Raw genomic sequence first — 72,089 nt, 5'->3', positions numbered from 1 at the left:
AGGATGGGTCTTTTCGCATGTGCATAGACTATCGAGAACTAAACAAGCTCACTATCAAGAACCGTTATCCCCTACCCCGAATCGACGACCTCTTCGACCAGCTCCAAGGAGCCAGCTACTTTTCAAAAATCGACCTGAGGTCGGGCTATCATCAACTGCGAGTTCAGGAAGAGGATATCCCCAAGACGGCATTCAGAACTCGTTATGGGCACTATGAGTTTGTAGTGATGCCATTCGGGTTAACAAATGCGCCTACTGTATTCATGGATTTGATGAATCGAGTGTGTCGACCCTTCTTGGATAAATTCGTCATCGTATTCATCGACGATATCCTGGTCTATTCGAGGAGCGAAGAAGAGCACAGACATCACCTACGACTAGTTCTGGAGGTTTTAAGGACCGAGAAGCTTTACGCTAAATTCTCAAAGTGTGAATTTTGGCTCCGAGAAGTAGGATTCCTTGGCCACGTAGTAAGCAAGGAAGGAATACATGTGGACCCCTCGAAGATCAAAGCAATCGAAGATTGGTCAACACCTACAACGCCAACAGAAATCCGACAGTTTTTGGGACTCGCAGGCTACTATCGAAGATTCATACAAAACTTCTCCAAAATCGCTAAGCCTCTCACCACCTTGACTCAGAAAGGGGTGGTGTTCGAATGGGAAGATAAACAAGAAGCCGCCTTCCAGACACTAAAGCAAGCCCTATGCAGCGCACCAATCTTGTCTCTTCCAGAAGGAACTGATGATTTTGTGGTGTATTGCGATGCTTCAAATCAAGGCCTCGGCTGTGTGCTCATGCAAAGGGGAAAGGTCATCGCTTATGCATCAAGGCAACTGAAGACACATGAAGTTAATTACACAACCCACGACCTTGAATTGGGAGCTGTGGTGTTCGCCCTGAAGATCTGGAGGCACTACCTCTACGGCACCAAGTGCACCATCTTCACTGATCACAAAAGTCTTCAGCATATTCTCAATCAAAAAGAACTTAACATGCGCCAAAGGAGATGGGTGGAATTGCTGAATGACTACGAATGTGAAATTCGCTACCACCCAGGCAAGGCTAATGTAGTAGCCGATGCCTTAAGCAGGAAGGAATACTCGGGTCGCCGAGTAAAATCCCTAACCGTGACCATCCACTCCCAACTGGCCACCCAGATCAAGGACGCCCAATTAGAAGCCCTGAAACCAGAAAACATGGCAAGCGAAGCACTAAGGGGGATGGATAAGAACTTGGAAGTCAAAGGGGATGGAGCTCGTTATCTCATGAATCGAATTTGGATACCGAAGTTCGGTGGGTACCGAGACGTTGTAATGAACGAGGCCCACAAGACTCGATACTCCATTCATCCGGGGTCAGATAAGATGTATCTAGACCTCAAAAGGTTATACTGGTGGCCAAACATGAAGGCTGAAATTGCTACTTATGTGAGCAAGTGCCTCACTTGCGCCAAGGTCAAGGTGGAATATCAGAAACCATCAGGACTACTTCAACAACCGGATATACCCGAGTGGAAGTGGGAGCGAATAACCATGGACTTCGTAACCAAACTGCCTAAGACATCAGGTGGGATGGATACCATATGGGTGGTTGTGGACAGATTGACCAAGTCCGCGCACTTCCTGCCAATAAAGGAAACAGACAAGATGGAGAAGTTAACCAGGACGTACATTAAAGAGATCGTGCGACTACATGGTGTACCAACATCCATTATCTCTGATCGAGATAGTAGATTCACCTCACGTTTCTGGCAGTCCCTACAGAAGTCTCTGGGAACCAGGCTAGACATGAGTACGGCCTACCATCCACAAACGGACGGACAAAGCGAAAGAACCATCCATACGTTGGAAGACATGCTGAGAGCCTGCGTGATAGATTTCGGTAAGGCATGGGATACCCATCTACCGCTTATCGAATTCTCTTATAATAACAGTTATCACACTAGCATTGGAGTCGCTCCATTCGAAGCTCTCTACGGTCGCAAGTGTAGATCACCACTGTGTTGGGCCGAAGTTGGAGATACTCAGCTAGCTAGAGGGCAAATCCCTGATAGCACCCTTACTGGGCCTGAAATCATAAGGGAAACCACAGAAAAGATCATTCAAATTCGAGAAAGACTAAAAGCGTCTCGTGATCGACAAAAGAGTTACGCGGATAAGCGACGCAAACCGTTAGAATTCCAGGTCGGAGACAGGGTACTACTAAAAGTTTCCCCCTGGAAAGGGATGATACGTTTCGGTAAACGAGGGAAACTAAACCCAAGATACATCGGTCCGTTCGAAATCCTTGCTAGGATTGGTCCTGTGGCGTACAAACTCCGACTACCACAAGAACTTAGTAATGTACACCCTACCTTCCACGTGTCCAACTTAAAGAAGTGACTGTCTGACGAGACACTCGTAATACCACTCGAAGAAATCGAAGTTAATGAAAATCTCCACTTTGTGGAGGAACCCGTCGAGATCATGGATCGAGAGATCAAGAGAACAAAACAAAGTCGCATTCCCATAGTGAAGGTTCGTTGGAACGCGAAACGAGGGCCTGAGTTTACCTGGGAACGTGAAGATCAAATGAAGAGAAAGTATCCACATCTTTTCCCAAACCCTTGAAGTCCCTGCCGAATTTAAATTTCGGGACGAAATTCCCTCTAACGGGGGGATGATGTGACAATCGTCAATCTTGAGTCAAGCCAAGTCATCAAGTCAAGCCGGTCAACTCTATTAAACCTTGTGTATTAGGGTTTGTGCTATGTTCATACTGTATAACTTGCTATATTAATGGGAAAACATCACTTGAGAAAAGGCTTGTGTTAAAAATTTCCTAAGCCCTAATGCTAATCAATGAACTAAACTGATAAAAACAATGATGCATACTCATCGGGAGTGTGTAAGATCCTTAAACAAGGCCTAATAGGGTTCACAAACCTTGCATTGCGAAGCCGGACACTCACACATGCCACACTCGAAACCTCTCTCAATCGTTTTCACTCTACCTCTCTCTATTTGAAATCTCTCCCAAATCTCTCCAAGTATGTGAAATCTCTCTCAAATATCTCTTTGTATGAGAAATCTCTCCAAGAATGTCAAATCTCTCCCAAATCTCTCCAAGTATGTGAAATCTCTCTCAAATATCTCTTTGTATGAGAAATCTCTCCAAGAATGTCAAATCTCTCCCAAATCTCTCCAAGTATGTGAAATTTCTCTCAAATATCTCTTTGTATGAGAAATCTCTCCAAGAATGTCAAATCTCTCCCAAATCTCTCCAAGTGTGAGAAATCTCTCCCAAATCTCTCTCAAAAGTTTCCCGTAACTTTTTAGAATCATTCGGATCATTCCGGCCCTTAACCGGGTCAAAAACGGCTTAAAACGGGGCGAAAACGAGAAAAATAGGCTTTAGGAACCGAAACCGGAATGAGAGGCTTCTTAGGACCAGAGACCGAGCCTCTGGTGGCTAAGAGACCAGAGACCGAGCCTCTGATGGCTAAGAGACCCGAGACCAACCGAGCGATCGGTCCCTCTCGGTGCCTCTCGGTCCGCCTCCCTCTCGGTGCCTCTCGGTCCGCCTCCGCGCTCGGTTCCCTTTCTCTCCTCTCGGTTCCCTTCGCGCGCTCGGTTCCTTCTCTCCCTCTTCTCCCCTCTCGGTTCCTTCCCTTCTCTCTTCTTCTCCTCTCGGTTTCTGCCTCCCTCTCTCTCGGTTCAGCACCAGAAGGCCGAGCCTCGGCCAGATTTCGCATTTTTGTCACTTTTAGCCCATTTTTGATATTTTTAACATTTTAAGCCCGTTTTTCGTGATTTTAAAGCGGGATTTTCTCTAGAAATTATATTTTAACATAATAAACTCTAAATATTCATAATTTAAACATATTTTTATGAAAATCATTATCTAAATAATAAAGATCTAATGGGGGATTTATTTAAGGTGGAGTGTTGACTTTGCCTTAACTTATGACACAAGCAACCACCCCACACCCACTCTATGACCAGCCATACCTCCCCACCTTACCTATGTCACTTCAATGTTCCCTTACACTCAAATTTCACTCACTCCCACGTTTTTGAGCTGGAACAAACAACCACACTCCTCATTTTCTCTCATTTCTCTCATTCCACTAAGTAACAAACATCACTTTTTCTCTCAAACTCTTCTACACAAATTTTCGAGATCCAAGGCTGGTTTCAAGTGTTCTTCCACACTTAGTAAGTAAAAATTCATCCTCCCTATTATTATTTCACTTCATTCTACTCAAATCTTTGATTGCTTACACAAACTCCCTAACTATGATGTTAGATTCTCGAAAACCTTCAAGGCATCTCCAAGTGTTCTTGAATTAAACACTTCCATTCTTCAACAATCATCTACTGAAATCACTTAAGGTGAGTTCATACCCCTACATTTTCATGTTTTCTCAAGTTTTCAGGGGGGGAATACAAGTTAAAACACTAAGAACATAACTAAATTTTGCTAACAGCTTTCATCTGAAAAGTTCAACTCCATTCACGGACTGTTTTGGGCATCTTAAACATTTTGTTTTCAAAACTGTACAAGGTGCAAATAGTTCAAGTTTTTAGCTTTAAAATGGCTACTTGCACATCTCCATACGATTTTTCTACAATTTATGGTGATTTTTACAAAACTGCCTATCATTTCAAACAACAATCCGGACCAGTCTGTGATTTTGGACTTTTTCACCCAAGTTGGAGGTCATTAAAAATTGTGATAAAAATTATGAGTAAACTAGACACATTTTGTGAACTCTCAGAATTTACGGATCTAGTTTTTGACTTCGTATGATTTTTCTATGATTTTTCCAAAAACAGGGCAGAATGGCTAAAGTTAGCCAGCAGCATGTAAATATCATAACACTTTGTATTATGTTGAGCAAAGTGTATAATCATAAGTTCTAATATTTGAATGTGTTTCCATGTTAGTTTATCATTATGAACTGAAACTAAGACATTCATATTAAATATTATTCATTCATTTTAGAACACGGATTATTTAACTATAAAAAGTATAGTTTGATAAATTCATAACACTAATACATTTCCATAAAAGAGTTCATACATACTACATACATTTTAGATAAACTATAATAGGTATAGTTTGTGATACATCACTCAACGCACTCGTACAAAAAGGGTACATTCATACAAGAAAGATTTATATTCACACACATTTCAAGTAAACTTGTTAACCTATGTTGTGAGACTCTCTCTCTCTCCCCGTACGTCCGAGTGCGGGATATAATTCCTGGTAGTTATAATCAGAATCTCCTTGAGGGAGAACGTGATACTTGTATATAGATCTATATTGGGTTTGACACCCCACACCTTGCTGCTAGCTACAGTGGGACCTGCAGGTCTACGGGTGACAAATGTCATTTCATTTTCGCGACGCCTGAGAAACGTTGTGGCAGGTTCACATAGTCACAGTATGATTATAGCGACTCACTTAGGGAGACAACAATTCATAAAGTTTACGGGGTTTCATAAAACCGAAGTAGGTTTTAGGTTGATAAAATAAATTTACTTTCCATTTCATTTTAAACTCACAACATTTCTACTAAGAAACGATGATTTCTCATACATTCTAGTCTTTGGTTGTAAGGCTACATTTTTCGGATTTCAAGGAAAATATCGGATTTTTCTGAAACAAACGCGACAATTACATGTGAAAGACTTCTACTAAGTTTATTAATAAAAGCTTATGAACTCACCAACCTTTGTGTTGACACTTTTCAAACAACTTGTATTCACAGGAAAACACTAATCAGGTTATCAAGTGCTTTTGAGGATGGGACGTTAAGGCGTCAAACTTTTCATATTTTGACAACATATTGTAATTGATTTTGAAACATGAAATTCATACAAGTGATGTAACTTTTTCAATTATATATATGTTGGTTGTGTTTGCTTGAATTACTATTGAAATTGTGGTTATGATGCTATACATGAAGTCCTCCACCCCCGGACGTTTCCGCCATCCTTGGTTTGGGGGTGTGACAATGTGTGCATGGATTTAGGGTTTATGGAACCCTTTTGTGACTAGATTGATTGTTATCCTTGTTTCCCAAACGATTATAACCCTGTATTAGGACCTTTGGAGGTCCAGAATGTCCCATGCCTATGTATTTCGGGAATTAAGAGAGGTTTTGGATTGGAATCCTTACGCCTTAGGTCAAAATGTAAATTATAGGCCTTGGGGTGTAGCATGAGCACCTAAATGAAGGCCTTACGTGTTGTACCAGCTTAGGAGGACCAAACCTATGAATGGTCGGGACAATACTGATCTCAGGAAGCAGTTTGATCGACTGCATGGCATGGACTCGCCGAGTCCAATGAACAGACTCAGCGAGTAGCTTGGAGATTAAATGGGACTCGTCAAGCTGTTCTTCAGACTCGACGAGTGGAGTCGGGGTGGCCCCGCGATTCTTCCACGAGGAACTCGTCGAGTCAAGAGGGATACTCGACGAGTAGAAAGGGAACATCAGGATTTGGTGAGGACGTCTAGACTCGCCGAGTCGCCTTAGCACTCGCCGAGTCCGGTCAAGTTGACCGTTGACCGTTAACCGTTGACCAGAGTTGACCTACATGTGATTTCTTAGGGTCAGTTGTCTTGAAAGATAAAATTATTAATAAGGGATATATGATATTATAGGGAGTCTGTAGCTCGGCGGATCGAGTGCGAGTGATTTCAGGAATCGCTAGCTTTCATTACCCACGAGGTGAGTCTTCTCACTATACTGTACCCGGAAGGGTTTAACTGTGTGACCGGAAGGTCGGATATGATATGTGTTATAAGTGCTATAAATGGAAAGGTAATTGCTATGCGTGCTATGTATGTTTATGTGGGCCGGAAGGCAATATGTTATGTGACCGAAAGGTCGGATATGATATATGATATATGTGCTATACGTGTTAGGATAAGTGTATTATGTGCTGTGTATGTTTATGGCCGGAAGGCAATATGTTATGGGCCGGAAGGCGTATATGTTATGGGCCGGAAGGCGATTATGTTACGGGCCGGAAGGCGTTGTGTTGTATACCGGAAGGTCAGGGCCTGGAAAGGCGTATATGTGTAAGTAGTATACTGTGGAACTCACTAAGCATTTATGCTTACAGTTGTTATGTATGTGTTTCAGGTACTAGCGAAGACCGTGGGAAGGCGCCGGCGTGATGAGTACACACTGTTGTTATTTTGAGATCTTGGGGATTTTATGATTGTATTTTGATATGAAACTTGGAATAATTATATTCAGTTGAATAAAATCACTTTATTTTAAATGAAAATTTTGTTTGAGAATTTGCGTTGTTACAAAGATGGAGCATATACAAGACTCATCTTTTATTTTGTTATACTTTTGGTGTCTATTAAGCTCTACAGAACACAATTGTAATTATTATCACTATATATATGAACTGGTTGTTGTTTCTTGTTTTTACTATTATGCAATTGTAATGATACTGTACATAACGTCCTCCACCCCAGAACGTATTCCGCCGTTCTCGGTTTTGGGGTGTGACAGATTGGTATCAGAGCATTGTTTATAGTGAATCAAGTATATCAACCCATAAAAGATATAGGAACTATAAACACTTCGGGACTAAAACAATCTGACCAAGAATATATACTTTTAAATACTAAATTATTTAATTAAGTATATACATATACATTCACCAATACAAAGGGTTAATATAATTTTAGAACAGAACAGAAGTATTAAAGATTGTTGGACAGCATAAGTAAGCTCAGAGACATATAGTCACATCTGGGTGGATGTAGCCTGATCAACTACATCTCTCTAGGAGTGACTAGCATGTGCCTGAGAGTGATTGTGGTGCTGCAACAAGTCTAAAAACTTACCAACATTACCACAAGAACGTTAGAACAAGAACACTATAGGAGTATTCTGCACTCTACTAACAACATATGTGATAACTAAAAGGGTCGTTGTTGGTAGGACAATAGTTGCTAAGTGGATACATCATGGTTACATGTGACTAGGGCGCTATAGACTTAGAATCCGTAGCCTTTGCTTCATTTCCTATTCTTGTTTGATTGGGGATCTAAAGTTAGGGTTGCTTATTCGAAGGACTATCTTGCTTCGGTTACAAGTAATTGGTATGCACTACGCAAGTATTGGCTCGACTAATAATGATCCATCTTATAAGTATCCTAGATTAGTACGTCTATTAACCTTTTCCCCCCTTTCTCACGTAGATAGCATGGCTGGCTTCCACCATCCCGACGATCCGTATTATCCAAACAAGGGCAATGGAGGTTGGCTCGACGAGGAGCCAGAAGATGATCACCCGATCCCTTTGGATGATCACCATGCTGAAGGCTTCTCGAATAGCTCCAACTCCGAGCCAGAAGTTAACAACCTACCCCCAGTAGCTCCAAATCCTAACCCACATCCAGTGTTTCGAGGTCCCACTCCCATGTGGGCAATAACCCTGAACCGATGGAACGATGAGCAGGGTCAACCAGTACCTTTCAATGGAGATCGAAGATTCTACAACATAAGCGAAGGAGGATCAGCGGACTGAGTCTTGCCCATTATGGTTCGAAGAATTGCCAGGAATGTCGAGCAAGATCAAGTAGTAATTGGCCGAGTTGTGGAGGTTGATGCCAACTCAAACCTCAACACGGTTCGCATCCACCAACTGGAAGAAGCTATGGATAGGACAAGGAGGACCAACGAGGCTATGCAGAAACAGCTAGCTGCATACCGAGCCGAAGTTAGAGAGCTCCGAGCACGTCAGAGGGTCCAGGAGAGACACCTTCAGCAAGTGGTTCGCCTATTAGATGATCTTAGGGTTCACCCAATGAATACTTGTCGTCAGTAGAAGATGTATAACTGTCTTTCCCTTTTGTTTAAGGAATAGTCTTTCTCTTTCTATGCTCAGTAGAGCACTTGTTTGCAAACGTTCATGACCTTGAAAATACTCTAATTGGACCTCTAGACTGCCAACATTTTCCTTATGATTTGATGTAAGACCTACTGTTAGGTCACTTTTCCCGAACCCATATTACATCATTAATATCATTAATATTGGCAGTTAACCACTCTATTGCTATGACTCTCTCTCTCTCTGATTTTGAACTATGTTGATTTAATCCATGAATCACTCTTATCATACTTGCAATAGACTCTTACTATTGCTATCAATTCTATGAACTTTTAGTAAAAGATGCCTCCTCGCAAGCACCCAACCAGAGGCAGACCAGCAACTCAAACCCCTCCTCCACCACCTCCTCCTCCGCAGTTCGATCCAATGTTGTTTCAAACAGCTGTGACCGCAGCTGTGATAGTAGCCATAACTCAAATAAACTCTGGTGATGCGAGCGGTGGCAACTCTAGATTTGGTGGAGTCCATCAACGAGTGCAGGGATGTACTTATAAGGACTTCATGAACTGCAAACCTACCTTCTTTGATGGTACCAGAGGAATTCAAGCATTGTCTCAGTGGTTCGAAAGAACTAAGGCTGTCTTTGAAATGTGCTCATGTCTCGAGGAGAGCAAAATAAAATTCGCTACTGCCACCCTCACTAACAGGGCTCTGACATGGTGGAACGGCCACGTCAGTGCACTCTCTTTGATAACAACCAACGCTATGGGCTGGGACACACTGAAGGACCTCATGAGTAGGGAGTACTGCCCTAGGGGTGAAATTTAGAAACTTGAGGAGGAACTCTGGAACCTCAAGATGAAAGGGACCAACATAACAACTTACACAACTAGGTTCTGCGACTTGGTGGCTATGTGTCCCAACATGATCCCCTCGGAGAGTAAGAAAATCGAACGATCCGTCTGGGGTTCAGTGCCCCGTATCAAGGAAAAGTTCTATCCTCTCATCCTGCAACCTTTGACAGCGCCAAGGAGTTGGCCCACAGGTTGATCGATCATGAAGCTCCTCCCACTCCAGCAACAGCAACTACAATTGCCACTGTACCACCCAAGTCATCCGACCACAAGAAGAAACGTGGGGATCAGAAGAAGGACAAAAGAACTCAGTCTTCTTCCAAAAACCAACAGATCGTGTGTAACAGCCCGGATCCCCAGGTATCTTTACTTTCATATTTTTGATATTCTGTGAGGGGACTCGGCGAGTTGGATGTCGAACTCGCCGAGTCGGGTCGCGGTTTTGGGCGGAGGTTCGCGTCCGGACTCGGCGAGTCCAAGGGATGGACTCGGCGAGTCCGCGCTGTTTAATGAAACCCTAATTTCCCGGTCCTAAGCCCTATTTAAAGGACCTTATGGCCTTCATTTGCGGCCACCTTGAACCCCAAGAGCACCCATACGACTGTGAGCCCTTGTGAGTGTGTTAGGAGGCCATTTGTTCATCATTTTGTGTATTATTGCAAGAAAGGAGGGAGAAGATCAAGCTTGAAGAGTTGGGGAGCTTGGATCTGCTTCTATTTCATCAAGGGAACCTTCTTGAGGTAACTTTCAGAGCCAAACTTCGTATTTTGGGTTGCTGTGTCAAATCTAGGGTTTCTTCTTGCATTTCTTGGCTTAAATTGGAAGTATGAAATGTCCCATGGAGATATGGAACCTAGATCTGGACCTTAGCAGGTCCAGGAGGCCCCATATGACAAGCTTTATATCCATTCTCTTGAGTTAGAAGCTAGGGTTGCCATATTAGAGGTTATTTCTCCAAAATGAGCCTTGTATGCGTTGCATGGCGACCAAGACTGAGACTTTACGTGACAAATAAGCTTGGGAAGGCCAGATCTATGTATGTATGGAACGGATCTGACCGCAAAAGCCAGTTTTAGCTGGTGCATGGCATGGACTCGCCGAGTCGCTTGAAGATTGTCCTTGAGACCACCCAGTGTGTAGTCCTGACCGAGTTGTGGGTGACTCAGTGAGTCGCAGAGAGTTGGAAAGGTTTTGACAGGTGGACCGAGTCAAGCTGGGACTCGCCGAGTTGTCCTTGCGACTCGGCGAGTTGAGTCGCGGTGGCCCCGTGATTCAGGCCCAGGTGGAACCCGTCGAGTCGGGGGAGTACTCGACGAGTCAAAGGGAAAATCCTTGAGAGTTGGTTAAAACGCGTAGACTCACCGAGTCACTATAGTGCACTCGCTAAGTCCGGTCCAAATTGACCAAAGACTGTTGACCAAGTCAACCTATGTTGACTTGATATGGATGGTCAACCTTAGTGGTAAAGTAATAATTATAGATTCATGATATCATAGGAGGATTACAGCTCGAGGGTTCGAGCACGAGTGATTCCAGGATTCACAATTAGCGACTTAACGAGGCATACGAGGTGAGTCTTCTCACTATACTGTACCCGGAAGGGTTTTGACTGTGTGACCGGAAGGTCGAATATGATATGAGATATATGCCTTATGTGTGTTAAGTTATTCGTTATATGTGCCATGTATGATATGCTTGATTTGCTCCGGAAGGCAACATGTTATGGGTCGGAAGGCGTGGTCATATGGACTGTAAGGTTGACGTGGGTAGGATCGGAAGGTTTACCCAGTCGGGACGGAAGTCCCCTGAGACACATGGACCGGAAGGTCAAGGCCTGGAAAGGCGTACGTGCGTAGGTTGTATTTTGGGGAACCCACTAAGCATTTATGCTTGCAGTTGTTGTGTTATGTGTTTCAGGTACTAGCGAGGACCGTGGGAAGGCGCCGGCATGATCGTACACACACTCGGGGAAACCATTTTGTGATCTTTTGTTATGTAATCGGTTGTGAAAAAATTGTTACATTGGAACCTAAACTTATTACTCATGTTTTGATGATTGTAAAAATGAAAAATTTTTGGTTTGGAATTTTATGATGTTACAAGTTGGTATCAGAGCCTTGGTTTGAGGGATTCGGGTACACCTTCGGGCGTAACTGAACTCAAACCAGGGATTTGAGAAAATTTTAATTAATAAATCAATAAAAAATTTGATAAGTGATTTTGAGACAACCAAAGAAGAAAAAGTGTGTACGGTCAGCCAGCGCCCGAACGGTAAAATCCCCAAAATACTCTTACAATATGTGTTATGAGATATGATATGATATGATACGCATGCTAGTAGACTAGGTATACATATTAGGACTAGAGTGGCCTGATTTTGTGATGCCTTAGTCTAGGGAAACCTGCTTCTATGAGGTGCTTGAGAGCGAGTGGGTAACTAGTGTATGGCAAGAATAGAGTACTCAGGATTCGGGGTTTAGGGAGGAGGACTTGGGGTGAATACCGACACGGTGTAATTGGTAGTATTGGGCCCGTACTACCAAGGACATCGGGTCAGTGGGCAGCCCAAGTAAGAATCCCTGGGTATCGTAGACTGAGTAGGATTGCGTTATCGAGTGCGATTATGCCCGATAGAGTCTCTGATATTTTTATGTTGTATTTCAGAGACATCATGGTTGGACCATGACACAGACCTAGTGTGAGTGGTGTGACTGACGAGGAGCTTCGTCAGATGATTCATGAGGAGGTAGCTGCAGCGATCCGGGCCGAGATTCCGGAGATGTTTGGGTCTATTAAGACCACGCTGATGGAGACATTTGATGAGTGGTACGCCGCGTTGACTGAGGCTGCCGCCGCTGCAGCTACCGCAGCTTTGGCTGCTGTCAGACCACAGGGGGGTGACTCGTTGCTGTTCCGGGAGTTCAGCAACACGAAGCCACCAGAGTTTGACGGGACGCAGGATCCGATTGCTGCGATGAGATGGATTGCTGATATCGAGGGATGCTTCTATACTTGTTCATGTCCGGAGCATCTGAGGGTTCGGTTCGCCCTGAACCAGCTCCGCCTGGGAGCAAAGGATTGGTGGAAGTTCGTGACGGTGAACTTCACTCTGGCAGAGGTCTCAGCTATGACTTGGGAGAGGTTTACTGATATGTTCAGAGACGAGTATGTTCCCCCAGTGGAGAGGGAACGGTTGGTTCAGGAGTTCTTGACCCTCAAGCAGGGTAATGATTCTGTTACAGTGATCACGCAGAAGTTTCATGAGAGGGCGATGTTCTGCCCCGAGCATGTGTCCACGGAGTAGGCTCGGATGAGTCGGTATTTGGGAGTGGTGAGGAGGGATATCCAGGAAGCGTGGGATCGAGTTGGAGACCCAGGCCAGGGAGGAGGCCGAGTCTCAATGGGTGGATCGGCGGCCGGCTCAGTCTCAGCCGGCAGCCAAGCGGATCAAGTCCGCTGATTTGAGATCCGGAGGTCAGAAGAGCCGCACTTGCGGGAAGTGCGGCAAGGGTCACGAGGGGGCATGTCGATCGGGTGCTTGCTACAAGTATGGCAAGGAGGGGCACATTGCTAGAGATTGCCCCAAGGGATTCATGGTTTGCTTCCATTTCAACCAGACTGGCCATCGGAAGGCCTAGTGCCCCCAGCTTCGCCAGGGATCTACGCCTGCTACCAGGGTTCCCGAGGTTCGGCCAGTAAAGGCCGAGGATCCGAAGGCTCGTGGGAGAGCTTTCCAGTTGACTGCGGAGGAGGTCCGCACGGCGCCTGATGTCATGGCCGGTATGTATTCTTTCATGTATTTACATTTATACTGAGATATTGTGCTTATATTATTATATGTGTAGGTACTTTTCTTGTGAATCATGTGCCTGCTTTGGTATTGTTCGACTCGGGTGCGAGTCAGTCTTTTGTTTTGTGGGCTTTTATCCAGCACATCGGTATCGATCGGGAGGTGATGAGTCGTCCCCTGCGAGTTGCTATAGCAAATAAGAAAGCGGTATACGCCACCGAGGTGATTTGAGGATGCGTGCTCGAGATTTTTGGGGTCGAGTTTCCTATAGACTTGGTCCCTATAGCTATGGGGGATGTTTGCGTTATAATGGGCATGGATTGGTTGAGCAAGTTTGGAGTAGTCATTGACTACGAGAGACAGCTGGTGATGATTCGAGACCCTAGTGGGGGAGTGCTCACGGTTTATGGCGAGGGGACCCGGTGTGGGTCGGCATTTTGTTCGGCTGCCAGGGCAAGGCAGAGTTTGCAGGAGGGCTGTGATGGATTCATAGCCTATGTGATGAATACTCGTGTGACCGTGGAGTGGCCCAATTCGATTGATGATGTTCCGGTTGTATGCGAGTTTTCGGATGTGTTCCCCGAAGAGTTACCGGGTGTGCCTCCGGAGAGGCAAGTGGAGTTTCGTATCGATTTGGTTCCGGGAGCGGCGCCCATCGCCAAGGCGCCTTATCATCTCGCTCCGCCGGAAATGCAGGAATTATCCTCGCAGCTTCAGGAGCTGTTGGGAAAGGGATTCATTCGACCGAGTAGCTCGCCTTGGGGAGCGCCGATTTTGTTCGTCAAGAAAAAGGATCGTTCACATCGGATGTGTATCGATTATCGGGAGTTGAACAAGTTGACAGTTAAGAACCGATATTCGTTACCTAGGATCGACGATCTGTTCGATCAGTTGCAGGGGGCATCTTGGTTTTCCAAGATTGACTTGAGGTCGGGATATCATCAGATGAGGGTTCGCGAGGAGGATATCCAAAAGACTGCTTTCAGGACTCGTTACGGACATTATGAGTTTGTGGTGATGCCTTTTGGGCTCACCAATGCCCTGGACGCATTCATGGATCTCATGAACCGGGTGTGCCGACCGATGCTGGATCGGTCGGTGATCGTATTCATCAATGATATTTTGGTGTATTCGAGGACTAGGGATCAGCATGAGGAACATTTGAGGGAGATTCATGGGGTTTTGCGATCGGAGAGACTGTATGCCAAGTTCTCCAAGTGTGATTTCTGGTTAAGAGAGGTCCAGTTCCTCGGGCATCTTGTGAACCAGAAAGGGATATTGGTCGACCCGGCCAAGATTGAGGCGGTGTTGGGGTGGGAGGTGCCGAGATCGCCCATCGAGATCAGGAGTTTTCTGGGTTTGGCTGGATATTATCGCAAGTTTATCAAGGATTTCTCCAAGATCGTTGTGCCACTTACTAGGATGACCCGGAAGGGTGTTACGTTTTCATGGGGACCGGAGCAGCAGTCCTCATTCGAGACGCTTCGTCAGAAATTGTGCGAGGCTCCAGTGCTTGCACTCCCGGAAGGGATGGAGGATTTTGTGGTATACTGTGATGCCCCTATATCAGGTTTGGGGGCGGTGCTTATGCAGAGGGGTCATGTGATAGCGTACGCTTTGAGACAGTTAAAGCCTCATGAGTCGAGATATCCCACGCACGACCTGGAATTGGGGGCAGTGGTGTTTGCCCTCATGATCTGGCGACACTATTTGTACGGGGTTCGGTGTACGATTTACACGGACCATAAGAGCTTGAAGTACTTGATGGATCAGCCAAACCTGAATATGCGACAGAGAAGATGGTTGGATGTGGTAAAGGATTACGATTGTGAGATCCTATACCACCCGGGCAAGGCTATTGTGGTAGCCGACGCGTTGAGCCGTAGGGCGGATAGCGCCCCGATCCAAGATATTTGTATGAGATTGACGGTATTCACCTCGATTCTGGATATTATTCGAGGAGCTCAGGTGGAGGCTGCAAAGCCAGAACATCAGAAGAAGGAGCGGGTTGTAGGTCAGGTATCAGGATTTGTCATGGATGGTCGAGGGCTTATGACTTTTCAGGGTCGGATTTGGGTGTCGTTTGTGGGCGGTGCGCGCACTATTTTGATGGAGGAAGCACATCGATCGAAATTCTCGATTCATCCTGGTGCTATGAAAATGTATTTGGATCTCAAGAAGGAGTACTGGTGGCCTTGTATGAAAAGGGATGTCGCTTGGTTTGTCGAGAGGTGCTTGACTTGTCGGCAGGTCAAGGCCGAGCACCAGCGACCGCACGGTAAGCTGCAACCGCTAGAGATTCCCGAATGGAAGTGGGAACAAATCTCTATGGATTTCATCACCAAGTTACCGCGAACGGCGAGGGGAGTCGATGCGATTTGGATGATCGTGGATCGGCTGATGAAGAGCGCTCATTTTCTAGCCATTGGCGAGAGCTCTTCTGCGGAGAAGTTGGCCGAGTTATATGTGAGGGAAGTAGTATCTCGGCATGGGGTGCTGATCTCGATTATTTCGAACCGTGATGTGCGTTTCACTTCCAGGTTCTGGAAGAAGTTCCATGAGGAGTTCGGTACTATGTTACATTTCAGTACTGTATATCATCCCCAGACGGACGGTCAGAGTGAGCGGACGATTCAGACACTCGAGGACATGCTTCGGGCATGTGTGTTGGACTTCGGAGGGAGCTGGGACACCTATCTACCTTTAGCAGAGTTCTTGTATAACAACAGCCATCATTCGAGCATTGGGATACCGCCCTTTGAGCTGTTGTATGGGCGAAGGTTTCGCACTCCCATCTGTTGGGGTGAGGTGGGACAGCAGGTTATGGGTAGCACGGAGATCGTGCTTCAGACGACCGAGCAAATTCAGCTGGTTAGGCAGAGGTTGTTGACCGCTTAGAGCCGACAGAAGAGTTATGCAGACAGACGACGGTCCGAGCTTGAGTTTCAAGTTGGTGATCTTGTACTCCTGAAGGTCTCTCCTTGGAAGGGAGTGATTCAGTTCAGGAAGAGGGGCAAGTTGGGGCCCCGATATATTGGTCCTTTCCGTGTGATCGCGAGGGTGGTCCGGGTAGCCTACCGTTTAGACTTGCCAGCAGAGTTGGGACAGATTCACGACACTTTCCATGTTTCGCAGTTGAGGAAGTGTATAGCCGACGAATCGGCGGTGGTTCCATTAGGGGATATTCAGGTGGATGCAAGCCTGAATTATGCTGAAAGACCAGTAGCCATCAGAGATCGGAAGATCAAGGTTTTGAGGAACAAGGAGGTACCTCTGGTATTGGTTCAGTGGCAGCATCGGAAGGGATCAGAGATGACCTGGGAGCCAGAACGTGAGATGCGGGAGCAGCATCCGGAGCTATTTGCCTAGCGGGACTTCGAGGGCGAAGTCTTATTCTAGTGGGGGAGAATTGTAACAGCCCGGATCCCCAGGTATCTTTACTTTCATATTTTTTATATTTTGTGAGGGGACTCGGCGAGTTGGAGGTCGAACTTGCCGAGTCGGGTCGCGGTTTTGGGTGGAGGTTCGCATCCGGACTCGGCGATTCCGCGCTATTTAATGAAACCCTAATTTCCCGGTCCTAAGCCCTATTTAAAGGACCTTATGGCCTTCATTTGTGGCCACCTTGAACCCCAAGAGCACCCATACGACTGTGAGCCCTTGTGAGTGTGTTAGGAGGCCATTTGTTCATCATTTTGTGTATTATTGCAAGAAAGGAGGGAGAAGATCAAGCTTGAAGAGTTGGGGAGCTTGGATCTACTTCTATTTCATCAAGGGAACCTTCTTGAGGTAACTTTCAGAGCCAAACTTCATATTTTGGGTTGATGTGTCAAATCTAGGGTTTCTTCTTGCATTTCATGGCTTAAATTGGAAGTATGGAAGGTCCCATGGAGATATGGAACCTAGATCTGGACCTTAGCAGGTCCAGGAGGCCCCATATGACAAGCTTTATGCCCATTCTATTGAGTTAGAAGCTAGGGTTGCCATATTAGAGGTTATTTCTCCAAAATGAGCCTTGTATGCGTTGCATGGCGACCAAGACTGAGACTTTACGTGACAAATAAGCTTGGGAAGGCCAGATCTATGTATGTATGGAACGGATCTGACCGCAAAAGCCAGTTTTAGCTGGTGCATGGCATGGAATCGCCGAGTCTGAAGAACAGACTCGACGAGTCGCTTGAAGATTGTCCTTGAGACCACCCAGTGTGTAGTCCTGACCGAGTTGTGGGTGACTCAGTGAGTCGCAGAGAGTTGGAAAGGTTTTGACAGGTGGACCGAGTCAAGCTGGGACTCGTCGAGTTGTCCTTGCGACTCGGCGAGTTGACTCGCGGTGGCCCCGTGATTCAGGCCCAGGTGGAACCCGTCGAGTCGGGGGAGTACTCGACGAGTCAAAGGTAAAATCCTTGAGAGTTGGTTAAAACGCGTAGACTCGCCGAGTCACTATAGTGCACTCGCCGAGTCCGGTCCAAATTGACCAAAGACTGTTGACCAAGTCAACCTGTGTTGACTTGATATGGATGGTAAACCTTAGTGGTACAAGTAATAATTATAGATTCATGATATCATAGGAGGATTACAGCTCGAGGGTTCGAGCACGAGTGATTCCAGGATTCACAATTAGCGACTTAGCGAGGCATACGAGGTGAGTCTTCTCACTATACTGTACCCGGAAGGGTTTTGACTGTGTGACCGGAAGGTCGAATATGATATGAGATATATGCCTTATGTGTGTTAAGTTATTCGTTATATGTGCCATGTATGATATGCTTGATTTGGGCCGGAAGGCAACATGTTATGGGCCAGAAGGTGTGGTCATATGGACTGTAAGGTTGACGTGGGTAGGATCGGAAGGTTTACCCAGTCGGGACGGAAGTCCCCTGAGACACATGGACCGGAAGGTCAAGGCCTGGAAAGGCGTACGTGCGTAGGATGTATTTGGGGAACTCACTAAGCATTTATGCTTACAGTTGTTGTGTTATGTGTTTCAGGTACTAAGCAAGGACCGTGGGAAGGCGCCGACGTGATCGTACACACACTCGGGGAAACCATTTTGTGATCTTTTGTTATGTAATCGGTTGTGACAAAATTGTTACATTGGAACCTAAACTTATTACTCATGTTTTGATGATTGTAAAAATGAAAAATTTTTGGTTTGGAATTTTATGATGTTACATCATGGCTGTCCATGCTGCCACCACTCCTGCTACTCCTGCGTCGGCGAAAGCTTATGTTGGGAACCTGCCCAAGTGTCCTAAGTGTCCCTTCCATTATAACGGCCCCTGCCATGAATTACAATGCACCAGCTGCGACCGGAAGGGCGATACTGTTCGATTTTGTAGAGCCCCACCCAAACCTATCTCACAAGTCCCTAGTTCGGGAGTGACCCAGACCTGTTATAGCTGCGGTGAAGTGGGCCATTTCAAGAAGAACTGTCCGAAGGCTGGGAATTCGGGAGGAACCGGAAGACTACTCGCTATTGGCCACAATGAAGCACTAGCGGACCCCACATTAGTCACGGGTACGTTCCTTCTTAACAACTCTTATACCTGTGTCTTATTCGATAGTGGTGCAAAAAGAAGCTTCATAAACCAAAACTTTAAACACTTATTTAAACAATCCCCGCAACTACTAAAAGAAACATTCGTCGTAGAAATCGCTAACAGAAAGACCGAAAGCTCTAATGAAATTTACATAGGTTGTACCCTTACATTAGATGATCATTCATTCCCAATCAATCTCATACCGGTCTCGATGAAGAGTTTCGACGTCATTGTTGGCATGGACTGGTTGAGTCTTCATCGCGCTGATATTCTATGTTTCGACAAAGCCATCCGCCTAAATCCACCAAATCGCGAAACTCTGTTAATCTACGGAGATAAACCCAATACGAGTCTTCGTATCATCTCAAGTATTCAAGCCCAAAAGTACTTGCGCAAGGAATATCACGCCTTCCTTGCACGCATCGTCAACTCAAGCCAGAAAGTGAAAGATCCAAAAGATATCCCTGTTGTATGCGATTTCCCTAACATCTTTCCAGAAGACCTTCCAGGTTTACCTCCTAAACGTCAGGTTGAGTTCAGAATCGACCTAGTCCCAGGAGCTACCCCCGTAGCTAGGTCGCCCTATCTTTTAGCACCTGCCGAGATGCAAGAAGTATCCGGTCAACTTAACGAGCTGCTCAGCAAGGGCTTTGTAAGACCGAGCTTCTCACCCTGGGGAGCTCCGGTCTTGTTCGTGAAGAAGAAAGATGGATCGTTCCGTATGTGTATCGATTATACGGAGCTCAACAAACTCACGGTCAAAAACCGCTACCCTCTTCCTCGTACAGACGACCTGTTCGACCAACTGCAATGGGCGAGTTACTTTTCCAAGATTGATCTTAGGTCTGGGTATCACCAGTTGCGAGTGCTTGAGGAGGATGTTCCGAAGACAACCTTCCGAACTCGTTACGGGCACTACGAGTTCGTAGTGATGCCCTTCGGACTGACTAACGCACCCGCAGTGTTCATTGACTTGATGAATAGGGTGTGTCATCCATACTTAGACCAGTTCGTCATCGTCTTTATTGATGATATACTCATATACTCTCGGAGTGAGGAAGAGCACATAAATCATCTACGACGAGTCTTAAAAATTCTGCGATTGGAGAAGTTATACGCAAAGTTCTCTAAGTGTGAATTTTGGATTGAAGAGTTGAATTCCTAGGACACGTGGTTAGTGAGGAAGGAATCCATGTAGACCCATCCAAAATTAAAGCCATCGAGAAATGGTCAGCACCAAAGACGCCTACGAAAATTCGGTAGTTTCTAGGCCTCGCTGGCTACTACCGCATATTCATTCAGAACTTCTCTCAGATTGTGAAACGTCTCACTACTTAACACAAAAAGGCGTACCATTTGACTGGGAAGAGAAACAGGAGAAGGCATTCCTGACCCTGAAGCGAGCCCTATGCACCGCACCGGTGTTATCCCTTCCCGAAGGAACAGAAGATTTTGTGGTATATTGTGACGCATCAAACCAAGGGCTCGGTTGTGTCTTGATGCAACGAGGTAAGGTCATCCCCTATGCCTCAAGACAGCTGTAGACACACGAGACCAACTACACCATGTATGACCTCGAGTTAGGGGCGGTTGTTTTTGCTCTGAAGATCTTGAGCCATTACCTGTATGGGACAAAGAGCATAATATACACTGACCAAAAAAGCCTACAACATATACTAAACCAAAAGGAGCTCAATATGAGGCAATGACGGTGGGTCGAACTACTCAATGGTTACGACTGCGAGATTCGCTATCACCTGGGAAAAGCCAATGTAGTAGCAGACGCACTGAGTAGAAAAGAGTATTATGGCCAAAGAGTCAAGTCACTAACAATGACTATCTGTTCACATCTATCCGCACAGATTAAGGAGGCTCAGCTCGAAGCTTTAAAGCCTGAGAATGTGGCGGGAGAATCCCTACATGGAATGGATAAGAACTTGGAGGTCAAGGCTGATGGAGCCTATTATCTCATTGACCGAATCTGGACCCCGCACCATGGTGGTTTCATAGACTTGGTCATGAAGGAAGCACACAACACTCGATACTCCGTTCACCCAGGTTCAGATAAGATGTATCTGGATCTCAAAAAGTTATACTGGTGGCCTAATATAAAAGCAGAGATTGCTACCTTCGTGAGTAAATGCCTACGTGCGCGAAGGTCATGGTCGAATATCAGAAGCCATCAGGTCTTCTGCAGCAACCAGAGATACCGGAGTGGACGTGGAAGCGGATCACTATGGACTTCATAACTAAGCTACCCAAGACAACGGGTGGGTTGGATACCATATGGGTCATCGTTGACAGGTTGACCAAGTCCGCGCACTTCCTACCCATCAAAGAAACAGACAAGATGGAGAAACTCACAAGAACATACAATAAGGAGATAGTTCAATTGCATGGTGTCCTTGTATCTATTATCTCGGATAGAGACACTAGGTTTACTTCGAGATTTTGGCAATCACTGTAAAGTGCCTTAGGGACGAGGTTGGACATGAGTACAACCTACCATCCGCAGACTGACGGACAAAGTGAGAGGACGACCCAAACCTTAGAGGATATGTTGTAACACCAGCAAAATTCAGGTCAAATTTAAACTCTTATAAAAACCGTAATTAAGGATACTGAGTGGTAGATATTGTAACAAGGTTTTCATACATATAAAGAACACTAAAATCCGAGTTACAACAAAGAAGTTATGACCATTCTAAGTTTCCCGACAAAAACCAGCAATACGAAGTTACGTAAAAACGCAAAGTTTCAATAAAACACTTTTTGACCTTAGGTGTCTAAATGAAAGTCATAGATATCGTCAAACTGTAACCGTACATAAATAGAACGTCCAAATCTGACTTCGTATGAGGAAGTTGTGATTTTTCTAAGTTACAGATATACAGTAGACAGCTAAAAACTCGAAATAGAGATCGAGAGACTTTTGGCAAAAACAACCTAAATGAGAATCAAAGGGATCAACAATTCTAGCGCAACGGTAAAAATTCTGACGAAAACGGACGTCAGATGAAGGAGTTATGGAACTTTAACGGACTTTTCCTGTCCCGACCTATTAAAAATATAATATTAAAAATAAATTCAAAACTAGCCGACGGAGTCTAAACGAAAGTTGTAGATTGTAGTCTCACCTTCGCGTGGATATAAAGAACGTCAAAAATGGAGTTCGTATGAGAAAGATATGAATTTTTGAAGTTTGTTAATTAATTTAAATATAAATTAAATTAAAGCCCGGTATTATCCGAAGAAGGAGTCACCGGTCCGATCCCTCGTACGCCCAGCGTACTCGGAGGCTAGGCTCCGGTTCGTCCACGTCGCTCCAGTGTTTCGACCGAGGATGCGCTCATGCATGACGCATGAGTACGCAGCGCGTACTCTAGTACGCCCCGCGTAACGCAACCTCTCAGACCCCTATAAAAAGGATGCGAGGGTGCCAGCCAAAATTGCTATTTTCCTTCCTTTCTCGTGCTGAAGCTCTGCGTTTCAACCCTCGGAATCATCCCAAAGGCCCGGTTTTCATATCCAAGGTGGGAAGAAAGTTTTACACTCCCGAGACTCCCGAGATTTCCCGAGAATCTCGAGAGATCCGCTTTCTCGAGTATAAGTTCTGCTCGGTTTTCGTCACGCTTTCTTCAATCAATCAAGTGAGTTCATACCCCTTCCAAACACGCTTTAAATACATTCTAAATGCTTTTATACTCTTTTAGGGGGAATACAAGTAAACATACGGTTATTATCGTGTATTTTATAAAGTTTCACTTCAATTGTTTTATCGAATAAATCTCTTGGAGCTCATTACTATTACGGAAAACTCTTGTCATACTTTGCGTGCATTAGACATCATACAAAGTATATAATGATTTCAAAGTACCTTTCATTGTTAAATCATTTTATACATTCTAAAAACTTATGATTTTGCTTTGTCAAACATTGTGAACAAGGATAAACTTTGCATACAAAACTATCACCTTATTACAAACTTAGTTGAGAATCCATGAGACGTGTATATCTTCAAACGTTACTTTTCTTTATTAGAAAGTAATGCTACAAGTCCTGTCTATAACCAGAGTCTCCCATTTGGAGAACGTGTCAAATGTGTATAGATCTATACGGGAAGTCATGATCCCGCGCCCTGACTGTTAGCTACAGTCCGTCTTTTGGGGTGACAGTTATCATAACGCTGCGACGCCTGAAGAACGTCGTTACAGGCATATTATGTTTAGTATGGTTATAAAACTCATCGGATACACAATTATTATAGTATTATGCTTTTATGAACGAGTAGCTATTAAAACTATTCTTCATCTAACAAATGCGATCTTCATATAGCTTTATTATATAAAACTATGACACAACTTTTAAGAACGTCGGTTTCTTGCGATTTTTGGTCTTAGAGACTGCCAGTTATGTTAGGAAAATAAGGGTTTTTCCTATATACAAACCAAACAACTAATAGGAAAATAAGGGATTTTCCTGGTGCAATTATTTACAACTTATAACACGAACATTCATATGCATTTCATACTTTTATAAGAAAATAAGGGTTTTTCTTGGAAAACACAACAATTCGTATCTCAACCATTAGGGAAAATATGGGATTTTCTGGATCTAATACATTCACTTTCAACACAACAAATCACAAATCTTTACATTTGAAATACTGCGTTTTCTGGAAAACATACACGAACTTTCGAATGGCGTACATTTTCTCAAAACACTACTCATGAACTCACCAACTTAATTGTTGACACTTTTTCTTTGAAATAACTTGTATTCTCAGGGAACCGCTAAGCAGATTTGGAAATCAACTTATGGGGATTAACGTACTGATGTTAATTGCTTCTTTTGAAAGATGTTTATGTAGTTAACTTTTGAACATGTAACGAATACAATTATGTAAACATTTTGGAAACATTAATGTATATGGTGGTGTGTACTTTCCTTTCTATGAACTGTTATGATACTGAATATGACGTCCTCCGCCCCCGAACGTTTCCGCCGTTCTGGTTTGGGGGTGTGACAGATTGGTATCAGAGCATTGTTTATAGTGAATTAAGTATGTCAAAACAATTTTTGGTATACAACTATAAACGCAACTGGGCAAAAACACTTTGAGTAAGAGTCATACTTTTAGAATTAAATTTATTTAGTTTTTATAAAGTAGGCATGCATTCATTTCATATTAATAACATGGTCAGTATCATAATTAAAACAATATAGAAGTATTATAAATAAGTTGTGCAGTGCATGTATGCCTTCGGACATGTAATCGGAACTGGGATGAATGTAGCCTGATCAACTATATTTGTCCAAGGACCGACTAACGTATGCCAAGGAGTGTCTGCAATGGACAACAAATTTAAAACGTACCAAAAGCATATCGTTAAAGAATACTAAGGGAGTATTCGAGTGCCTTCAACCCTTAAACCTAAGAGTAAATTCCATGTGCTTTAACTTATAGTCAATTCTTAACCCTATTCTCGTATAGACTCAAATGGCTGCATTCCATCACCCCGGTGACCCCTACTACCCCAACCAAAGTAATGGAGAAGGGATAGAGAATGATCCTGAAGAAGGAATGCAAGAAGAATCAGACTCAGATCCAGAGAACAATAACCTACCCTTAACGACTCCAATTCAAAATCCTAATCCTCGACCGGAATTTCATGGCTCGACGCCCCTTTGGGCAACTAACCTGAATAGGTGGAGCCGTGAACAGGATCAACCCCTTCCATTCAACGGAGACCGAAGCTTCTACAACCTAAGCGAGGGGAGCTCAGCAGACAGAGCCCTTTCTATATTGGTTCGTCGAATTTCTCGCATTGATGAACAAGGACGGACGACCATCCATCGAACTGAGGAAAATGATGTGAACACGGGAGTCAACACAGTTCGCATCCGACAGTTAGGATTAGCTCACGAGAGAATCGTAAATCGAAATGAAGCGTTGCAGAGAGAGCTAGCGGCAACTCAAACCGAAGCGATAGAACTTCGGGCACGCCAGGCAAGACATGAACAACGTATGCTCGAGATGGAGCGTCAGTTGGCAGAATCTAAGACCCATGTAGCCAGCTCACGTAACAAATAATACTTGCCTGACTTTCAAAATTTTGTCATAGCATAAGACCTCGGATAAAGTCCTTACTTTTCTTAACCTTGTAATCGGAGACCTTTAGATAGGTCAAATTTTCCTAACTACAAAATGTAATGCACCATGTTTTATAATATATGATGTATTTCCTTTATTAAACCCTTTGCATACCTCTCCAATTCATGAGTTTATCTACTCTCCTTATGAGTCGAACTCAAAACCCTATTCAGGGGTAAACCAAACTTCTGATATAACAAAACACTAATGCGCGACTTTCAAATCATTAAAACTTATAGTTCTTCTTGTTATTTCCTTATCATAATCATGTCGCCAAAGAAAAACGATCAACCCATCAACCAAACACCAACTCTTCCGATTGATGCAGCTACCTTTCAAGCTGCAGTCTCGGCTGCCGTATCAGCTGTTTTGACCCACCTAAACGCTAACAGCGCGAATGTTAGCGGCATTGTTAACAATAACTCCAATCCAAGTAACAATAAAATACCTCAACGGGCAACAAACTACCACGAAACCCTGAATCCCAAGCCCAAGAATAACAAACGAAAGCTCTGGGCTAAAGCTAAAGGAAAATCACCCCAAGGGACGAGCAAAAGACAACAACATGTGGCAACCTTCGCAGCCACGACATCTGTATATCCTACTACCATCCCTTCTGGTATCCCAATTGGCCCTACACTAGCTAGGCAGTATGCCGGAAACCTACCAGAATGCAATAAGTGCGGCTTCCATCATCTAGGTAGTTGTCGTCCGTTACACTGCTTTAAATGCAACAAGAACGGGCATACTACCAATTGCTGCTGGACTCAGACCCAACACTACCTCAAACACCAATGTCGAAATCTCTCGAATATGCCATCTATGTGGCATAATGGGACACTTCAAGAGGGACTGTCCAACAGAGAAGGACGACGGCGAATCCGGAGGAGTTTGACCTCAGAATGGAAACAAGCAACGAAAGAACCTACTATAGTATACGTTCACTTCCAATCGTCAGTATTATGTATGTCTTTTTAAAACATGTTTAAAACTAGTGCAACTAGAGTCTTACCTCTTGCGGGATCCCGTCGGTATAGGGATGCTCGTACTGCGTATACTTACCTTTTGTAGTATACCCTATTCGCAACAATAGTCTTATAGTAGTCTAAAGTGCTATAAATGGTTGCACGGTTGTGTTTTGTCTGTAAACATCTTACGTTCAAATCGAATGTCTTTAAGTTTCCTTATGATTCCGACATTATCATATGACTTGATTCAATTTGATCCTCACAAAAACAGCTTCATACGTACATCTCTTCCTCCGAAATTCTCTTTCTAGCAAAGCCGTCATTCCAGAATACCAAAGTACTCGTGCATAGAGCACATATTGTATCTCATCCTTTCCGAAGAAAAATTCAACAAACCGCCCCGAAGTACCACACATGTAGTACGTCAAGTTCAATCCAAAGACCTACATTTTCAAGCCTATTTATATACGGCTCATATACCTGAGACTATGATTGATGAACCTGGTATGGTTTCTACTATGAACTCCAGGACGGAGACTTCCCAAGACTACGAGTGATCGTGCTGCCATGCAAATAAACTTAAAAGCCCAACGCATGCCCTTTCTGTTGATTGGGACAAGGAAGACAGATAGAACAAAAGTACCTATCCTTTTCCCTTAATTCATGAGTAACCATACTCCTACACCCAAGAGGTCGTACAACGGCAACCAGCCTAAGTGCAACCGTAGCAACTTTCATCATCACGGACCCTGCCGTGAAATGCATTGTGTTAGGTGTAATAGAAAGGGACACACCATCTGCTACTGCAGAGAACTAACCCAACCAACTACTCCAACCACAAATATAGGAGTAGACCGTGCTTGTTATGAGTGCGGAGTAGCGGGACACTTCCGAAGGGACTACCTGGAGTCAAACATCATGAATGCTGGTGGAGGAGGCCGAGTATTCGCAATGGGCCAAGAGGAGGCTATTACAGACCCCACGGTTATTCTGGGTACATTTCTACTTGATAACTTAGTTACGTACGTTCCATTTGATAGTAGGGACGCAGAGGAGTTCCGTGAGTCACAAGTTTAAAAATCTACTCGAACAAACACCCTAACCATTAAACAAAACTTTCATAGTAGTAATAATGGAGACAGACTAAAAAGCACTGAAAACACACACGTAGAATGCACTATTTCACTAACGAACGTCTTACAATGAGAAGTACCGACATCAACATTCAACGTGGATTGGTGTGGCCCTACCCATACCAGTTCCATGTGTTATAAAAGACCATTTTACTTTAACCATCGACTAACGAAACCCGATCGATTTATAATGACAAACCCGACACAAACACCAATTGGTTTCTACTTCCAAAACCCCAAAGTACTCATGTGAGGAATCTTTACAACCTTCCCGTAGTATCCCCCAACAAATCATTTAGAAATACCACGCTTACAACAAGTCAAATCCAAGCTCAGTAACTAGCAGTGAATCCAACCATGAACTTCAAAATATAGCTGCCCTAATTCATCGAGTGAATATGCTAACATTTAGAAGAACATAAGTAAGTAAACCCAAAACCGCACAATCCCGATTGGTCGAAGTGATAGGCGGAGTAATGAAGGTTCGTTGAAACACGCACATTAGGATCTAGATTCATAAAGGAACAAGAGGAACAAATAGACCATAAGCACTCACGCCTGCCTGCAAGTATTAAAGTCCCAGTCAAAATGCGAATTTCGGGACGAAATTCTCTCTAACGAGGGGATAATGTAACACCAGCAAAATTCAGGTCAAAATTTAAACTTTTATAAAAACCGTAATTAAGGATACTAAGTGGTAGATATTGTAACAAGGTTTTCATACATATAAAGAACACAAAAATCCGAGTTATAACGAAGAAGTTATGACCATTCTAAGTTTCCCGACAAAAACCAGCAATATGAAGTTACGTAAAAACGCAAAGTTTCAATAAAACACTTTTTGACCTTAGGTGTCTAAATGAAAGTCATAGATATCGTCAAACCGTAACCGTACATAAATAGAACGTCCAAATCTGACTTCGTATGAGGAAGTTGTGATTTTTCTAAGTTACAGATATAGCAGTAGACAGCTAAAAACTCGAAATAGAGAACGAGAGACTTTTAGACAAAACAACCTAAATGAGAATCAAAGGGATCAACAATTCTAGCGCAATGGTAAAAAGTCTGACGAAAACGGACGTCAGATGAAGGAGTTATGGAACTTTAACGGACTTTTCCTGTCCCGACCTATTAAAAATATAATATTAAAAATAAATTCAAAACTAGCCAACGGAGTCTAAACGAAAGTTGTAGATCGTAGTCTCACCTTCGCGTGGATATAAAGAACGTCAAAAACGGAGTTCGTATGAGAAAGATATGAATTTTTGAAGTTTGTTAATTAATTTAAATATAAATTAAATTAAAGCCCGGTATTATCCGAAGAAGGAGTCACCGGTCCGATCCCTCGTACGCCCAGTGTACTTGGATGCTAGGCTCCGGTTCGTCCACGTCGCTCCAGTGTTTCGACCGAGGATGTGCTCATGCATGACGCATGAGTACGCAGCGCGTACTCTAGTACGCCCCGCGTAACGCAACCTCTCAGACCCCTATAAAAAGGATGCGAGGGTGCCGGCCAAAATTGCTAATTTCCTTCCTTTCTCGCGCCGAAGCTCTGCGTTTCAACCCTCGGAATCATCCCAAAGGCCCGGTTTTCATATCCAAGGTGGGAAGAAAGTTTTACACTCCCGAGACTCCCGAGATTTCCCTAGAATCTCGAGAGATCCGCTTTCTCAAGTATAAGTTCTGCTCGGTTTTCGTCACGCTTTCTTCAATCAATCAAGTGAGTTCATACCCCTTCCAAACACGCTTTAAATACATTCTAAATGCTTTTATACTCTTTTAGGGGGGGAATACAAGTAAACATACGGTTATTATCGTGTATTTTATAAAGTTTCACTTCAATTGTTTTATCGAATAAATCTCTTGGAGCTCATTACTATTACGGAAAACTCTTGTCATACTTTGCGTGCATTAGATATTATACAAAGTATATAATGATTTCAAAGTACCTTTCATTGTTAAATCGTTTTATACATTCTAAAAACTTATGATTTTGCTTTGTCAAACACTGTGAACAAGGATAAACTTTGCATACAAAACTATCACCTTAATACAAACTTAGTTGAGAATCCATGAGACGTGTATATCTTCAAACGTTACTTTTCTTTATTAGAAACTAATGCTGCAAGTCCTGTCTATAACCAGAGTCTCCCTTATGGAGAACGTGTCAAATGTGTATAGATCTATACGGGAAGTCATGATCCCGCGTCCTGACTGTTAGCTACAGTCCGTCTTTTGGGGTGATAGTTGTCATAACGCTGTGACGCCTGAAGAACGTCGTTACAGGCATATTATGTTTAGTATGGTTATAAAACTCATCGGATATACAATTATTATGGTATTATGCTTTTATGAACGAGTAGCTATTAAAACTATTCTTCATCTAACAAATGCGATCTTCATATAGCTTTATTATATAAAACTATGACACAACTTTTAAGAATGTCGGTTTCTTGCGATTTTCGGTCTTAGAGACTGCCAGTTATGTTAGGAAAATAAGGGTTTTTCCTATATACAAACCAAACAACTAATAGGAAAATAAGGGATTTTCCTGGTGCAATTATTTACAACTTATAACACGAACATTCATACGCATTTCATACTTTTATAAGAAAATAAGGGTTTTTCTTGGAAAACACAACAATTCGTATCTCAACCATTAGGGAAAATATGGGATTTTCTGGATCTAATACATTCACTTTCAACACAACAAATCACAACTCTTTATATTTGAAATACTGCGTTTTCTGGAAAACATACACGAACTTTCGAATGGTGTACATTTTCTCAAAACACTACTCATGAACTCACCAACTTAATTGTTGACACTTTTTCTTTGAAATAACTTGTATTCTCAGGGAACCGCTAAGCAGATTTGGAAATCAACTTATGGGGATTAACGTACTGACGTTAATTACTTCTTTTGAAAGATGTTTATATAGTTAACTTTTGAACATGTAACGAATACAATTATGTAAACAATTTGGAATTTTTAATGTATATGGTGGTGTGTACTTTCCTTTCTATGAACTGTTATGATACTGAATATGACGTCCTCCGCCCCCGAACGTTTCCGCCGTTCTGGTTTGGGGGTGTGACATATCTTGCGAGCCTGTGTGATTAACTTTGGTAAGGCTTGGGATACACACTTACCCCTTGTGGAGTTTTCCTACAACAACAGTTATCATACGAGCATCAAGGCAGCTCCATTTGAAGCCTTCTACGGCCGGAAGTGCAGATCCCCTCTGTGTTGGGGTGAGGTGGGTGACACTTAGTTAGCTAAAGGAAAATTTCCTGATAGCGCTCTCATGGGTCCGGAAATCATCCGAGAAATGACCAAGAAGATTGTACAGATTCACGAACGATTAAAAGTTGCTAGGGACCGACAGAAAAGCTACGCAGACAAACGATGAAAACCTTTGGAATTCCAGGTGGGAGATCGAGTCCTGTTGAAAGTCTCACCCAGGAAGGGCACGATACGCTTTGGAAAGTGTGGAAAGTTGAACCCAAGGTATATAGGCCCTTTTGAGATTCTCGCTAGAATCGGCCCCGTAGCTTACAAACTCAACCTACCCCACGAGCTAAGCAACATACACTCTACCTTCCAAGTCTCAAACCTGAAAAGTGCTTATCTGACGAAACCCTGGTCATCCCACTATATGAGATCGAGATCAATGAAAACCTCAAGTTTGTGGAAGAACCTATGGAAATTATGGATCGAGAGGTCAAACGAACAAAACTAAGCCGCATTCCGATTGTGAAAGTTCGATTGAACGCCAAGCGAGGGCCAGAATTCTCTTGGGAACGCGAGGATCAAATGAAGCATAAGTATCCCCATCTTTTCGATTAATTATCTTGTAATAACATTATAGCTTGAACTCAAATTTCGGGACGAGATTCCCTCTAACGGGGGGATAATGTGACAACCTGAAATTGTTCCATCACTACAACCCATTCCGTTCGTAAAACTCGTCTTAAGCGAATTATTTAGTATTCGTTTTTGGATTAGGTCAATTAAATTAAGACATTTATTTTGACTGTAAGTATCCAAACATGTTAGAAACACAAGAAAATGTCTCAAACTAGTAATTAGAAAAACTTTAGTTTTGACCACATCGGGTGACGACAACTTAATCGGGTGCGACCAAAAGCCTCGGTTAACATCAGTATCGGGTAGAATTCCACCGTGTCTCAAATCCAAACCATATATAGAGGGGTTTAAGCCTCATTTGAAAACTTTTTCACACTCTCTCTAACCTCTCTCCTCAATCCAAGATTTAGGTCCAAAAATCACACTTTTTAAGCTTCAAATCACTAAGGTAACTTCCCTAACTCATAGATTAGCATCTTAGACCTTCAAATTCGTGGTTAAACAATCTATTAGGACCATTTTCATGTGTTTACATCCTTGGAACATGCTTAGGCCGTAAACACACATATAAGGGGTTTTTGAGCCTTTAAACGCTTCCAATCGACCTTTGGAGCTTAGATATGGCTATATGACTTAATATACTAGACTTATAACACCTTGAAACGAATTTTTGGAGAGTAAACATGATTTTACTGCCCAAGAACATGCTTGGGCTATAAACTCACCTTCATGGAGAGGAAACTCATATTTGGGTGTTAAAATGCCACTTACACACCTCATAAGCCTTGGAATAAATTCTAGCAGCAACCACCAACAAGTTAAGGACCTTAAACTCGATTAAAACAACTCCATAAGGAGTTCATGGCCATAAACCCCTCATACATGGGTTCCTGGGCCGTAAACTCCTATAAAGGGGTTAAATGGTACCCTAAACTCACCCCTTGACTTGTAAAAATGAGTAGAACCACTTATGATTAACCTATGGCCTTCAAAACACATAATGAATGTGTGGGTGAGAGTTTACGGCTGTAGAATCATAGTTTACTGCTGTAAACTCATCAAATGGTCCATATGTTTGAATTAGTCCCTTTCTAATGCCTTCGAACAAAACCTAGCATCATCCCTCAATTGGTAAAAGGCCATTTAGCACTCAAGAACCTCATCCGTGAGTTTACGGCCATAAACTCATGGGTATGAGGTGTTTAGGGCTGAAATCTCTCCAAAGAGTTTACTCTTGAAGAGTAAACTCCCAAACCATACATGTCCATACATGTCACCCTGGTCATTCCAAACACTTGAATTGAAGTGTTTTCACGACTAGAAATGTATATCCTCTATTAATTAGTGATTTAAATCTAATTAGATACTATTGTGTATCATTTAATATTACATAGGAACCTCGCACGTTTTCAAGCCTCGATTCGACGTTTAAACATCCTAGTCGACACATTTCTAGTCCGGTGAGTTCATACCCCTTAATGAACCTTCTAAATGTTTTTATATGTTTTAGGGGGGGGGATACAAGTACATCAGTACATGTTTTATTATCAAATCATATGTGATTTACAATCTATCATCAAAAAGGGATTACTTTACAATTTTAGATACTTGTTAATAAAACTGTTTTAACAAATTATCAAATGCGCCTTTAAGGTTAAATTATTGTTAAACTATTTTCAAAACTATGTTCCAACTACTTTTCTTTTTAAAAATATATCTACATTAATATGTTTATATAAATAAGACTTGAAGGACTTAGGATCGATAGCTGACCTTATTTCCTGCTCTTGTTTGATGTGGTTTTAGGGTATTCGTCATCCGTTCGACTGTCGTTGAATTCTTAATTATATATTATATATATTTGTGTAGATATGAATGTTTTTATCTTATTCATTACTACTGTTGATCAGAAGCAGAAATTCACATACTCTATTTAACTATAATAGGTGTAGTTAAGGCTACTACTAGTTACCTCTATTACTATTGTACACACCATAAACTGTTAATATTACAAGTTAATACAAGTATAAGGGAACACTCTACTTACTATACTACAAGACTATCAGACTAAAGCATAAGAGAATTCACTAATACCAAGTATACCACACTATCTCTCTCTATAAGGCACTCTCCTATACTTACACCATGTGACTAGGACTTCCCGAAAGGAAGGCAACACTATATGTATAGATCTATACGGAACTGACACAATTATATCCCAACTGTTATCTACAGTCCGAGCCAACTAGGCCCAGGGATGGCACTACACTACTTCACTACGCATGATCGAGAAGGGCATTTCTGGAAAGCAACGTGCTTTCACCATTTTTCAAATTCAAATAAATCATTTTGCAAAGCGTTTGTTTTGGGATTCAAATAAATTTTTGAAAGGTTTCACCCATCGTTCCCAGTTTTACTCCAAATTTTGTCAAAATTTTGAAACCGGGTCTTACGGGTATCGTTTTGGCTTAAAATCAAGTTTTTTTTTTTTTGGAAAAAATCTCGTTTTTGATGTGCAAGCATACCCGCGGCCCGCGTGGCTTATAGGCTTAAGGCCTGTGCGGCCCGTGTAGAGCAAAGGTCAGATTGTGGAACAGCACCCACGGCCTGAGCCTTACCCGCGTAGAAGATTCAAGCACTTAGAATTTTTGCCCATTTAATACCCGCGGCCTGAGCTCAACCTGCGTGTAAGATCAGAAAATCAGTGCAATTTTTGGGACTAGACGCGGCCAACACGCAGCCCGCGCCCTGCCCGTGTGTTAGTCGTTGACTGATTCCTTGGAGCTGTTGATTGCCTTGACTTTTGTTGACCATGGGGTTTAATGAGTTGACCAAACATTGTGTAACAACCCGAAATTCTGTACCAATTCTTGTAACTCTTTTCGTAGTTCAATTCAAGCAACCAATCATTGTTTTCAAATCCGATTCCGATTTCGCCGTTTAATTAACTCATTAATTTGTATCGATCTAAAATGACTTAATGGGTGTCTTAATACAATTATAAATCATTTTAACACCCCATATTAGTGATCAGAATATTTCTAAAATCGACCATATCAGATTACGGCAACTTAATCGGGTACGACCAAAAGCCTCGCCTAACGCCGGTATCGGGTAGAATTCCACCGTGTCCAAAACGTAGACACTATATAAAGTGTTCTAAGCCTTCATTTGAAGCTTTTGGCTTCATCTCACTACTCTCTCTCTAACCTCTCTCCTCACTCTAGATTAAGGTCCAAAATCAAAGATTTAAGACTCCAAATCTTAGAGGTGACCTTCTTAGCTTGTTATTCAACCTCTTAGGCCTTCAAATCCGTGTTTAAATTGAGATTTTGGACCTGGAACATGTGTTTACGGCCAAGGAGTAAGCTTGGGCCATAAACACACAATAATGGGGTTTTTGAGCCATTAAACCCTTCCAAATCATTGTTGGGACTTAGATACGACTTTGAGGCTTACAAACCTGGACTTGGAACACTTTAAACTTGAATTTTGAGGGACAAAAGAGAGTTTACAGCCAAGGCAAGTGCTTGGGCCGTAAACACCTCAAACATGGGGAGTAAACACCTTTTAACATGTTAGAAAGCCTTGAAACTTAACCAATAGCCTTGTGGTAAATCCTGGAACCATCTAAAAATAGTTTGGGGACCTTAAACACATCAAACATCCTCTTAATAAGAGTTTACGGCCATAGAACATGCTCCTGGGCTGTAAACTCCTAAATGTGTGTAAAATGGTGCCCTAAATTCATACCAAGGCTTGGAAAATTAACTAGAATCACATGTGATTGTTCCTTGTACCTCAAATTAATTATTTTTGACCATAGGTGAGTTTACGGCTGTAAACTCCAAGTTTATAGTCGTGAACTCCCTTAAATATGGTATAAGTCCATTTAATCAATTCCAAGGCATTTGAGAAATTCATTCCAACAATCCCCATGTCCAAACAAGCCATTAAACACTCAAAATCACACCAACATGAGTTTACAGCCATAAACTCATGTATGTATGTTTTTTGTGGCTGTAAACTCCCTTAAATTTTTACTCTTTGGGAGTACACTCAAATCCCAAGTCCCTAGTGCCATTTCACGTCCGAAGATGTCACCCGGGTCACTCCAAATTCTCGTTTTGAGGTGTTTAACCTTGTTGGAGTGTAATGTTCCATATAATTAGTGATTGTAAATCTAATTAGATATATATATGGACGTTATTACATTTTACACAGGGACATCCTGAGTAATCAAGCCCCGAACCAATGTCTAGTGTCCGAAACCGTCGCATTTCCGAGTCTGGTGAGTTCATACCCCTACCCTTTTTCATTGTTTTCACTATTTTCAGGGGGGAACACAAGCAAAGTACAAGGGATTACTTGTACTCAAAACATGTTTTCATGTGTGTGTTTCACATTTTATATGCTTTTAACACTGATTGCTACAACTGATAACCGTTTGAATATGCAGATCACGTAAATATATATTTGTGAAATGGATTTTTAACTGTTATGTTTTACATATATTTCACAAATGGTTTTCCATATTTTATCAGCTAAAAGCATGACATTAGAACATTTGAACATAAAACCTGTACGCTGTTTTGTCCTCGGTAACACTCCACATAAATACACAAGTGGAGGACTATCATATTATTACTAGTAAATTTGTTAATCCTGTATGATTGGAGACACGTCCTCGGCGAACACTCCACAGAGATACGCGAGTGGAGGACTACACCCGTAACCAGAATCTCTGGGATTTAGAGAGTGTGACTTGAGTGTATAGATCTATACGGGGCTGACTACCCCACACCTGGCTGCTAGCTACAGCCGAACCGAAATGGTTCAAGGGTGATGAAAGTTATAACGATGTGGACTACTTATTGCCATAGGTTTAAGTCCATCGTATGGTTATGCAACTCGCAATTAGGATAACAGAGATTTACTTATAGTAATACTGAACAACTTTATAAAATTCACAAGATAACCTGGTTTCGGTATACATCTTTCACATTGGAAACTAACATTCAGGAAAGTATGGGACTTTCCTGGGGAAACATTGAACATAACCACGTATTTGGAAAACATCTTTTACATACGGTAATCAACATTCAGGAAAGTATGGGACTTTCCTAGGAAACCTTATACATAACCAGGTCTAACAGAAATACATCTTTTACATTGATAACTAACATTCAGGAAAGTATGGGACTTTCATGGGGAAACGTTTACATAACCAGATGCGGGCAACAAACTGGATAACTTTACATCTTTTACAATTGGTAACACACAATCAGGAAGGTATGGGACTTTCCTGGGAATACATTGGTACATAACTAGAACAGTATGTCAAACCAGATAACCTAACTGTACATTTACACAAGAGATAACATGTTTTCAGTGTACAACTTTACTTTACATGTTGACAAACGATAGCAAACCTTTTTAAGAAAATATGGGATTTTCTTGGTGGGTGTAACAATTCAGAAACAGAAAGGAAACTTGAACATTTCACAAACAAAAACCGCTTATGAACTCACCAGCGTTATGCTGATTTTCAAACCGCTTGTGTTCTCAGGTCAGTGTTAAAACAGGTACCCGAAGATCCTTTTTGTCTGAAGACGAAGTACTCAGAAGACCCGTTTCATTTTGTTCATATATATACTATGTATCACAACTGTACAACTTACTTTTGAAACAATTGTAAAACTTTTCTTTATGTAATGTAATGGTTTTTTTACTTTACTTACTATGTGCATTGGATTTGATACTCAACATGGAGTCAACCCCGAAAATGTTTCTGCCTTCGGTTTTTGGGGTGTGACAGATTGGTATCAGAGCCCTTGTTTATAGTGAATGAAGTATACCAAACCTTACATGGTATAAAACTATAAACACTAAAGGGCCTAAGTGCTCTGAATTAAAAGTATCTTCAAACTACAAGTATTTTCAAAAGTATACAAGTATACCGAACCGTCGTGATCTGTAACTACAAGTAGAACAGAACATAAGTAATTGGGTGTTGTGTACTACAGTTAAACCGGGGCAGTTGTGTAGTCTTGTCTAGGATCAATATAGCCTGGCCAACTATATTCATTCGAGACACGACCAACATGTGCTTGGGAGTGACTGTGGTGTGCGGCATACCGAAAACTTACCTTAATATCCCAAACAATGAACCAGTGTCGTAAGCAAATCATCAAATACTATGGGAGTATTTATCGAGCCAATCCCCTGTAGAAATCTTCATTCGAGTGGTGTTCTGTGATCATTCTTAGAAATAAATTATCTGTTGTGATAACTCTTTCCTGCTTTATCGCTTATTTGGAACATATAACTGCCATATCTATCGATTCAATGTAGAGGAATTACCATCATCTCTCTTTCTTGATCTTATTAGATCAAGATGCCTCCCAGAAAGAGACCCAGCTCAAAGAACAACACCAATCCTTCTTCACCACCACCTCCTCCTCAATTTGATCTTGCATCGCTTCAGATAGTCCTGACTGCTGCAATGGTGGCAGCCATGTCACAAGTGAACCCTGGTAGCTTAGGAGGTGGTCCCTAGTCCTAGAACCCCGAAGACAGCCAGGGACACCAAAAAGGGGGTTCCTATAAGGATTTCATGAATGCGAAACCAACATCATTCAATGGCATTGGAGGTGTCATTTCCTTGTCCGGATGGTTCGAGAAAATCGAATCCATCTTCGAAATCTGTGCTTGCGCAGAATCTGATAAGGTCAAGTTCGCAGCCTGTACCTTCGTTGATAAAGCCTTGACTTGGTGGAATGGCTGAGTCAAATCTCTAACCCTACCTGTAACCAACGCCATGGGTTGGGAAGCCATGAAAGAGCTCATGATAGCTGAATACTGCCCCCGTGGCGAAATGCAGAAACTAGAGCACGAGCTCTGGAACCTGAAGATGAAAGGTTCCGACATTGCTGCATACACTTCCCGATTCGATGATCTCGCACTTCTCTACCCAGGATTAGTCACTCCTAAAAGTAAAAAGATCGAAAGGTTCATTTGGGGGTTATCCCAACCGACAAAGAGTCATGTCTTGGCTGCCCGTCCGGATACCTATGATAGTGCCAAGACTTTAGACCAAACCCTGATTGATCATAGCGATGATGTTGAGGAAACCACTACCACTCCTGAGCCGACTCAGAGCAGTGGTGAGAAGAGAAAGTTCTGGAAGAAGAAGAAGGGTCAATCTTCCCAAGGATCTTCCAAGAAACAGCAGACTATAGCAGTCCATGCTACTACTAACCCCATTGCTGCTACTTCTGTTGTGGGATCCACAGCTCCAACTCCTATCAGTAGATATGCTGGTAATCTTCCTTTGTGTAACAAGTGCAAATACCATCACAACCCCGGCCTCTATCGAGAACTATCCTGTACCAATTATGGTAAGAAAGGGCACACAGTTCGATTCTGCAAAACTCCGGCCCAATCGGCCAACCAATCATCTGGAGCAGGCGTTAGTCAAGCTTCCTACAACTGTGGAGAGGTTGGGAACTTTAAAAGGAACTGCCCCAAGAAGTCAAATGCTGATAACACCGGAAGGGTTCTAACCATGGGACGGGAGGAAGCAGCCGCCGATCCCACTGTTGTTTCGGGTGCGTTCCTTCTCGACAACTCATATGCTAGTATTCTTTTCGATTCGGGTGCTGAAAGAAGCTTTGTTAGTCATTCATTCAAACATAACCTAAAACATAATCCCCAACCACTAACTGAAACGTTTACTGTCGAGATGGCTAACGGTGAGAAAGAAAGCGCTAACGATGTATTCATAGGATGTACCCTTACCCTGAATGACCACTCATTTCCTATAGATCTTATGCCAGTTTCCATTAAGAGCTTTGATTTTATCATTGGCATGGATTGGTTGAGTCCCAATTATGCTGATATCCTTTGTTACGAAAAAGCCATCCGTCTCAACCTTCCTTCAGGACAGACTCTCGTAATCTATGGCGATAAACCCAGTTCCAATCCTCGTATCATGTCCTGCATCAAAGCTCAAAAGCTCCTACGAAAGGAATGCATTGCATTCTTAGCCCATGTGATCAACGAGAAACAGGAAGTTAAAGACCTCGCGAGCATCCCCGAAGTCTGTAACTTTCCTGATGTATTTCCCGAAGAGCTTCCAGAAATTCCTCCCGAGCATTAGGTTGAGTTCCGCATTGACCTAATTCCTGGAGCTACTCCCGTAGCGAAGTCTCCGTATCGCTTAGCTCCAGCAGAAATGCAAGAGTTATCCATTCAACTCAATGAGTTGCTTAGTAAAGGATTCATTAGACGGAGTTCCTCACCCTGGGGTGCTCCGGTATTGTTTGTCAAGAAGAAAGATGGATCTTTTCGGATGTGTATCGACTACCGTGAGCTGAACAAGTTGACCGTTAAGAACTGATATCCTCTTCCGCGAATAGATGACCTCTTCGATCAACTTCAGGGAGCCAGCTACTTCTCAAAGATAGACCATCGGTAATGGTACCATCAGTTACGAGTTCAGGAGAGTGATGTTTCCAAAACAACTTTCAGGACTTGGTATGGACACTACGAGTTCGTAGTAATGCCCTTCTGTCTAACCAATGCAGCGACAGTGTTCATGGACCTGATGAACCGGGTGTGCTGTCCCTTCTTAGACAAGTTCATCATCGTGTTAATTTTCGACATCCTCTTCTACTCAAGGAGCGAAAGAAGACCACAAACAACACTTGATGTTAGTGTTGGAGACCCTTAGATCCAAGAAGCTATACGCAAAATTCTCCAAGTGTGAATTCTGGATACGGAAGGTAACTTTCCTCGGTCACGTGGTAAGCGAGGAGGGTATTCACATGGATCCTTCCAAGATTAAAGCAATAGAGAATTGGTTGGCACCGATGACACCCACAGAAATCCATCAATTCTTGGGTCTCGTCGGCTATTATCGGAGATTCATCCAGAATTTTTCCAAAATCGCCAAACCCTTAACCACTCTAACACAGAAAGGTGTACCCTTTTGTTGGAGTGATAAACAAGAAACTGCATTCCAAACGTTGAAGAGAGCCTTATACAACGCGCCTGTTCTGTCCCTACCCGAAGGGACAGAGGACTTCGTTGTCTACTGCGGTGCGTGTAATCAAGGTTTAGGCTGTGTGCTTATGAAGAGAGGAAAAGTGATTGCTTATGCCTCAAGACAGCTGAAAGCACACGAGGTCAACTATACCACACATGACTTGGAACTAGGATCCGTAGTCTTTGCATTGAAGATTTGGAGACATTATCTCTACGAAACCAAGTGCACGATCTTCACTGATCACAAGAGCCTGCAGCACATCATTGATCAGAAAGACTTGAACATGAGACAACGGCGATGGGTAGAACTACTCAGTGATTATGAGAGTGAGATCCGTTACCATCCCGGCAAGGCCAATGTGGTAGCAGATGCCCTTAGCCGAAAGGAAAGTGCAGGCCACAAAGTGAAGAACCAGACGATGACTATCCATTCCAACTTACCCATGCAAATCCGAGAAGCCTAGTTAGAAACCCTCAAACCCGAGAACGTGTTGATCGAAACCTTGAGAGGAATGGAAAATAAACTTAAGATCAAAGGTGACAGAGTCTACTGTTTCATGGATCGGATCTGGATTCCAAAGTCTGGAGGATTCAGGGAAATTGTCATGGAGGAGGCACACAATACCAAATACTCTGTTCACCCGGGTTCTGACAAGATGTACCTGGATCTCAAGAAACAATATTGGTGCCCAAACATGAAAGCTGAGATAGCTACACTCGTGGGTAAGTGCCTAACTTGTGCCAAAGTCAAAGTTGAGCACCAGAAACCCTCGGGTCTGCTACAGCAGCCTGAGATACCCGAATGGAAATGGGAGATGATTACCATGGATTTCATCACCAAACTACCCAAGTATCCTAGTGGGTACGATACCATTTGGGTAATTATCGATCGTTTGACAAAATCCGCTCACTTCATTCCGATCAAATAATCATACAAGATGGAAAGACTCGCGCGAATCTACATCCAGGAGGTAGTTCGACTGCACGGTGTACCTGCATCCATTATCTCTGATCGAGATAGCAGGTTTACCTCCAGATTCTAGCAGTCCCTTCAGAAAGCCCTTGGAACCAAACTAGATATGAGCACGGCGTATCATCCTCAGACCGATGGACAGAGTGAGAGAGCAATCCAAACCCTGGAGGACATGCTTAGGGCATGTGTCATTGACTTTGGAAAGTCGTGGGACACACATCTATCTTTGATCGAATTCTCATACAACAACAGTTACCACACTAGCATCAGGGATGCTCCTTTTGAAGCCCTATACGGTCGTAAGTGCAGATCCCCTCTGTGTTGGGCCGAGGTGGGGGATACACAGTTAGCCAAGAGTCGAGTCCCCGACAGTGCTCTCACTGGTCCTGAAATCATCCGTGAAACCACCAAAAAGATCATCCAAAATCCGAGACCGATTGAAAGCTTCACGAGATCGCCAAAAGAGTTACGCTGATAACCGTCGAAAACCTCTAGAATTCCAGGTTGGAGATCGTGTTCTATTAAAAGTCTCGCCCTGGAAAGGCACTGTACGTTTTGGTAAACGTGGGAAACTTAACCCTAGATACATTGGACCCTTTGAGATCCTCTCCAGGATCAGTCCGGTAGCCTATAAACTTCGTTTACCTCACGAACTCAGTAACATTCATCCTGTCTTTCATGTCTCAAATCTCAAAAAGTGCCTATCCGATGAAACCCTAACGATTCCCATAGACGAGATCGAGATCAATGAAAACCTCAACTTTGTGGAGGAACCGATCGAAATCATGGATCGAGAAGTCAAACGTACAAAGCAAAGTCGCATCCCGTTAGCGAAGGTTCGCTGGAATGCCAAGCGGGGACCGGAATTCACTTGGGAGCGGGAAGACTTAATGAAACAGAAGTATCTACAACTCTTTCCAGATCCATGATTTATATCTTGTCTCGTGTTTTAACTTTGAATTTTGGGACGAAATTCCCTCTAACGGGGGGATAATGTAACAACCCGAAATTCCGTACCACTTCTTGTAACTCTTTTCGTAGTTCAATTCAAGCAACCAATCGTCGTTTTCAAATCCGATTCCGATTTTGCCGTTTAATTAAGTCATTAGTTCGTATCGATCTAAAATGACTTAATGGGTGTCTTAATACAATTAGAAATCATTTTAACACCCCATATTAGCGATCGGAATATTTCTAAAATCGACCATATCAGATTACGACAACTTAATCGGGTACGACCAAAAGCCTCGCCTAACGCCGATATCGGGTAGAATTGCATCGTGTCCAACACTTAGTAGTGTTCTAAGCCTTCATTTGAAGCTTTCGACTTCATCTCACTACTCTCTCTCTAACCTCTCTCCTCACTCTAGATTAAGGTCCAAAATCAAAGATTTAAAACTCCAAATCTTAGAGGTAACCTTCCTAGCTTGTTATTCAACCTCTTAGGCCTTCAAATCCGTGTTTAAATTGAGATTTTGGACCTGGAACATGTGTTTATGGCCAAGGAGTAAGCTTGGGCCGTAAACACACAATAATGGGGTTTTTGAGCCATTAAACTTTCCAAATCATTGTTGGGACTTAGATACGACTTTGAGGCTTACAAACCTGGACTTGGAACACTTTAAACTTGAATTTTGAGGGACAAAAGAGAGTTTACAGCCAAGGCATGTGCTTGGGCCATAAACACCTCAAACATAGGGAGTAAACACCTTTTAACATGTTAGAATGCCTTGAAACTTAACCAATAGCCTTGTGGTAAATCCTAGAACCATCTAAAAATAGTTTGGGGACCTTAAACACATCAAACATCCTCTTAATAAGAGTTTACAGCCATAGATCATGCTCCTGGGTCGTAAACTCCTAAATGTGTGTGAAATGGTGCCCTAAATTCATACCAAGGCTTGGAAAATTAACTAGAATCACATGTGATTATTCCTTATATCTCAAATTAATTATTTTTGACCATGGGTGAGTTTACGACCATAAACTCCAATTTTACAGCCGTGAACTCCCTTAAATATGGTATAAGTCCATTTAATCCATTCCAAGGCATTTGAGAAATTCATTCCAACAATCCCCATGTCCAAACAAGCCATTAAACACTCAAAATCACATCAACATGAGTTTACGTCCGTAAACTCATGTATGTATGTGTTTTGTGGCTGTAAACTCCCTTAAATGTTTACTCTTGGGGAGTAAAATCAAATCCCAAGTCCCTAGTGCCATGTCACGTCCGAAGATGTCACCCGGGTCACTCCAAATGCTCGTTTTGAGGTGTTTAACCTCGTTGTAGTGTAATGTTCCATATAATTAGTGATTGTAAATCTAATTGGATATATATGGACATTATTACATTTTACATAGGGACATCGTGAGTAATCAAGCCCCGAACCAACGTCTAGTGTCCGAAACCGTAGCATTTCCGAATCTAGTGAGTTCATACCCCTACCCTTTTTCACTGTTTTCACTATTTTCAGGGGGTAACACAAGCAAAGTACAAGGGATTACTTGTACTCAAAACATGTTTTCATGTGTGTGTTTCACATTTTATATGCTTTTAACACTGATTGCTACAACTGATAACCGTTTGAACATGCAGATCACGTAAACATATATTTGTGAAATGGATTTTTAACTGTTATGTTTTATATATATTTCACAAATGGTTTTCCATATTTTATCAGCTAAAAGCATGACATTAGAACATTTGAACATAAAACCTGTACGCTGTTTTGTCCTCGGTAACACTCCACATAAATACACAAGTGGAGGACTATCATATCATTACTAGTAAATTTGTTAATCTTGTATGATTGGAGACACGTCCTCGGCGAACACTCCACAGAGATACGCGAGTGGAGGACTACACCCGTAACCAGAATCTCTGGGATTTAGAGAGCGTGACTTGAGTGTATAGATCTATACGGGGCTGACTACCCGACACCTGGGTGCTAGCTACAGCCGAACCGAAATGGTTCAAGGGTGATGAAATTCATAAGGATGTGGACTACTTATTGCCACAGGTTTAAGTCCATCGTATGGTTATGGAACTCGCAATTAGGATAACAGAGGTTTACTTATAGTCATACTGAACAACTTTATACAATTCACAAGATAACCTGGTTTCGGTATACATCTTTCACATTGGAAACTAACATTTAGGAAAGTATGGGACAATCCTGGAGAAACATTGAACATAACCACGTATTCAGAAAACATCTTTTACATACGGTAATCAACATTCAGGAAAGTATGGGACTTTCCTGGGAAACCTTGTACATAACCAGATCTAACAGGAATACATCTTTTACATTGATAACTAACATTCAGGAAAGTATGGGACTTTCCTGGGGAAACGTTTACATAACCAGAAAAGGGCAACAAACCGGATAACTTTACATCTTTTACAATTGGTAACACACAATCTGGAAGGTATGGGACTTTCCTGGGAATACATTGGTACATAACCAGAACAGTATGTCAAACCACATAACCTAACTGTACATTTACACAAGAGATAACATGTTTTCTGTGTGCAACTTTACTTTACATGTTGACAAACGATAACAAACCTTTTTAATAAAATATGGGATTTTCTTGGTGGGTGTAACATTTCAGAAACAGAAAGGAGACTTGAACATTTCACAAACAAAAACCGCTTATGAACTCACCAGCGTTATGCTAATTTTCAAACCGCTTGTGTTCTCAGGTCAGCGTTAAAACAGGTACCCGAAGATCCTTTTTGTCTGAAGACGGAATACTCAGAAGACCCGTTTCATTTTGTTAAAATATATACTATGTATCACAACTGTACAACTTACTTTTGAAATAATTGTAAAACTTTTCTTTATGTAATGTAATGGTTGTTTTACTTTACTTACTATGTGCATTGGATTTGATACTCAACGTGGAGTCAACCCCGAAAATGTTTCCGCCTTCGGTTTTTGGGGTGTGACACATTGACCGGGCTTGACCTTCCTTGACCAAGGATTAAACACCTCTAGCACCCTTCTTCTTCATTCTAACCTAAAAAAATCCTCCATTCTCTCCCTAGAAGCTCAAGAACACTAAACCCATTTCTCACAAAAATCCACTTTCTCGGAGTTCTACCTATCAGAATCTCATGAAACCACCGCCATTCTTCGCCATTTTTCGCCCTCTACAAACCCCACCCAAATTCCGGTCCGATCTGTGGCCAGAATTCCGGGCGCCACCACCACCACCTTCTTTCGCGTTTTTCGGCCAACTCCAACCACCATTAGAGATTCCGAGCACGGGGTTTTGTTTCTCTCCTCAAGGGCTTTCTAATCATACCAATCTTTCTGCAAAAACTCACGAAAAATTTCCGTCTGATTCTGGGTGTCGCCACTCCATTCGCCGGAAAGTCATCTTGAAACTCGTTTGTGGGGTTGTTTTAGCGATTAAAGCGTCAAATACGGAGCAAAATTGCAAGCTTGGGGTATGTCTTGATGAAATCTTTTTGGTGGCACTAATTCATCCCGGGTCTAGGAAATTGGGTAATTTCACTCCTTTCACTTGATTATTTACACATCAATTTCCCATTTGTTGTTGGTATTGTGTGCCTTTGTTGTGGTTTGAGAGTTATTATTGGTAGAATTTGTCCCAAATAAATGTCTAAACGTGCAAAGACGGGGACGGGAGCTACTTCCTCTAAAGGAGGGTCAAAAGGAAAATCCAAGGATCCCCCGTTTCGTTTGTTGAATCGCGAAGACCGTCAAACTTATGATTTTCTCATTTCAAATAAGCGTCAAATTAAGTCAACAAAATTCCTCCATAGAGAATCTTTTGCTAGTCTTGGGGTACTCGATGGAGTCCAAGCGTTATTTAACAACATCGGGTGGGGTCAATTCCTCTATAACCGCGCCGCCACCTATGTTGAACCCACCTTGGAATTTCTTGCCACATTCAATCCCGAGGAGGAAGCCCAAACCGTCACCTTCCAAATGCTCGGTGAGAAACGATCCCTACCACATCGGGTTGTGAACGCTTTGATGGGTGCTCCAGTGGACAACCTATATTACCAACAAGACCCATGGCCCGAAAACTTCAATGAACATTACTTTTGGCAACAAATTACCAATGAGCCACAATATTCATCGTCTTCGTCAAAGGCCTCCTCCATAATTCACCCATGTTTGCGCCTAGCGCATCGAGTTCTCACATGCACCATTTTCGCCCGCTCCGAAGTGGGACAAATTTCAAAGGCAGAATTATTTTTCCTTTGGTGCATGACTCGTGAGAACGGTCTGTGGCTGGATTTTGCCTCCTTTTTCTTCACCAAGTGTTAGAACCTCACAACTATGGACAAAGGAGACATTTTCATTGGGGGATTAATCACCCTCATTGCATCTCGGCCACCGCTTCAACTTCATCTCTCTACTCTTCCATTCGAGAAGGCTTCCGGCCCATCTAGCCTTGACGGCCACGCACTTCGCCGAATGCAACTCATCCGGGATTCGGTCGACGGTCCCATGTGGATTCAGGACAACCAACCATACCTCATTCTCCCCCATGAGTATATAGAGAGTTTTGAGCCAACCGATCCCGAGCAATGGATCATTCCATCATAATGTCTGTAATTCTTCAATGTGAAGACCACTGCTCCTAGCTCCAGATCATGAGTCGTGTAGTTAACTTCATGTCTTCGGCTGTCTAGAGGCATAAGCGATAACTTTTCCTCTTTGCATAAGTACACAGCCTAAACCCTGATTGGACGTATTGCAATAGACAACAAAATCCTCTATTCCTTCAGGAAGGGATAAAATAGGTTCATTGCATAGGGCTCGCTTCAACGTTTGGAATGTGGTGTCTTGCTTCTCACTCCAACAAAAGGGTACACATTTCTGTGTCAGAGTGGTTAGGGGTTTGGCGATTCTGGAAAAATTTTGAATGTATTTGCGATAATAGCCGGCGACACCCAAGAATTGACGGATTTCTGTGGGTTTCTTCGGTACTGACTAATTCTCTATCGCCTTGATTTTGGAAGGGTTCACGTGTATGCCTTCCTTGCTTACCACATGACCAAGGAAGTGGTTAGACCGAAGGGCATCACTACGAACTCGTAGTGACCATATCGAGTCCTGAATGTTGTCTTGGAAACATCATTCTCGTGAACTCGAAGCTGATGGTACTCTGATCTGAGGTCTATCTTCGAGAAGTAACTGGCTCCTTGAAGTTGATCGAAAAGGTCGTTTATTCAAGGAAGAGGATAACGGTTTTTGACGGTCAATTTGTTCGACTCGCGGTAGTTTATACACATCCAAAAGAATCCATCTTTCCTCTTCACAAATAATATCGGGGCTTCCCAGGGTGAGGAACTCGGTCTGATGAACTCTTTGTCGAGTAGTTCATTGAGCTAACTGGATAACTCCTGCATTTCTACTGGAGCTAAGCGATACGGAGATTTGGCTACAGGATTTGCTCCAGGAATTAGGTCGATGCGAGACTCGACTTGACGTTCAGGAGGAATTCCACGGAGCTCTTTGGGAAAGACATCAGGAAAGTTGCAGACTTCGAGGATGCTCTCGAGGTCTTTAACTTCTTGTTTCTCGTTAATTACATGATCTAGGAATGCGTAACACTCATTTCGCGGAAGCTTTTGAGCTTGGATGCACGAAATGATGCGAAGATTGGAACTAAGTTTGTCGCCGTAGATCATGAGAGTTTGGTCAGAGGGGAGGTTAAGATGGATGGCTTTTTCAAAACTAAGGATATCAGTATGATTGGGACTCAACCAATCCATGCCAATGATAACATCAAATCTCTTTATGGAAACTGGCATTAGGTCAATGGGGAAAGAATGATCATTTAGGGTAAGGGTACGGCCTATGAATATATCGTCAGTGTTCTCTTTCTCACCATTATCCATCTTGACGGTAAATTTTTCGGTTACTAGATGAGGACTATGCTTAAGAAGATGTTTGAATGAATGGTTTAACAAAAACTTATTTAGCACTAGATTCGAAAAGGATGCATGCATAAGAATTGTCGAGAAGGAACGTACCCGTGACGACGGTGGGATCGGCAACTGCCTCCTCCTGCTTTATAGTCAGAACGATGCCGACGTTGTTCGTGGTTGTTGGTCTTGGACATTTTCGCTTGAAATGTCCGATTTCACCGCACTCATAGCAGGCTTGATCGATACCCGCTCTGGAAGCTTGATTGATTGGTTGAGTTAGTGCTCTGCAATTTCGCGTAAGGTGACCCTTCTTGCCACAACTGTTGCAGATCAACTCACGGCATGGGCCAGGGATACGATGGTGGTAACTGCACCTGTTGCACCAAGGGAAGTTACCAGCATACCTATTGTTAGGTGCTTGAGCTGTAGATGCAGCGACTGGAGTAGTAGCAGCTTGGACTGCTACAGTTTTGTGCTTCTTGGAGGGTCCTTCTGAACTTTGACCCTTTCGCTTTTTCCAGAAAATCTTCTTACTCTCATCACACTCATTTTGGTGCCCCTGATCATCTTCATGGTTTTGGGGATAGGTGTTACTTCCTGGTCTGCCAAACTTGCCAGGGTTCAAGTGTGACATTGCAGCGGTTACTACAGCAGTAACAGCTGCCTGAAATAAGACAGGGTCGAATTGAGAAGGATGTGGTGGCGGAGGGTTGTTGTTCCTTAAGTTGGGTCCTTTCTTTGGAGGCATATTGATCTAAAATGATTAGGAAAGAGAGAATGGTAAGTCCTCTGAATTAAATAATGAGATATGAAACAAGAGATATCTCATTATAACAGATAAAGTGTTCTACTAAGAGATAATATATAGGAAAAACTACCAAAACAAGGGAATTCGCTAAGGAAAGAATGAATAGCAAAACTTGGAATGAATTTCTACAACGTATTCGGCTTAGTCTAAATACTCCTATAGTATTTTTTATGGTTTGTTGCGACGACGACTCATTGTTTGGATATTTGGTAAGTTTTAGGCATGTTGCACACCACAGTCACTCCCAAGCACATGTTGGCCGTGTCTCGAATGAATATAGTTGATCAGGCTATATTGACCCTAGACACGACTACATAACTACCCAGGTTTAACCACAACGTACAACACCCAATTACTTATGTTTTGTTCTACTCGAGGTTACGGTATCTGACGTTTAGGTATTCTTGTATACTTTTGAAAAATACTTATATTTTAAAGTATACTTTTAGTTCAGAGCACTCGGCCCCTTAGTGTTTATAGTCTTATACCATGTAAGGTTTGGTATACTTAGTTCACTATAAACAAGGGCTCTGATACGAATCTGTCACACCCCGAAACCGATGGCGGAAATGTTCCGGGGCGGAGGACGTCATGTAAAGTATCACAACTAAGCATAGGAAACACAAAACATTACATTACATAGAATCATTACATTTGTTTGAAAGTAAAGTAATACATGTTTTATAGATACATTAGTTTAAACAAAAGTAAAGACGTGACTTCCATATGCTCCATCTTTTGCAAAAGAATGTGGGATACCTGTCTAAGGAGAGCCTGAGAATACAAGCAGTTTTAAAAATATCAGCATAAAGTTGGTGAGTTCATAAGCGGTTTGTTTCTGTAAAAGAATAAGCTTTCTTTGGTCTTCTAAAAAAGTTGTTATCCAAGAAAATCCCATATTTTCTTATATGAAAAGTTGAGTTATCTGTTTGTTACACTATCTGGTTATGAACAGTTTGTTATCTAGTTATTACACAATCTAGTTAAGAACAAGTTCTGTTATCCGAGGAAAAACCCTTATTTTCCTTAAAAGTTTGTGGTTGGTTATCGAATCTGAATGAAATGTACATGAATCTACCATACTTGTAATGTTTGTGTGAAGTTTCCTGAAAGCCTGGTTATCCTTGAAAGGTATGTTAGTTTTAACACGTATATAAAACTATCAAAATAGTAAACTAATTTCTAAGGTTATGAATTTACTAAGAGCAGACGGTATGGGCATTGTGGCGTGCTCGTTGTGCTGAGGTGGCACCCTCAACGGCGTCGTGACGGGGGAGAACACCGCCCCCACTTCTTGTAGCATCTTGTTGTGGTGCTTCTTGTTGTCTCCATGACAAGAAGAAACGAGCTCTTCTATTGGCTACCAAATTATCTCTCTCTATCTCTCTCCTCTCAACATGGTGTTATAACACCATGAACACCACCCCCTCTTCTTGTTACTTCTTGTTATAACACCACCATAACGGACCCATACCTAATGGTCTAAGTTCATTATTACCAACAAGTAAATCTCTGTTATCTAAATTGCGAGTTCCATAACCATACGATAGACTAGATATGACAATAAGAAGTCCAGTAAAAATTGATGACTTTTGTCACTCGTAGACCTGCCGGTCCCATTGTAGCTAGCCGCGAGGTGCAGGGTAGTCAGCCCCGTATAGATCTATACACTCAAGTCACGCTCTCCGTCTAGGAGATTCTGGTTACAGGGGCAGTCCTCCACTCGCGTATCTCCATGGAGTGTTACAGAGGATGTGTCTCCAATTTTTAAGATTAACAAATTTACAAGTAATAATGCGTGAAATCCTATTTTAAGTTCTAGTTATAAAGGTGGTCCTCCACTCGAGTATCTCTGTGGAGTGTTACAGAGGACGTCTAAAGTTCTAATCTTAATGATTTTAACAATAATGAAAATGGAAAATCATTTGTGAAGTATACAATATAACACTATATAATAAGTTTTGCAATCAGTTTGAAAAACTAACTCTGCAATTCAAACGGTTGGTTAATACGGTTTCGATTGTTAAAAGCAGACGGAATATGAAACATTTCAAGTGAAATAATAAGTTTGATTACAAGTTATTCTTGCACTTTTGCTTGTATCCCCCCTCCCTAAAAAGATTGAAAAACATGGGAAAAAGGATGTAGGGGTATGAACTCACCAGATGAGAAATGTGTCGGTTGGACGCTAAGTGTCAGTTCGGGACTTGAGTACACGCGAGGTTCCTATGTAATATGAAGAGATATGTAATTGTATCGAATTAGACTTTGGACTACTAATTAGATAAGAATATACACTCCAAGGTGCGAAAACACTTCAATTCAAGTGTTAGGAGTGATCCGGGTAGCATCTAAGGAGGTGTAGGGCCTAGATAAGGAGTTTACTCTTCAAGAGTAAGGCCTTAGGGGTGTTTACCGTCCAAAGAACATATCCCCATGAATTTACGGCCGTAAAATCATGGATGGTGTGTGCTGGGATGATTAAAGGTCTTACATTGCTCAAGGGAAGTTTCTAGGGTTGATTACATGGCTTAGGAAGTGATCGGGACTTGATTTGACCTTGGAAAAGGGGTTTACGGCTCTTGAAGGACACTTGGGGAATTTACTACCTTAAACACATGAGTTACGAAGGTGGTGGCTGCTCCCTCTATGTTCTCACCACTTCTCTTTGTCGGCTTAGAAGTGGTGGCTGCTCCCTCTGTGTGCTCACTATCGTCGATCAGGCTTTGTGCTAGGCATTTGGCGCTATCGTATGTATCCAGCTTTGCAGCCAAAACGTTCCCTTTGGTTGGATGGGTCAACCCCCAGATAAACCTCTCAATCTTCTTACTTTTCGGGGTAACCATCCCTGGACAAAGAAGCGCCAAGTCGTCAAACCTTGAAGTGTAAGCGGCGATATCGGAACCTTTCATCTTCAGGTTCCAAAGTTCATGCTCCAGCTTCTGAATTTCACCCCGAGGGCAATACTCCGCGTGCAGAAGTTCCTTCATAACTTCCCAACCCATATCATTGGCTACAGGTAGAGTTAAGGATTTGACTCGGCCGTTCCACCAAGTCAGAGCTTTATCGGTGAGAGTGCAGGAGACAAATTTCACCTTGTTGGATTCTGAACAAGCACAGATCTCGAAGATAGATTCGATTTTCTCTAACCACCTATAATCTAGGTTTTGGGGCTGGGGACCACCTCCTGAACTACCAGGGTTCATTTGTGACATGGCGGCTGTCACTGTGGCAGTAATGGCTGCCTGAAGTGTTACCAGATCGATTTGAGGAGAAGGTGGTGGTGGAGGGTTGTTGGTTTTTGAGCTGGGTCACTTTCTTGGAGGCATCTTGATCTAATAAGATCAGGAAAGAGAGGATGATAAGCTCTCCGGATTGAATCAAGAGATATGATACAAGGAATATCTCATTATGACAGATATAGAATTCTATTAAGCGATAAAGCAGGAAAGAATTATCAAAACAGATAAACTATCGCTAAAGGAATGATTGGGGAGCAACGTTGGAATGAGGATTTCTATAACGGATTCGGCTCGAGAATTACTCCCATAGTATTTCTTGTCTCGCTGCAATGACGGCTCATCGTTTGGGTATTGGGTAAGTTTTAGGCATGCCGCACACCACAGTCACTCCCAAGCACATGTTGGCCGTGTCTCGAATGAATATAGTTGGCCAGGCTATATTGAGCCTAGACACGACTACATAACTGCCCAGGTTTAACCGCAGCGTACAACACCCATTTACTTATGTTTTGTTCTACTTGTAGTTACGGATTTCGACGGTTAAGTATACTTGTATACTTTCGAAAATACTTATATTTTGAGGTATACTTTTAGTTCAGAGCACTTAGGCCCCATAGTGTTTACAGTCTTATTGTTGGAATAGTGTCTAAGGCTGCAACTATATTAAGCAAGTATTTGACCCGATTGAGCATGGTCCTTTTGGGTTGCCTTCACCATAGCAACTTGATAGGATGATTTATAATGAGAGTTGAAATATTATAAGGTATAATAATAATATTATTTGATTAATATAAGTCATAAGTTAATTGGGAATTAATTTGGTGACTTAAACAGATTAATTAAATAGAAGGGCATAAACTGTCAAGTGTATGATAGTTATACTTTACGCTGTAATCCCTTATGGATATGGGGTGGACGATTTTAAGGGCTTAGGATAGACCTAAAATCCGTCCAAGGTTATCATGAAAGGGATTAGGATTGCTTAGGGCTTAAGTTATCCAATTAGGGTTTAAAGGCAAAACCCTAGGAGCCTTACAAGTATAAATAGACCCTTGGGGTGATGGAAATCGGCACTATTGTTTCTAGAACCTGGCCGATTTCTAAGTCCCTCCCCACTCTCTCAAATCATCATCTTGCTAGTTGGTGTTTGTACGCCATTAGAGGAGTGACATTTGTGACTCTAAGCTCCAAGGACAAGAAGATTCAATCAAGTAATTCAAGGTATTCTTTTAGATCTGATTTCTCATGTTATTATACTAGATCTATCAATCAAAGTCTTGGATACATTGCATGCTCAATTAGAGAAACCTAGATCCAAGCATTAGGGTTTGTATGTGCACATAGGAATGTTCTTATGGCTAAAACTCATCAGTGGTTTCAGAGCCTAGATTGGTTTCTATTGAAGTGATGCATTGGTTGCTTGTTTGATGCTTGCAAAATTCAAATTTTGTGTTTCTTCCTGTTGAACTCGGCGAGTCCCATAGTGGATTCGGCGAGTAAGCTAGACTCAGCGAGTCCATTGGGGTAGTCGGTGAGTCCAAGCGTCAGGAAGTGATAACTTCGGGATTTCTTGCTGTTTATCTTTAAGATAGTTGCCTTTTTCATATTAGATCAATATAAATCCGATTTTATGATATATTTGAGTATATCATTGACCTAATTGAAGATATTTATCTAGTAATTAAATATTAGTTTCCTTATATGATAATTGATTAATTATTTTAATTAAATTGGTAAATTGTTTTGCAAGAAATAATTAAATAAATCAAGTATGGATAATTATGTGATTAAATGTTAATCTAGATTATTTGTTATTTGATCCTGTATGTTTTGAAAAGTTTAAAACCTGCCCTCAAGTTTTGAAATTTATGTTTTGTGATTAAAGGTTTAATTTGGACAATTTAAATTTCAAACCCTAGAATTTTACAAGTTTAAAATTCAACCCAATACTAATATAATATTACAAGATTAATATATATATGTATAACTAAAATGCTAGTCTTACCGTTAGTAGGCCTCATTCACGAAGCCGGTCTATAAGGTGGATATAAGGTTGCTGCCTATAAAATGGCACTTAATGGGTGTACACTCACACCCACTGCTTGCTTGATTGGTGGAGGGTCGTTAGCCGAACGGGTAGGATAGGGCAACTCTATCTCCTTGTTAAAAGTATAATATTAAATACAAAGTAACTACTTGTTTTTCAAAATTCCTAATCCTAGTTACTTTAGGAAAAGTGAATTGATGCAATCCAATCAAATTACACTTTGCACCCTTGCTAAGAAGTTAGTGGAGCGTGTGTGGTTTACCGGCACACTAATTGGTTCTAAGCATAGGTGGTAAAGGGTGATTCATCATAGCTCGGTGGAGCATGTGTGGTTTACCGGCACATCAAATAGGTGAGTGTTACAATGAAGGCACCGTGTAGATTTGCATGGTTATTCACACCCACTTTGTGATCCTCGGCATCCCAGTCACAAACGAGAGGGGCATATCGAGATTTAAACATGCCATTGAAAAGTTCAATGAATCTCATCGAAACCTAGGAATTCTCAATGCGTTTAAAACTTAAAGGTAATGTCTTCATGGTGGAGAATTAGTTAATAATGTTGTAGGATCCTAGCCCTAATTTTTCTTATTGGGTGATAATTAAGGATTCAAATTCTAATCAATCTTTTTCCTTTCTAGATTTCGAATGCAAACAACGTTGCTGCTAGTTCATTCACATTGATGAGCCTTTGCCAAAAGGTGACTTTCGATGGAACGAACTTTAGTGAATGGATAAGATACATTTGCACAATTGCTCACTACATGGACAAGGAGTATGTCCTTGACGAAACGCTCGAGAAGATCAATCCAAAAATCGCTACTCCAGCTGAAATGACTATCTTTGAGACTCATGAGCATGATGCAACGAAAGTTCATTGCATCATGATAGCCACAGTGAACCCCGAATTTGTAGTGAGCGATGTATTTTCATCGGCTACCTGCAGAAAACCTTTGGATATCTCTTCTATAGACCGAGTGATAATGTCCTCTTCATTCCAAGAAGAGGGGTTTTCCGAGAGCGAGAACTCATAAGCCAAGGAGACAGTGGGAGGCAAATCGAGCTTGAAGAGATTCAAGAATCGATTGATGAAGGAACCTCTACCGCTGGCTATCAACCCGAGGAGGAAACTCCGGTTGAACCTATTGACCAGTCCTTACCTCTTAGACGTTCCGAAAGAGTTAGAGTTCAACCCCAGTTATATGGTTTTCATATTACTACCGAAGGGGACACGTATATTAGTGATAGTACACTAATAAATCTAGATGAACCTAATACCTATAAGGAAGCCATGGTAGGCCCGGAAATCTGCGAAATGGAAAGAGGCAATGGACAGCAAGATCCAGTCCATGTATGACAACCAAGTTTGGAATTTGGTTGATTATGTGCTCGGACGTAAGACCATTGGGTGCAAATGGATCTTCAAGAAGAAGACTGACGTGGATGGAAACGTACACACATATAAGGCACGATTGGTTGCGAAGGGGTTTACTCAAACTCCCGGATTTGACTATGATGAGACCTTCTCACCAGTTGCGAAGATAAAATCTATTAGAGTGATGCTAGCAATTGTCGTATTTCATGATTATGGGATTTGGCAAATGGATGTCAAAACCGCTTTCTTGAATGGGAAGTTGGCTGAGGTTGTTTACATGGCTCAGCCAGAGGGTTTTGTTGATCCGAAGCATTCAAATAGAGTGTGTAAGCTTGAGAAGTCCATTTATGGACTTAAGCAAGCGTCTCGCATATGGAATCTTTGCTTCGATGAGAAAGTCAAAAACTTTGGATTTGTACGAAGTGAAGATGAATCATGTGTATATGTCAAAGCCAGTGGGAGTATAGTTAGCTTTCTCATTTTGTATGTGGATGACATACTGCTTATAGGAAACGACATCCCGACACTGCAGGAGATTAAGTCCTGGCTCGGGAAGTGCTTCACTATGAAGGACCTCGGAGAGGCTTCCTATATTCTGGGAATAAGGATAGTGAGAGAACGAAGTAAGAGGCTAATAGGACTTAGTCAGAACACTTACTTAGATAAAGTACTAAAACGTTTTAGTATGGAAAACTCAAAGAAGGGAAAATTACCGATACAATATAATGCCAAGTTGAGTAAGACTCAATGTCCGAGTACCGAAGCCGAAATAGAAGAAATGAGCCGAGTACCATACGCTTCCGCAGTTGGCTCAATCATGTATGCTATGAATTCTACTCGCCCTGATGTAGCCTTTGCTTTGAGCATGGTTAGTTGATATCAAGGGAACCCTGGCAGAGCCCATTAGATTGCGGTGAAGAATAAACTTAAGTACCTTTGGAGGACCAAGGAATGGTTTTTAGTCCTCGGAGGGAGTGATGACTTGAAGGTGCGAGGGTATAGTGATGCCAGTTTTCAGATCAATAGGGACAACTACCATTTGCAGTTGGGCTGGGTCTTTACCCTGAATGGAGAAGCAATAACTCTAAAAAGTTCCAAACAAGAAACCATAGCTGATTCAACGTGCGAATCAGAGTACATCGCAGCAAGCAAAGCGTCGAAAGAGGCAATATGGTTAAAGAACTTCATTGGTGATCTTGGAGTTGTACCTACCATAAAGCAGCCCATGGAGATTTTGTGTGATAATGAAGGAGCGGTTGCCTTGACCAAGGAACCAAGGGATCATGGTAGATCTCGACATATCGACAGAAAATATCATTTTATAAGACACCGTGTAGAAGAAGGACAACTCGTGGTGAAGAGGATATCATCAGAAGATAACCCAACAGATCCGCTTACAAAGGGACTGAGCAGGGTTAAGCACTTGCAGCATGGTAGGAGCATTAGGCTGAAGGATGATATTAGCATAGATTAGATAGTGTTAGAAACGCGTGATAGATAAATGTAATTAACAATAGATGATTAAATAAAGGAGTATTATTTATGAGTAATGTTACTATCTTATGTTAATTGTTTAACTATTGATTCACTTTGCATGTTTTGACTTCCAGAATAGTTGATTTTATTAAGAATAATCGAATTATTCAGATTGTCCACAATCGTTCATATGTTGGAAGTAGGTATGAATGAAGATTGTCATGAATTGGTGTGTAGATTGTCTAAATGGTATTAGACATAGAAAAAGGTTGCTGCAATGTTCATGAATGCTTATGAACTAGTTTTGAGCATTGGAACAAACCCGCGCTTGCTGGAATCACCTTATGGAATATGACAAAAAGGGTGATCGCAAGACGATAATATCATATGGTCTAAAAACCTAGATATATGGTTTGTTGTTTGTTAATTGGCTGTACATTGATGGTGTGAAACTGCATCAGTAACTTGATGTTATAAAACGCATTATTGTGTATAGTTGGTTAATGAATAAATAAATGCATATAAGTCGAAGTTTATCTGTTACTTTTATCCTAAGAGGGTAAAAGTGATATCCCGACCGCTCGATGATTTGATTTGACTTATGTGTCGGGCCCGGTCAGAACTAAATTGATGTATTCGATTAAGTTCTATGTCGAATAAATCTGAGATCGAGAAACCAACTACTGGACAATTGGTTCCATAGAATTGTCCGTATGATATCTAAACAGAGGATTGTACGATCCCTTATCTAAAGGACAAGATTGATTATATCAGAGTTTGACAGCGTCTTTGAGAGCTACGATTGCTAATCGGTATATATAATTACTAGACTTATCCAAGTGGGAGACTGTAGGAATAGTGTCTAAGGCTGCAACTATATTAAGCAAGTATTTGACCCGATTAAGCATGGTCCTTTTGGGTTGCCTTCACCATAGCAACTTGATAGGATGATTTATAATGAGAGTTGAAATATTATAAGGTATAATAATATTATTATTTGATTAATATAAGTCATAAGTTGATTAGGAATTAATTTGGTGACTTAAACAGATTAATTAAATAGAAGGGCATAAACTGTCAAGTGTATGATAGTTATACTTTACGCTGTAATCCCTTATGGATAAGGGGTGGACAATTTTAAGGGCTTAGGATAGACCTGAAATCCGTCCAAGGTTATCATGAAAGGGATTTGGATTGCTTAGGGCTTAAGTTATCCAATTAGGGTTTAAAGGCAAAACCCTAGGAGCCTTACATCATGGAAATCGACACTCTTGTTTCTAGAGAAACCCTGGCCGATTTCTAAGTCCCTCCCCACTCTCTCAAATCATCCTCTTGCTAGTTGGTGTTTGTAAGCCATTAGAGGAGTGACATTTGTAACTCTAAGCTCCAAGGACAAGAAGATTCAAGCAATTAATTCAAGGTATTCTTTTAGATCTGATTTCTCATGTTATTATACTAGATCAATCAATCAAAGTCTTGGATACATTGCATGTTCATTTAGAGAAACCTAGATCTAAGCATTAGGGTTTGTATGTGCACATAGGAATGTTATTATGGCTAAAACCCATCACTTATACCATGTAAGGTTTGGTATACTAGTTCACTATAAACAAGGGATCTGATACCAATCTGTCACACCCTGAAACCGAAGGCGGAAACGTTCAGGGGCGGACTCCACGTTGAGTATCAAATCCAATGCACATAGCAAGCAAAGTAAACAACCATTACATATTAGAATTTACATATGCTTAAAAATAAAGTGTTATACATACATATATATATATAAAAAGAATATCATGATTTGGTTAAGAAATGACTGAGTTATGACTGTTCAAAGTCGAACAAAGTAATCTGGCAGATTGCATGTTTGCTTGTGTGCATTATTAGGGTATTTCAACAAGAACATCATGCATGTCTTTGGTAAGGCCCGATTTCTAACACATGCATGGAATGAATGAGCATCCAAGATGTACTAGAAATGGTTTAAATGCTTTTGTTCATGCATGAACACAAAAGAAATGGAGAAGAACATGAAATATTAGGTTTTGATGTCACATGATCATATGTGCATCTTTTCCACTCCTTGCATGGGTTTGATCCCGGATTTTCACCATCTCTAACACATGCATTGTGTTATGGTGAGAATATACAAACCACAAGGGGAGAATAAAGATTTCTAGCCATGGAAAGGCATAGAATCCAAAAAGTAGAGAAGACTAAGAAGAAAAAGAGGTTTAACCATGAAACTATGGAAGAAGATGTTGTTGTTTACCTTGGTTTTGACCTTAAGAGAAGTAAGAACACTTCAAGGGCTTCACAATCTCGAAATTTTGCAGAGAAATGAGAGGATTTTCGTGAGTTTAGAGAGTGGGAAGAAGAGAGTGAAGTGTGTGAAGAGAGTGAAGTGAGAGAGTGAAGAGAGAAGAGGTGGAGTAAGGGTTTAAGCTTAATGATTGTGTTTGGGGAAGAGAGAGGGCATGGGGAGAGGTGATGGCCGGTTTTTGCATGCATTTTGGCCTCCTCTCTCCTAAATTTTAAACTTTATAAACTTCCCTCCTATATTTTATATAAAAACATTCATTTTTATAAAATGTTTATTAAGCAATTTGATTTATTTAAAAATCTTGTTTTCAACAAATAATTTATGATTAATACTTGTAATTTATATTTCTAGTTCATTGGTATAATCCATAATTTGATTAATAAAATTTGATATTAGGAAGTTTATAGCCAAATTTTATAAAGTTTTTAAGCTTTATAATTTATAACTTTGGATTTTTGGCTCTTTAGGGTTTTTGGAATATTGTTTGATATTCAACAACATGTTGAAGTATAATTAGAATGTTTTAATTTATTTTTAGAGTTTTATACTCTATTTCAATTATAACAAAGCTTGAAGCTTTATTCTAATTATAGTATTGGCATTTCCTATTGTAGCTAAGCAACTTACTAGAATTGTAAGTATCAAGTATATTAGTCCTAGACCTTAGTTGGATCCTAGTTTATGCAAGATTTTTGACCTAATTTATACTACTAGGTCATGGCATGTTGTGCATGAATGGTTATTATAAAGATGCATGAGTCCAAGAATGACCTGAATTGGCAGTTGTCACAGTATCCCCCACTTAAAAAGAATTTCATCCCGAAATTCATTCTATGTCATCGCTTGTCATCGCAAGGGAAAAGTTGCGGATACTTTTCCTTTATGAAGTCCTCGCGCTCCCAGGTGTACTCCGGCCCGCGTTTTGAGTTCCATCGAACTTTCACCATCGGGATCTTACTCCGCTTAAGTTGTTTTACCTCCCTGTCAAGGATTTCTATCGGTTCCTCAATGAAGCTCAGCTTATCATTGATCTTAATTTCCTCCAGGGGTACTATCAATGTTTCGTCGGCTAGACATTTCTTAAGGTTGGAGACGTGGAATGTGTCGTGAATGGCGCTTAACTCTTGGGGCAATTGGAGTTTATACGCTACTGGACCAATCCTTTCAAGGATTTCAAAGGGTCCAACATATCTCGGGCTTAGTTTTCCTTTCTTACCAAAACGCACAAGCCCTTTCCAAGGCGACACTTTTAAAAGTACCTTGTCTCCTACTTGGAATTCTAATGGTTTTCGACGATTATCCGCATAACTTTTCTGACGATCTCTAGCAGCTTTAAGCTTATCCTTGATGATAGCAATCTTGTTGGATGTTTACTGGATAAGTTCGACTCTAGTCAACTGTCTGTCTCCGATTTCTGTCCAGCATAAGGGCGAACGACACTTGCGTCCATACAATGCTTCATATGGAGCACATTGGATACTCGTGTGGTAACTGTTATTGTAGGAAAACTCAATTAGGGGTAAATGAGTATCCCAATTTCCTTTGAACTCAATGACACACGCTCGTAGCATGTCTTCCAATTTTTGTATTGTTCTCTCTGTTTGCCCATCTGTCTGAGGGTGGTAAGCTGTGCTCAAATCTATCTTGGTTCCTAGTGCCCTCTGTAACATCCACCAAAATCAAGATGTAAAACGACTATCTCTATCAGAAATGATAGATAGGGGTACACCATGCAGAGAAACAATTTTGTCGATGTAGATTTGGGCCAATTTTTCCATCTTGAAATCTTATCGAATGGGGAGAAAGTGTGTAGATTTCGTCAGTCGATCCACTATGACCCAAATTGAGTCATGACCTTTAGCAGTTCTAGGAAGTTTGGTAACAAAGTCCATAGATATTTTCTCCCATTTCCATTGGGGAATTTCAGGTTGTTGCAACAACCCGGATGGTTTCTGATGTTCAGCTTTGACTATTGAGCATGTCAAACACTTCCCAACGTACAAGGCAATATCCTTTTTCATTCCAGGCCACCAATAGTACTCTTTAAGATCCTTGTACATCTTATCTGCTCCAGGGTGGATGGAGTATTTAGATCGATGAGACTCCTCTAGTACCATGTCTCTCAGGTTGTTAACCCTTGGAATCCAGACCCTGTCTTTAAAATAATGAACTCCATCAGGTTTGGTTTCAAATCTTTCTTCCAAACCATGTAAAGTTTCGCCTGGAAGATTTTCCTTGCATAACGCTTTTTCCTGGGCATTAATGATTTGAGATTTCAAGCTTGTCTGAATTACCATTCCCAAAGCTCTCACATGGGAAGGTTTCACTCTTTCTTTCCTACTAAGAGCGTCGGCTACTACGTTAGCCTTCCCTGGGTGATATCGTATCTCACAATCATAATCACTAAACAACTCTACCCATCTTCTCTGCCGCATGTTTAACATTTTCTGATCCAGGATATGCTGAAGGCTTTTGTGATCGGTATAAATGGTGCACTTGGTTCCGTACAAATAATGCCTCCATATCTTAAGGGCGAAAACTATTGCTCCTAGTTCTAGATCATGGGTGGTATAATTCTTCTCGTGCGGTTTGAGTTGTCTGGAAGCATATGCAATGACCTTATCTTTTTGCATTAGAACACATCCTAATCCTTGATGAGACGCATCACAATACACCACAAAGTTCTCTAATCCTTCTGGTAAAGCCAGAATTGGTGCATTGCACAGCTTGTTTTTCAGGATTTGAAACGCCTCTTCGTGTTTCTCTTCCCAGAGAAATTTTCTATCCTTTTGGGTCAAAGTTGTTAATGGTTGAGCAATCCTAGAGAAATTCTCAATGAAGCGTCTGTAGTACCCAGCTAATCCTAGGAATTGTCGTATTTCTGTCGGGGTTTTGGGGGCCTCCCATTTCTTGATTGCCTCTATCTTAGCTGGATCTACATGGATTCCTCTTTCACCGATCACATGACCAAGAAAATGTACTTCCCGAATCCAAAATTCACACTTAGTGAACTTGGCATACAATTTCTGTTCCTTCAACAGCTCCAACACTAGCTTTAGATGTCTATTGTGATCTTCTTTGGTCCGCGAGTAAACAAGTATGTCATCGATAAATACAATTACAAACCTGTCTAGGTATGGTCTACAGACCCTATTCATCAAATCCATGAATACAGCGGGTGCGTTCGTTAGTCCAAAAGGCATGACTAAGAACTCATAATGTCCATAATGGGTTCTAAATGCTGTTTTGTGAATGTCCTCTTCGTGAATTCTTAGCTGATGATACCCTGACCGAAGGTCGATTTTTGAGAAGTAGGAAGCGCCCTGCAACTGATCGAACAAGTCATCTATTCTAGGGAGGGGATATCGATTCTTGATTGTCAACTTGTTCAATTCTCTGTAATCAATGCACATTCGGAACGAACCATCTTTCTTTTTGACGAATAACACTGGGGCTCCCCAAGGTGAAGAACTTGGTCGAATAAACCCTTTGTCTAGAAGTTCTTGAAGTTGTCCGGATAGTTCTTGCATCTCGGATGGTGCAAGGCGATATGGTGCTTTTGCTACCGGTGCCGCTCCGGGAATTAAGTCTATCCGAAATTCGACCTGTCTATAAGGGGGTAGACCGGGCAATTCCTCCGGAAATACTTCGGGATAGTTTTGAACCACTGGAATCTCCTTGAGTTGCTTAGCTTCAGGTTCTCTTTCTAGCACGTGGGCCATGAATGCAATACAATTCTTCTTCAGGTACTTGTGAACCTTCACGCTTGATACTATGTTTAAACTTCTTCCTGGCTTCTCACCGTGTATGATAAGGGTTTCTCAATTAGGGAGAGGCACTCTGATGACTTTCTCATAACAACCAATGTCCGCTCTATTTTTGGATAACCAATCCATCCCTACTATCACATCAAAACTACCTAGCTCTATAGGAATTAGGTCAATGCTAAAGAGTTTATCAGCTAAATTCAAAGTACAACCAGGAATTATATCACTAGCCCTAATTTCATACCCATCAGCAAGTTCAATAGCATAAGCATTCCTCATCTTTACCGATTTCAAGCCAATTAACGGTCTAAATGCTAAAGAAACAAAACTCCTATCTGCTCCCGCATCGAATATTACTGATGCAAAATGGTTGTTTAGGAGGAACGTACCTGTTATCACTTCAGGGTTCTGACGAGCTTCTTCTGCACCAATCACAAAGGCTACACCTCTTGGCTGTCCAACTTGATTTCCTTGAAAGTTTTGCCTGGCTTGGCCTTGTCCATTGTTACCAGGTCCATTGTTCAGTTTAGGACATGCTCTACGGAGATGATCATTACTCCCGCACTCGTAACATGTCCTTTTTCCCTCCTTATTCACCTTACAATACTTCGAGTAATGGCCTGTTTGCTTACAATTTTGGCACACCGGGCAAGCTCCCTTGTGATGGAAGTTACACTTATTGCACTTCGGAAGCGGCCCTGAGTACTGCTTTCGCTCCTGCACTTCTTGTCCTTGAGTTTTCACTGGTTCTTGCTCCTGGGCTCTTACCATAATGTTTCTTGAGACTTTCTGCTTCCTCCCTGACTTGCCTCCATACTTCTTCTCTCCCTAATTTGTTGGCTTCCTCTTGCTACTAGAGCTTTCCTTTGCTGATGCTCCCATCCTTATCACATCATTGGTTAGTCGATTTGCTAGGCTTACTGCACTTTGAATGGTAGTTGGGTTTGCTGAGGTAACCATTCCCCGAATCTCTGGTGCCAGACCCCAGATGTAATGATCTATCCGTTTCTCCTCAGGAGTAACCATGTGAGGTACTAGTTTTGCTAGTTCATGAAATCGGACTGTGTACTTCTCTATTTGTGTTCCAACCATAGAATGGTTCCAGAATTCATATTCAAGTTTCTGAAGTTCATCCTTGGGACAATACTCCTCTATCAGCAGCTTCTTTAGGTCTTCCCAAGTTAGCTGATATGCTGCTGTACGGCCTCGGGTTTGCACTAGAGTATTCCACCAGGTTAATGCCCTATCTTGGAATAGGCAAGATGCATACTCAACTTTGTTGCGCTCGAGGCATTTGCTAATATGAAGGACCGACTCCATGCTGTCAATCCATTTCAGTAACCCGACCGCACCTTCCTTTCCATGGAACTCCTTAGGTTTACAGGCCATAAAGGACTTGTAGTTGCATTCTCTTTCATTGTTTCCCCGGTTTCCTCCACTACTTCCTTGGTTAGCATTAAGTCCTGCAGTTACTTGAGTAACAATGTTTGGGATTGCTTGCATGAGTTGTTGTGCTACCATTTGAGCAACATCGGGCGTTTCATTCTGTGGGCGCCCGCGATTAGGCCTTCCTGACATGGTTCTATGACACAGGAGAAGAAATACGTATAAATACATAAAATAATGTATAATATGTATTTCACTACCATTTTGAAAACCGTAAGTGTTGTCAAATTAATGGGTTGCATTAATACTATGCATATAGATTTGAGAAAGGAAAGAAAAGAAAAATATCTTTTATTCAACCATTTACCAAATAAATTTTAGGGTTTGACCTCATAGTAAAAGTTTTCAAACATAAAATAAAATTTTTCATTACCATTCGAAATAATCTTAAAACCAAACCAATACGTCAATCCCAAAATAAAGTTTTAAATATTTTTCCCAAAAGACACCCAACATGGGTTTTCATTTCAAAACAAAATAAAACAAAATACTGAAATCAGAACCAAAAGCCAATCGCTATCCCAATAAGAAGCATCAACACCACAATCAAGAACAGCCCACCAAACACATAATATGCTGTCATCGCATGACCTGCCTCTCGTCTAGCGGCACTAGCAGTGTCAGCAGTCTCCATCGAATGCTGATACAGGATTTCCATTCCTGCCAAGACTTCATCCAAAACTTCTCGATGCCCAGCTATCACAGCGAGACTGTGACGTAGGCCCGCTGCTATCGACTGCAATCTCCGGGACTCCTCCGGGGTCATACCTGGCTGTCTGACAGGTATCCCTATGACTTGCTGTGGTGAGGGTGCTCTCGGTCCTGCATCGCTGGGTTCTGCTCCGCTAGGTCCTGCCGTGCCATGTCCTGCTGTGCTGGCGGGTATCCTTCCTGGAATGGGAACACTCTTCCTCGCTGTACTCCGAATGCAAAGTCCATAGAGCGGTGGCTGTGGCAACACCGATGTCGGTGATGCCTCGCGTCGTTGACTCAGGGCGTTGTCATTGCTGATCTCCACCGAGTTCCCAGTATCTTCCGTATCCTCTGATGGGTCTTCTTCTACCGAGGCGGGGGGATTACGTCGAGGGATAACAGTGACGTAGCCGGATTCATCGGCTGAGGCGGTAGCGCGGGAAGATGACGATGTTGACATAGTGGACCGGGACATAGTTTCAATGAGATATGAAATAAATGACAATGCATGCCTATAATATGCAATGCTTACACACACCAAAATTAACCTTTTGAAATTTTGAAATAAAGTTTTCTCAAATATTTTTGTTGAACATATTCCCATTATAATTAGCTCAAGCTTTGTATAAATCTTTTCTTAATTAAACATAGGTGATCAGGCTATGTTTAATCAAGGTCCAATAATACAACTCCCGACCTAATTATACTAGTAATATGTTTGATGTAAAAAGAATTTCTTTGTAAGTTTTAGTTATAGGTTGTGTTTTCTTAAAGAAAAACCGATGTTCTCTATAACTTTAGCTCTGATACCACTTCTGTCACACCCCGCTAAAGCGGAAACGCAAGGTATGACAGCGATAACGGTTTCAATGCAAAAGATAAAGATACATCACCATAGCAGTATTTAAAGTTTACAACCCATAGCTTCAAAAGAAACAAAATACAAGTTTTTCAAAATAACATTGTTCAAAATATAGCTTCATAATAGCTTCAACACGATGCAGCATGCTCTATGATGATGAATCTTTACATCCACTTACTAATTACTTCCTGAAAAAGCATGTAAAACGAGCGTCAACTATGAAAATAGTTGGTGAGTATCACAAGTTTATAAAAATCGAGCGTACAATAAGGCTTTTCGTAAATACAAGTACATTGCTTCAATGATAAACAAGTTGATTGCTATTAATGAATACAAGTTTATTGCTATAACGAGAAACGAGTTTGTATGTGTATGAGCAAACAATGAGTCTCAACCAAACCTATGACTGAAGCCCTATCGAGATCTATGCTTATCGTTCCATAGATGAATATGGTATCATGCACTCCAGCTATTCGGGCGAGTGAGGAGTTGTCAATTCCTAATAGCGCTATCCATAACGACCATTGGCTCAAAGAGTTAATGGTTAGAGATACGGGAAGGGCCTTAGTACGATAAGTTCTCATGTTCCGTGTTGCATAGACATACATAAAGAAACATAGCAATACAATAGCAATCATGTTTGATACAATTCAATTTAAATACAACATGCAAACAGTAGTTTTTCTGGACATGCTTTTCCACCCCAAAACATAAAAACCGAAAATAGGGGAGTGCGTGAATACTCACGATGTTTTGTGTAGACACAAGCGGTACTTCGGGATGCACCAACGTCTTACTACCGGGATCCTACGACATCAAACACACGCACTAGTGAGTTTCCATGTCGATATCTAATGCTAATATACTAAACTCTACATATAGGGAAATGCCAATTTATGTTTTAGTATTGGATTTTATATCAATTAGTTACACTTTTTCTGAAGTAATGAAATTCTATATATCGGGCGATTAATTACAACCTTGGAATATAAACTTTCCAAATTTTTAAGTCCTTATTACAACATAAATTCACGAAAATAGCATTCGAGGGATAAAAATTCTCAAACTTTTTATTTAACTGTTATTACACAATACTAAGCTGGGAAAATTATAAAAATGGATTTCCAAGCTGTTTAATTATATTTTATGATTTTTGAGCATTTATTTCAATAAAAATTGAAATAAATAGAAAACAGTTTCCAAAATTACCCAAACTTTTTATTTAATTGTTATTATACATAAATAGGCTGGGAAAAATATAAAAGATATTTTTCAGTGGGTATTTCTATTTTTCCTTGCTTTATTCCTTTAAATAGTCATTAATTAAACAAATAATATTAAACAGTTAAAATAAATCACCATAAATTTTTGTAACATCATTTACAGTATAAATATCCTGGGAAAAATATCAAAAATGGTTTTCATAATGTATAAACTGGTTTTGGGTATTGATGTATATTTAAGTGTATTTTAGTGCAATTAACTTTAGAAAATAAGAGAAAAATAGTTTACAGTAGAGAAAAATATTCAAAATTTTTATGTGACCTCCTACTCTATAATATTATATCCTGGTAAATGTTCATGAATTTTGGATAATCAGAACTATTTCTCCTATTTTTAGACCATTATAATTACCAAAAATTAGGAAAAATAGTAAAACATGATGGAAAATCTTGAAATTATTTTCTGGAGTCACCCATCACAGGTAAGGTATGCGAAAATTGTTAGATACAATTTTAACATCCTATAAAGTGGTTTTGTAATTTATCATGTCCTAAATAAAAGAAAACTAGAAATCATATGAAACAGTAACAAAAATTGGTGAAATTTGGTGAGGGGTCATTATTCCCCATAAGGATCATCCATGAATTTATTTAGGATTTATTGACCTCTGGAAGTATTTTATATGATTTATGCCCTTGGTTTTAGCAATAATTCTAATAAATCAAAGAAATAACAAAAGCTCTTGAAATTTTCCAGATTATCTCATGCATGCAAGGGATTTCAAAAGGAAAAATGTAAAAAAATGTATTCAGAAGAGAAATGAGGGTAATGATTTCAAACAATTTAAGAAAAGTTGCATGCAATAATGCATGAAGTGTAAATGTGGCTGAAGTTCATGAATTTGTGTATCCCATTCAGTGAGGTTTTAAGCCACTAAATTTCAACCATAATTCACTAGATATGTTAAGTTTCTAAGGTATTTTTCCTCAGATTTATGATTGGGTTTAAGGCCATTGTTTAAGCAAGATAAAAATAGTGATCACAGAAAAAGAGCTGTATGCGCAACCTTTTTGTAAAATCTGCTAAAAATCGGATATTTAATATTTTACAGTGAGACCAGTTGGGTTTGAAATTTAACTCGTGGAAGTAACCAATACAAAAAGAATATCATGATTTGGTTAAGAAATGACTGAGTTATGACTGTTCAAAGTCGAACAAAGTAATCTGGCAGATTGCATGTTTGCTTGTGTGCATTATTAGGGTATTTCAACTAGAACATCATGCATGTCTTTGGTAAGGCCCGATTTCTAACACATGCATGGAATGAATGAGAATCCAAGATGTACTAGAAATGGTTTAAATGCTTTTGTTCATGCATGAACACAAAAGAAATGGAGAAGAACATGAAATATTAGGTTTTGATGTCACATGATCATATGTGCATCTTTTCCACTCCTTGCATGGGTTTGATCCCGGATTTTCACCATCTCTAACACATGCATTGTGTTATGGTGAGAATATACAAACCACAAGGGGAGAATAAAGATTTCTAGCCATGGAAAGGCACAGAATCGGAAAAGTAGAGAAGACTAAGAAGAAAAAGAGGTTTAACCATGAAACTATGGAAGAAGATGTTGTTGTTTACCATGGTTTTGACCTTGAGAGAAGTAAGAACACTTCAAGGGCTTCACAATCTCGAAATTTTGAAGAGAAATGAGAGGATTTTTGTGAGTTTAGAGAGAGGGAAGAAGAGAGTGAAGTGTGTGAAGAGAGTGAAGTGAGAGAGTGAAGAGGGAAGAGGTGGTGTAAGGGTTTAAGCTTAATGATTGTGTTTTGGGGAAGAGAGAGGGCATGGGGAGAGGTGATGGCCGGTTTTTGCATGCATTTTGGCCTCCTCTCTCCTAAATTTTAAACTTTATAAACTTCCCTCCTATATTTTATATAAAAACATTCATTTTTATAAAATGTTTATTAAGCAATTTGATTTATTTAAAAATCTTGTTTTCAACAAATAATTTATGATTAATACTTGTAATTTATATTTCTAGTTCATTGGTATAATCCATAATTTGATTAATAAAAATTTGATATTAGGAAATTTATAGCCAAATTTTATAAAGTTTTTAAGCTTTATAATTTATAACTTTGGATTTTTGGCTCTTTAGGGTTTTTGGAATATTGTTTGATATTCAACAACATGTTGAAGTATAATTAGAATGTTTTAATTTATTTTTAGAGTTTTATACCCTATTTCAATTATAACAAAGCTTGAAGCTTTATTCTAATTATAGTATTGACATTTCCTATTGTAGCTAAGCAACTTACTAGAATTGTAAGTATCAAGTATATTAGTCCCAAACCTTAGTTGGATCCTAGTTTATGCAAGACTTTTGACCTAATTTATACTACTAGGTCATGGCATGTTGTGCATGAATGGTTATTATAAAGATGCATGAGTCCAAGAATGACCTGAATTGGCAGTTGTCACAACCTTACATCATGGAAATCGACACTCTTGTTTCTAGAGAAACCATGGCCGATTTCTAAGTCCCTCCCCACTCTCTCAAATCATCCTCTTGCTAGTTGGTGTTTCTAAGTCATTAGAGGAGTGACATTTGTGACTCTAAGCTCCAAGGACAAGAAGATTCAAGCAAGTAATTCAAGGTATTCTTTTAGATCTGATTTCTCATGTTATTATACTAGATCTATCAATCAAATTCTTGGATACATTGCATGTTCAATTAGAGAAACCTAGATCCGAGCATTAGGGTTTGTATGTGCACATAGGAATGTTATTATGGCTAAAACCCATCACTTATACCATGTAAGGTTTGGTATACTAGTTCACTATAAACAAGGGCTCTGATACCAATCTATCACACCCTGAAACCGAAGGCGGAAACGTTCTGGGGCGGACTCCACGTTAAGTATCAAATCCAATGCATATAGTAAGAAAAGTAAACAACCATTACATTACATATTAGAATTTACATATGTTCAAAAGTAAAGTGTTACAAGTGTTATACACATGTATATGAACAAAAGTAGAGACGACTCTTCTGTACGCTCCGTCTTCTCCAAAAGGATCGCTGGGTACCTGTCTAATATGGACATGAGAATACAAGCAGTTTGAAAATCAGCAAAAAGCTAGTGAGTTCATAAGATGTTTGTTTTCTGAAAATGTACAAGTTCCCTTTGGTTTTCCGAAAAAGTTTGTTACAAAAGAAAATCCCATATTTTCTTATATGTAAAGTAAGTTTAACTGTTTTATTACACGAATCTGGTTATGTACAATTGTTATCCCAGGAAAATCCTATATTTTCCTAAAAGTAAGTTTAGCTATTGAATCCTAATGTAATGTTTGATTATCTATCATACTTGTCATATTAGCTAGGTATTCTGATATCCTAATTGTGTTACACTTGAATGTACCCAGATGCGTGCCTTCGTATTCATATTCCTATTCTTAATCATATTCATATTCGTATTTTATATTTGTATTCGTATTCATATTTGTATTCCTAATCGTATTCCTATTCGCATTCATATTTGTATTCTTCTTCCTATTCCTAACCCTATTCGTATTTGTATTCGTATTCGCATTCGTATTCGCATTCGTATTCACATTTGTATTCGTATTCCTACTCCTACTCCTAATCCTATTCGTATTTGTATTCGTATTCCTAATCCTAATCCTAATCCTATTCGTATTCGTATTTGCATTCGCCTTCGTATTCGCATTCGTATTCGCATTATTACTTTAGTATTCCTATTCGTTCTGTTCCTAGTTTATGCTTTCATATTCATATTCATATTAGTTCTAATTGATGATTAGTATGAATTATTCATAGATTGTGAAATATAATTTAGATTGTAACAGTTTATTAAGAAATCTATGATTTGTCTGAAAGCTGACTTCGTATTTCGAACTATTTGATTAACACAGTTTTCGATATTAAAAACATACATAATATAAACATTTGAATTGAAAATAATAAGTTTGAGTACAAGATTTCCTTGTACTTTTGCTTGTATTCCCCCTAAAAACATTTGAAAAATGGTAGGGGTATGAACTCACCGGTCGAGAAACGAGTCGGAGTGGTTGCTAAGTGTCGGTTTTGGGCTTGATAACGTGCAAGGTTCCGATGTAATATGAAATGATATACAAATGTATCTAATTAGACTTTAAATCACTAATTAGATACGATTATACATTCTAAGACGCAAAAACACTTCAAATCAAGTGTTTGGAGTGACTCGGGTGACATCTAAGGACATATATGGCTTGGACAATGTGTTTACTCTTCGAGAGTAAACTCCTTATGGAGTTTTCGGCCCTAAGACCAACTCCACATGAGTTCACGGCCGTGAACTCATGGGTGAGGGTTTTATGGTGCTAAATGGCCTTATATTACTTGGGAAAATTAGCTAGGATCAAATCTAAGACATAGGAATGGATTTAACTCACTTATGGACCATTTAATGGGGTTTACGATAGTAAACTAGATGTTTACATCCGTAAGCTACCCCATACCCATTCCTTATGTGTTTTGGTGGTGTCAGGATAATCACATGCGATTTAAACTCATTTTACAAGCCTTGGATGGAATTTTGGGCATCATTTGACTATGTTATAGGAGTTTACGGCCCATGAACCCATCCTTGGGGGGTTTACTACCGTGAACTCCTAAGGGAGGTATTTTCATTTAGTTTAAGGCCTC

The sequence above is a fragment of the Lactuca saligna genome, chromosome 2 (genome assembly GCF_052625555.1).
Source record: "Lactuca saligna cultivar CGN05327 chromosome 2, ASM5262555v1, whole genome shotgun sequence".
Lineage (NCBI taxonomy): Eukaryota > Viridiplantae > Streptophyta > Magnoliopsida > Asterales > Asteraceae > Lactuca > Lactuca saligna.
Note: the sequence above shows the minus strand (reverse complement) of the source record.